The 72,089-nt window shown below is 38.8% G+C and overlaps 1 protein-coding gene across 1 annotated transcript; it reads left to right on the top strand.

Annotated features, from left to right (window-relative positions):
• Positions 1-18,304: 18,304 nt before the first annotated feature.
• Positions 18,305-48,630, top strand: PPP1R3A (protein phosphatase 1 regulatory subunit 3A). The gene is made up of 4 exons (XM_068169903.1): positions 18,305-19,098; positions 42,702-42,760; positions 42,878-43,014; positions 45,276-48,630. The coding sequence occupies exons 1-4, from the start codon at positions 18,305-18,307 to the stop codon at positions 47,787-47,789; spliced, it is 3,504 nt and encodes a 1,167-aa protein (XP_068026004.1). The 3' UTR covers positions 47,790-48,630.
• The last annotated feature ends 23,459 nt before the right edge of the window (positions 48,631-72,089 follow it).

Consider the following 72,089-nt stretch of genomic DNA (forward strand, 5'->3'; position numbering starts at 1 on the left):
AGAGAAATTGCCAGTTCAAAGGACATGGACGAAAGAGGAAGGAGATATGGCTTTCTGTTTTCTCAGAGCCTCTTGTGATCAGGGAAAGGATGAACTGCAACCCAGACTGGAGTCCTGTGATGGCATAGAAAAATTCCACAAATGTCCAGAAAGATGCTGATGCAACTAATGAGATGAAATACAGGGAAACTTTACTGATGAACATGTACCCATGTGCTGCTGTAGTCCTCTTCAGTGCTTCAGGATCCCTGGGAAGTCTCATCAACCTTCACCCTAATTGGCTCTCAATTCTGCAAACTTGTGAACATTTCTATTGTTACCTGCTTTAAGTGTGCTGTTCTGATCTTCCCTCAAGACCTTTTGACTCCAATCAGTGTCATCTGGTGCCACCAAGATTCTGGATGGATCTGAAATATCTCCAAGAGGCTGGGGCAATAAACATCTGTGAGATGATCTACACTGAACCAGGGCTAGAGCTCAAGTCATGTGAGGAGATGCTGTTGAAACTGGGGTTGTTTAGCCTGGAGAAAAGGAGGCTGAGGCGAGACCTTCTCTCTCTCTACAGCTACCTGAAAGGAGGTTGTAGTGGGATAGGGGCTAGTCTGTTCTGGAAAGTAACAAAGCAATTGGACAAGAACAAACAGCCTCAAGTTGTGCCACGGGAAGTTTATATGGAATATTAGGAAACATTTCTTCATGGAAAGGCTTGTCAAGCACTGGAGCAAGCTGTCCAGAGAAGTGGTGGAGTTACCATCCCTGGAGGTATGCCAAAGCCGTGCAGAATTTGGGCTGAGGGATATGGTTTAGTAGTGACCTAGCAGTATTGAGGTAATAGTTGGACTTGATAATATTGTCCTCTCTTCTAAATGAAACCATTCTATGATTCTAAGAATAAAACTTTTGAATCCTTCTTTTATTTATGATGATGCCAAGCATCAGATCATGTATTTGCCACACAGTTAAGAAAGTATATAGCTACACATATCAAACTCTTCAGTCTGTTTCCATAAAAAGCCATAAAATTTGAAAGTAATGTTGTCATTCACATAGCCACAGAGGGCCAGGCTTTGTGTCATCAATGGCATATACCTTTAAGTAAAATCCCAGGCACTGTTATTTTGCAATATATTTCCATACGTACTTTACCTGGAAGAATAAATCTCTAATGCAGATGATTCTTAGGTATTTCGTTAAGATACTTTAGGGAAGTTTACTATTCTGCAGGCACAGGGGTATTTTTTTTTCCAGTGTAGCTGCTATAATAGTTTTCAGGGGGGAAAAAAAAATTACTTTTAAAAAACAAAGATCTGTTTTGCAGTAGAGTTAAAATTTTGTTTCTTCTTTTAGTATTTATGCCCCATAAAGTACTATCAAAGTCACAACATAAATTCACAACACTTGCTGTACACGTTAGGCCACATTTCTTCCTTGGTCTTTCAAATGACAGAATTCTACTGAAGTACAGGTAGAAAAATTAGCCCTTCCAGTTGCTTTTCACATGTATAAATCTAACCGCCATTCTAGAAAACAATTCATTAGTCTGGCATGTTGGATCTTGGAAACTTGTCTTCCCTTTTGTTTGCTAACTGATCACTTTGTTAACTCCAAAGGTTTAGCAAGCACCTTGTTTTTTTTGTTTTTCCAGGAGAGTTTCATTCATCTGTTCTTGTTCTATACAAATTGATGTCTTCTGGTAACTGAGAGATAGGGCTTTGCTTTCACATTCATACATTTTCCCCTGGCTCATTGCTTGAAATGTTTGATAACCTAGAGGTACAAACAGTCATTGTTGTCTGTGGAGTTTGTCAGTCTGTACATTGGCAATGGAGTTAAGAAATGCATTTAGATATATTTTGAATTTGTAAAATCATGTATTCGCTGTAGTACATTGGGCCTGTCCTTCAGTGCTCCTCTCAGTCATTCACATCAGCGACAAAATCTGAGCTGACTTTCGTGACTTAAGGGTTAGGATATTAAGGAAAGAATAAATTGTAATATGTATTTGACAAATGGAATTCTAGTTTCTATTCTCAGACTTATCATGACCAAGATGGGGGGTTGTTTTTGGTTTCTTTGGGTCTGTTTTTGTTTTTTAAATTTTCTGTTACTTTTCTTAACAAACAACAGTGTTACTGAAAAATCTCAAACATTCTCAAGCCAGGTTGCCAGGAGACTGTCTTAAATGTGGACCATTTTGCTTGTAGTCTGAAACAGTCAATGAGGAAACAGAACTGGAACAAGGGCAGGTACAGGTGATAATCTGACTTTGTGAGTATGTGTATGAAACTCCACTGTGAGGCAGAGAAAGCTCTTCTCCAGTTCCTGGCCAGTTGTGTCTTCAGAGTAGATAGTAGATATGGTCTCTGCTGCAAAAGAGACCATATTTCAGAATTCCCTTCTTGCAGAAAGCTGCCCTCTGGCACTGGGTGCTAGGAACACACAATATTTAGTTATGCTTTTACTGACTGTGTATTGTGTAGCTTTGCAATACAGAATGGAATGGCTTCAGCAGGATCAGCGTGCCTTGGAAATGTCACATGGCCTGTTCGGTGGTGCATCTTCCTTTTAAACTAAGGCTCAAATCTTCTGGTGATATTAGGAATTCAGTTATGTGCTTTGAAATTGGTAGAAACTACATTTTAATTTTTAATTTTAATACATGAAAAAAGAAAACTCCTCTGTAAGGTTGAGCAGGTTTACCTACATCTCTGTGCTTGTGATGCACAGTAGTCATCAAGCTGATTGCTGAATTATTTCCTTCCAAGATCATTTAACTTCAAAACTTCATATTATACAAGTCACATGTTCTGGTGATATTCAGAAGGGAATTGTCACTTTCAGACAACTAATATCAGTCATTCTTCTATCTATATTTGGATTGCAGGCTGAGGAAAGTGTGATGGCAGTTATTAACTGCTCTCAAGAAATCCACTTGCAAGATGGATTTATTTCTTGATTAATGATGGAGATTATTCAAGTATTAATTCCAGTTTTTTATATCGCAAACTTGATATCATCCTTGTTCTCTCCACCCTTAAAATTACTATGATTACTCTAATTGTTAGAAAGCTATTATTTGATTCAGCTTTGCAAAGTAATTATCAGCTACTAGCACATCTGCCATTTCTTACTAAATTTTGGTATGTATTGTTGTATCTCAATTAACAAAAGATCTACTAACTGAAGCGTTGCTGTGTGAATTCTAGTAAGGCTTTCAAGCATGACATAAATTTTGTCCTGATTGATTCTGACTCTTACTGTGTGCTGTTTAATTTGTTGGTTTGCATTTCAGAATTGTTCTGTGAACCCAGTGCTGGATATTTTATACAATGATTTCTTCATCTGCAGTGATCAGATGTACATCTAGATGCTTTAACTGATGGAGCATTCTTTATGATATTACTTTAATTTCTGCTTTGCAAGCTGCATTCTCATTCCCGTTTTCCTTTGATTGTGTCACAGGCTACAGGGATTAAACAGAATTACAGGTTTTCATTTCATGTTTGAGATAGTACTACTAACATAATGGGATAATTTTCTTCACATGTAGCTTCTCTGTCATGAATATGAGGAGCAGTGAAGGCAGCAAACATACCAGTTATTAGTACCAGAATATCATTGATTTACTTTGTACACCAGCCATACTTTTTTTTAATTAAGTTGTCCAATTTGCTGCAAGGTTATAAACCATTTAAGGATGAGATTTTGAGCATTCTTATATATGCACAGGTGCTTATGTGCACACCCAGACACACACAAGCATACTGCAAATGTCTGTGAACAGTTCTGTACCAAGTAAACAGTTTCAGCAGCTCACTATTAAGCTGTTTAAAATGTATTTTGTACTGAAAATATACTAATAGTTCATTTCATGTGCAATGTTGCTTTCTGAGCACTGTAAAGTCTTCTGGATTACAAAGATATCTTTATGTATGTTGTTTTTTTTTTTTTTTTTATGCTTTCACAACCATTTTTAGAAATTATTATTGATGAGACAAAAATCCATTTCAAACTGTCTTCAGGGGGTTTTCTAACACCTTCTACAGTCTCTGATTACAATGATATTATTTGACAACTTCTTATTTCAGTAATTTTACTTACTAGATTTACACATAAGGATAGCAATGAAAATATTTTTACAAAGTTGAATGTTAGAAAGAAAATTAACTTCATTTGTGGAATCCATGTCTTTGTTGGGAAGACTGGAACATACACTACTTCAGTTACATTTAATATCTGCTTTTTTGTTTAGTTATTTTATATTAGTTATTTAGTTATTTTATTAGTCTTTACATATGTTACTGTCATATGAGGAGCCTCAGCATGTTGCTCATTTATTAGAATTACTAAATAATGTCATAAGACTTGAACAGACTTCATTGTGATCCACAACATCAGAAACCTGATCTCCTTCTACGAGCAGGTGACCCGCCTGGTGGATGTGGGGAGGCCTGTGGATGTAGTTTACCTGGACTTCAGCAAGGCCTTTGACACCGTCCCCCATAGCAAACTCCTGGCCAAGCTGTCAGCCCATGGCTTGGACAGCAGCACTCTGAGCTGGGTTAGGAACTGACTGGATGGCCGAACCCAGAGAGTGGTGGTGAATGGTGTCACATCCAGCTGGCGGCCAGTCAGTAGTGGAGTCCCCCAGGGATCAGTGCTGGGCCCCATCCTCTTTAACATCTTTATTGATGATCTGGATGAGGGCATTGAGTCTATCATCAGTAAATTTGCTGATGACACCAAGCTGGGGACAGGAGTTGATCTGCTAGAGGGTAGAGAGGCTTTGCAGAGAGACCTCGACAGGCTGGACAGATGGGCAGAGTCCAACAGCATGAGATTTAATGCATCCAAATGCTGGGTTCTGCACATTGGCCACAACAACCCCATGCAGTGCTACAGGCTGGGGTCAGAGTGGCTGGAGAGCTGCCAGGCAGAGAGGGACCTGGGGGTGCTGGTTGATGGTAGGATGAACATGAGCCTGCAGCATGCCCAGGCAGCCAAGAGGGCCAATGGCATCCTGGCCTGCATTAAGAACAGTGTGGCCAGCAGGAGCAGGGAGGTCATTCTGCCCCTGTACACTGCACTGGTTAGGCCACACCTTGAGTACTGTGTCCAGTTCTGGGCCCCTCAGTTTAGGAAGGATGCTGACTTGCTGGAACGAGTCCAGAGAAGGGCAACAAAGTTGGTGAGGGGCTTGGAACACAATCCCTATGAGGAGAGACTGAGGGAGCTGGGGCTGCTTAGCCTGGAGAGGAGGAGACTCAGGGGTGACCTTATTACTCTCTACAACTACCTGAAGGGAGGTTGTAAACAGGCAGAGGTTGGTCTCTTCTCCCAGGCAGCCAGCACCAGAACAAGAGGACACAGTCTCAGGCTGCACCAGGGGAAGTTCAGGCTGGAGGTCAGGAGGAAGTTTTACACAGAGAGACTGATTGCCCATTGGAATGGACTGCCCGGGGAGGTGGCGGAGTCGCCGTCACTGGAGGCGTTCAGGAGGAGACTTGACAGGGTGCTTGGTTACATGGGTTAGTTGATTAGGTGGTGTTGGGTGATAGGTTGGACGTGATGATCTTGAAGGTCTCTTCCAACCTGGTTTATTCTATTCCATTCTATTCTAGTCTATTCTATTCTAAATTTTGGGGAAGAGGAGCAGAGAAAGACAAAATTTTTTCTTCTGTAGAGAAGAGAAGCTGTATAGGTATATACACAGATGTATAGTTATATCTCCCAGGCTATAAGAGACATTGCTTTTTAAAAAGAAAAATTATCTAGACTTTTTATAGTTTCTTAGGTTTTGAAACAGTGCAGTATTCTAATTATACATTTTTATTTTAAAATGCTTACTTTAAAATTTGATTTTCTTATTCTATTAATAAATTTGTTCTGAACACATATGTTTAAGTCTAATCCATTTGCAGCGTGTATGTATATATATATACACACAACATACAGACATATAGGCTAGAAGATTGAAGTATTTGAACTGCTTGAAGCAGAATGCTGGAAAACTAATTATTTCCTTTTAGACTTGCCATGGAATTGGCTTCTATAGTAGCAAACTTCATGAATTACATGTTAAATCCATTTATTTAGTGTGAAATTGCTGTTTTTCATGTCAAAATTCTGCTATTTGGAAGTGAAGCTCTGCTTGCCTGGGCATAGAGGGCTGGGCTTTCCTAGGGAAGGCCAGCACAGGGGAGAGTGCTGAGGGTCAGTAATCTCAGTTCTGTGTGACATTCAAGAGCTGTAGCTTCTGTTACAGGTTAGGTGGCCCTCTATTTCTTTCGCTCTAGTTGTAAAATTAAGTATATACTAGCTGATACATAGCAGTTTCCTTTAAAAAAAAAAAATCATGTCTTTATTGTGTCTTATCTTTACTAAAACTTCCTCTTACATCCTGTGGTGGTTTGGCCCTGGCTATGGGCCAGATGCCTACTAAAGCCTCTCTATCACTCCCCTTCTTAGATGGACAGGGAAGTGGGAAAATATTAAAAAAGGCCTGTGAGTCAAGACAGAAGCAATTTAATAGGATGAAAAGCAAAAGGAAAGGCTGTGCGCAGAAGCAAGAACAAAGAAAGATGTTATTCTCTGCTTTCCATCAGCAGAGAATGTTCAGTTACTCCTGAGAAGTGGGGCAACACATAATGGTTGCTCTGAAGGAACAGACACCATCTATACAAATATCCCCCACCTTCCTTCTTTCACCTAGCTTCTGTACTGGGTGAATGTCATATGGTGTGGAATACCACTTTGGTCACTTTGGGTCAGGTGGTGAAGCTGTGTCCCCAAGGCTTTGCCCACCTCTCAGCCTATTACTGTGTTTGTGTGTGTGTGAATGTTGGAAAAGCACAGCCTTGGTACTGTGGGAACACTGCTCAGCAGTATCCAAAACACTGGTATGTGATCAACAGTTAGTTACAGCACTGCAAAACACAGCACTATGAAACATTCTCTGGAGAGAATTAACTCTATCTCATCCAAATCCAATACACACCCACTTGGACATAATGGAAGCATGAAAACACTTTCCTGGCAGGTAGGTTAATGTCTTCTTTCTTATTAATGAAAGTGGGAAAGATGTCACAACTCACTTCTTAAAAACGGCAAATGTCTCCTTCTCCAAAACAAAACCAATAGTCTCTGAGAGAAGCCTATTCTCAAGCTGTTTTTCATCAGAAGTTCAAATTTATCTGATGTTGTCTTCTGGTGCTGAGGATCCCTGTTATTTTTCTATTCACTTGGAGAGCAGCTGCTATGTAAAAATCCAGCACACTTGGCACCTTGTCTTGTTTCTACCTGATCAGATGTTCACTCTCAGCTCTAGGCATACCAGACCTTAGATGTACTAACACTTTAATGAGTGTAGTGTAAACCACATGCTGTGTTTACTTCAAATGTTGGAAACAGAGTGGTAGAATGAATGTTAAAACAGTTAAATAAAAATATTAAGTGTTGAGACCTCCAAAGGGCTTTTGAATAGCTTACAGCTCTATCTGGAGACAAGACCTCCCCAGGAGCAAATCCTTTAAGTAAGACTTTTCTTGCAGAGCCATCAGGTTGAGTTAAGTCTAGTAGAGATTTTGATGAGAAATCTGTCAAGCACCAGGAAAATTAGTGCAGTCTTATGATAGAAAGAAACTCCTCAAGCCTGAGGTTTACAAACTTTATACTTTATTGCTTCCAATAAAATTAGTTCTTGTTTCAGTGGTTGTTGATAGGATCAAAATCTGGCCCTATATCTTTCCACATTGTTCTTACAATAATTGTTAAAGTCTAATTCCTGTATGTTGACATAAACTTTATTCTAACTTTGATGAACTGGAAATACTGGTATTCAGGGTTGTGCTTTGACAGTGTTGGCTGAGCCATATGTAAGAGTGTGACAGAGTAGGGCCACAGGGAAACCTGTAGTGTGAAATTCAGATTGAACTTGAAAACTGCAGTGTGAATGCAGACACAGTAGAAAGTAACTGCTGGAGGAGAAGGAAGGATGAAATCCCTTGAGAGAGGGTGAAAAAGTTAATGCAGCTTGCTAGGTCCTCAGCTGTACTGGGAAAAGTTAAGGTGCAGAATAACCATTCACAGACTTTCTACCCAACATCCAAACTACACATAGTGTAAGCATAGACTATAACAGCCTTAAAGATCACAGGAGAGTCTGGCCTCCAGTGTTCAGCCATATCTTCTATGACAAAGTACTGGTAAGGCAATGTGATATATGCAGTGCTATGGTGGGTTTCAGCCATTTAAAGTGGACCATCCAAGGCATTTCTCAGGTGCTTAGACACACCTGGTCAGGAGTTTGTGTTAGCTAAAAAGATTCAAAACTTGGTTTATGGTACAAAAATTGTATGTTTTGACTCACGTCTGCATGACTCATTTTGCACAACACTACGCCTTACTAACAGAGATAGAGTTGATTTTTAAAGTAATTATCACTATTTGATTTATCATGCAGATTAAAAATGTTACAATTGTTTCATTGTTTTAACCTACACAGGGAAGGTCCTGGTTAAAATTACACTTCAAAGAAATTCAGAGGTTTATATACAGGAGAGCACATTTGTATGAACTAGCCATAGCTGTGTCCTATACTAATTGCTCCTGTGTGATTGTGGTTGGGACATTTTCATAGTCTTCTTTCTGTTTCTGATTCTCAAAGAGTTTTATCAGTGTTTCCTCTTTTTTTCTGTTTTTTCCCTGCTGGTGTCACCACAGGTCAAACCTGTGCATCCTCATGCATTGGTGTACACAAGCCTCACCACACTGGAAGAAACGTGTGTTCTGCTTCCTCTAATAGGGAGAGTTATTTTCCATGACCTGTTGCAAGGGAGTACAAGAAGTGGATTAACTGTTTGAAGTGCCTAAATTAGTGTGCTTAATTTTGAATGGCTACACAGCTTATTTTTCTGCAAATATGTTGTTCGTGCCTCTGGACAGTGATTAATTTCAATATGAAAGAAGACAAGACTCAGAGCCAACAGTTGAACTGGGCAGAAAATGTATCAGAAATTCATCTGTATACCAACTTGCTGGGGTTTATAGGCTGTGACATTTTACTGAACTTTTAGAATAACTATTTTTATAAATTGGTGAAGGTCAACTCCAAAGGCATTCCTATTATTTGACTTAAAATTATTACCTATAAAGTGTTGTTAATAAAAGGTTCTCATGTTCGGGCTTAGTCCTCTTACTGCTCATTCATAAGATACAGTTTATAGAAAGTACTGGAAATCATATGGTTCAAACAATTTCATTATGTGCAAGTTTTTTTTTTACTGCAAAGAGGAGAGCAGATGATACTATTTATTTATGAAAACATATGTGACCTCTATTCTAGCTATTTATGTCATACACTGGCATTTCATCTGTGTACTCCTAAAGTAGATCTGCTCTAAAAAGATGACCTCTGTCTTATTTATGGTCAGAACAGAGGTGACAATGGTCAAAATGCTGATCTTCTGACTTCCTGACATTTTGTATCAACCCCTGTAATCCATTTCAGCTGGAAAATGTTGAAGGTATCAATATGCATCAGTTTTTGAATATTGTGTTCCTGTCTGATTTTCTATAATTCAGCATTTGTAAATACTGATTTTACTTCTAAGGGAGCTTTACATTATAGATACCTCCTCAGACATTCCTGTATGAACTTGTAATTAATCTGATTACCTTTCAAGAATCTTTCTGTCTTCTCCTTAAATCATAATTTTCTTGTATCAGAAATTTAGTATTTTCTCTAATTGTAGGATGATATTTTAATATCCTAAGTGTATTTTGAGGTTTGGAATTCAGATAAAATACACAACTTGATTTTCTTCTTACTGTTTTTAACTTTCTACTTCAGATTGTTTACAAATAAGCACTCTGATGTTTTCATCACCAAATGACACACTAACCCTGTATCTTCAGATGTAAGATTGCAATGTCAAGCCTTCAGAAGCTGGGGGTGGGGGAAATTGCATATTGCCTAAATTGTGCATTCCTAACTTTGACTCTTACCACAGCTGAAGGCGTTAAAACATTGCCTTTATTTATATGAAAAGTCTTTTTCCCCCCCATTGCCCTATTTAATATCCAAAGTCGACCTGTTTGGCAGATTAGTTAGAATCACATAATGAAGAAATGCTGGGTTTTGTCACAGAACTTGGACACTATTTAACAAACCTAGTTGAGGATACAGGAAAAAAAAATTCTCTATATTACATCAGTCAAGGCTTGCCTTAAGGAGATGGATTCCTCTCTTTCAACTGCTGCAGCATTTCTAGACAAGTTATTGAAATCAAACTTTTCACAGATGGACGCGTTCTCTTGGGATAATTGCAAATGTTCCAAACACTCAGTGCTGAAAGCCAGGGCAATGGGAGTTGGGCTTTAAGAACATAAAATGCTGCACAAGGATTTCATAAATATGATGTCCAACATGAGGGCATACATTTGACCTATGTCTTTTTAGGTCTGTTTCAAGATATTCTGCATATCTTGGGATATTTCAAAAGTAAATCATATTATGCCTTTCAAGGATGATAATAATAAAATAGTGATGGGGTAATTTTGTCTTCAGAGCAGTGTTTGAACTATGCATAGTTAGACAGCTATGGATACACACTAAATGATGAGAGCAAAGTAATCAGTTGCTCATTACATAATAAGAACCCCTCCTCCATTGTGGTATGCAGGACATATACAAAGCAACAAAAAATTGAAAAGCATTAAGAATGGAATGGGCTGCCTGGGGAGGTGGTGGAATTGCCATCACTGGAGGTGTTCAGGAGGAGACTTGACAGGGTGCTTGGTTGCATGGGTTAGTTGATTAGGTGGTGTTAGATGATAGGTTGGACGCGATGATCTTGAAGGTCTCTTCCAACCTGGTTTATTCTATTCTATTCTAAATTAAACCCCAAAACACAATAAAGCATACTGACAACTAAATTATCAAAGTGGAAATATCTAAAATGAGGGTTCTCAGGCTACAGTATGTGTACAACTAGTGGTATGAAAGCTATTCCACAGTGGTCTTCAAATTAAATCTGAGCAGAAGAATGTCTTCCCCTGCATGTGAGTTCTTCTTACCATATTCCCACAGGAAACTGGAACAAAGATCTGGATGCATGCATATTGTTTGGTACACACCACATTTCCACCACCAATCTGGTAAAATTCAATTATTTTTCCAGAACAAGCTAAAATAGTTACTCCAGGCATAAAGGTTATCCTATTAAGCCATAGGTCAAGCCAATTGCCATGCTATGCACTTACTCCCCTCCTCCAATTCTTAGTTAACAGGAAAGATGAAGTCAAATGGCATTGTGTCCTTCTAGGAATATCCTCGAGTGCACTTCACAAGCTTTCGCCAAGTAAGCTAATGGAGCCAGTGGGAACAAACAGGAGTAACTTGTCATCTTGTGTAATTTTAAAGTAATTTGCTGACAGCTAAAGAACTGTATTAAATTCCATCTCAGGCATTTTAGTACATAAACTATAACAGGCAGAAACTTTTCACACCTGCTACTCCTCAAAGCTGCCCTGACTTCTTATCCCTAGTTTTCATTCTAATATGATTGTAATTGACTGGCATTTTCATTCTGGATTCCTCAGGCTTCTCATAGCTCCTTGCTTAGCACTTCTGGCCTCCTTGTCCTAACCCCAGTTATGGCTGTTATATCCTTAGACTGGTATCCCCATCTGGCCAGCCCCTGAACCTCACCCTCCTCCATTTTTGCCCAAGTCTTAAATTTTGTCCACATGCTAGGACTCTTCATGACTAAGGCACAGCAGAATCTTTAAGGCTTTATTATTCAAATCTAATTTTCACTGAGAAAATATTTCAAAGTAAGTTTTTTCTGAAAATTTAGAACTTAGCAAAAGCTGGCTGTTTCCCCCATATTGCTTGCACATTTTTGTGATTAAAAGTTTCTGTTACAGTGAGTTTTCTACATATAGTTAAAAAGTATATTTGAGTACTTAGTAGTAGCACAGACTCTATAGCTATGTAAACAACAGTTTACATACATATGACTGTGTAAAGCAACAGTATCAATAAAAGCTTAAGCAATTCTGCATAAATAACACCTGAAAAGTGAATATTTCTCATAATCAGGTAATGAGAAAACTCATAATTAGTCATGCTGTCAATAAGTAATCATTTATGTAATTTAATTAATATGTAATGATACGTTGAGAATCAGATTTTAATTCAAAAACACTGCAATCCTGTTTCATTTGGAATATTTATTCCCTTGAGCATTTACACAAGCAGAAGCAAGTATCCACTTAACTGCTAAAGATACATAACTGTACAGTCATTTTTGGATCAATACAATACATCAGAATTCATAGTGGCAAGTGATTCTTAACCAATATATAGAATTAAATGAGTAGAAGAATAATTCACATTGTATTTCCAACAGTATGGGAGGTGACAAGTAGCATTTCAAAGACATTCACACCCAGCTAAAAGAATATGCATTCATGCTTCCTATCTAATATAATAGAAAAGTAAACATATGGGTGTATATGTTTGAATATATAGTTATAAATAACCATACACTTGTATTAGTATGAATCTAATGGAGCAATAGTATGTAGTAGAATGATTGATACAGGACAATTTAAAAATAATTTTACTGGGTAGCCAGTGCTAATGGATTTATTCATATGCAATGTAATCTATGCATGGCCAATGACTAATAGAATTGTTACAACCAGTATTCATTGTGACAATTTCAGAGCTAATACACTTGGGCAATAAACAATGTTTATTACAGGCTTACATAAGTAAGTAAGATCTTCTGCTGTCTTTAAACACATACAGATGTTCAAAACTGTGCAATATACATCAGTACATTGTTTCTTGACAGAGTCCCAGGCTGCCTGCAAAGTTAGTGTGCTTCAAATACTTCCTAATACTTACAGATGTGTCTGAATTCTTCACTTTGCTGCTGCTTTTGAAAAGAGAAGAAAAGAGAATTAGGGAGAACCTGTTGAATGTTTAAGAAAATATTCTGCTGCATAACTGAAGTAGCAGGAGATCCATAAAGCCAGTCCCCAGAAATGCTGTGCAGTTTATCAGTCTGTTGTGGAGCTGAAGGCTTCCCCATGATTAAATCACAATTTACATTCCATTTATGGTATTCACTCACAGACTGCAGTTTGTCAGTATACAGCATTTTCCAGAGAGGATCCAGAAAACAATGTGTTTCATAAAGCCAATTCAGTGCTGGATAGGAAGGATATTGTCCCCACGGCATAAAATAATTCAGATCAAAGCAATGATCTAGCTCCTTTTGACGCCCTCGCTTTCGTGACCTTCGATGTTGCCTGAAGTCTCCGTGAACAAAATCATTTAAGTTTGATGGGTGGATACTCCAGTAGTTTCCTTTGCCATCCTCACATCTTCCCACCTTGATGAAACAGTCATTTAGTGAAAGGTTGTGCCTTACACTGTTCCTCCAGCCTCGACCTTTGTTCCTGTAGAAAGGAAAATTTTCTTCAATGTATTTGTAGATAGCAGCTAAATTCAGCTTATTTGTAGGGGAGGAAAGAATTGCCTTTGCAATTAAGGCTATGTAAGATAGGGGTGGTTTTTCCAGAAATCTTTCTTCATCCACAGTCACAGGAAGACCCTTTTTGGTATGTACTGGGGAGCTGAGAATTTGAGGTGGAATCCTGTGAACCAGTTTTCCTTTTTCTTCTCCTCCTACTGTACTGATGTCTAGACTTGCTTCACTGTTTTCAGGAAAGTCTTCACTCATTATAACAGCACAAAGTCTAGGATTTATTTTAAGCATTCTGATACTTTACTGTAAGTGGTCAGTTGAATAATAGGTCCACTGAGTATAACCTGCAGGAGAAAGAACTTTAAATGTGCTGCTCACACCCCCAAATTCCTATTTTAGACTCTGTTAAGTCAACATCCTTAACAACGAAAACTGAACTGCCTATATTTACAAAAGTCAAGGTGCAAGTCCTAGCTGAATGGAAAAAAAAAAAAAGGCAAAAAGCAAACACCAAAAATCCACCAAAATAATTATACTGTGTTAAGTATGAAGATAAACAGACTGTGACGTTAGCCTCTCACTTCATTACAATCTGAGAAAACACCCTTCAGTGTTCCTGACTGAAACATAATTATTAATGAAAAAATGATGGTGGCTAGATAAAGTTGTGAAAGGATTAGATCCTCTAGTGATATGCAGAACAAATTGAAACTAACATGTTGGTTCCTGTGTCCTACACTTAGTCAAACGTTGTATTCAGTACAATAAACATTTGTTTTATGTTCTAAAAGAAGGTACTGTGTGAAATGAAATTTGCTATCAAATTTTGTAGCTGCAGGTTATCTATTACTGGTGAAATTGAGCTAATGCCCAGAAGAATCCACAAATTGTTCACTGTTTTTATTCTTAACTCTCTGATTCCAGTTGTGCAACTAGTTTTCATGCAGAGTATGCATGTGACCAGTCCTGCTGACCCAGCAAACCACTTGAGGCAAACAAGTACTGCTTAGTGCAAGTGAATGATGTGCTCCGGGACTCAAAGCATGAACTGTCATTTGAAATTTGACATTGCCCTCAGCCTCCTGAGATCTGACACTGTTAAGGACAAGACACTCATCTCATGATTAATCATGGAAGGTAGTGAAATGTTTCAATATATTCTGAAGCAAAACAAAACTTAATTGTAAGCTTTGAAAGATTTGGTCACGTTTGATGTTCAAAATGTATTCCCAAATGACATACATATTTCAAGGCATCAACAACAACCTCAAGGATTCACTTTTATGAGGCTGAAGCTCATGTTGTTGTCCAGGCTCTGATGGATTCTGAAAACAACCTTTGGTTGCTTCCTTCAGATGGTAATTCTGACTGAAAGAGCGAGAGAGGGATTAAGGCTCCCTTTGCTTCTGAGCTTGAACTTCACATTCCAGGTGATCCTCTTCAACAGGCACTTGCAAGCCTTTTCCCGGGCTCTCAGATCCACCAAATGTCAAGTCAATTGGTAACTACAAAGGTTTTATATCAAGAAACAACACCCAATGTAATGCTGTAGTTTACATGGGTAGGTTGTTAGTTATCCAGCTTTTCTGTGTCAGAGGTGAATTGCCACCTACTTGTTTGCAAGACCTAACAGAGGACTTTTCTACTAACCATTGTGAATGGGATGTATGGTGTGAGTATGCACTTGATATTGTAACAGCCTTGGCTATTCAAAAACCCTAGTGATAAGCTACTAATTCTTTTGAAGGCATTCATTTGACCTGCTCTATCCCTGCCAGAAATTCTCTGCCTGGCACATCCCAAAGTTGCCATAATCTTTCTTGTAGTGATGGATTTTCATAACCTTCTGATGACTAATTTACCAGGTTTGTTCTCTTACTCTTTTATTTGCAGCTGAAAAGTTGCCAGATCATAACAGAAATTGTTGAGATTAGCTCTGAAGTGTGTGGCCTGGCACTTTAGGCTATTTATTACAAATCATCCTAATTTTGTTGCGGTAACTGTAAGCAGGTCACGCCTAAAGGGGTTCCTACAATAACAACATTAAAAGTTTGATTTAAATTCAAAATGCTGGATGTGTTATAGCTTATTAGGGTATTGCTACTGAGATCTGTGTTTTTATGGAACACTGATGTTGCTGGCTGGAGAACGAATGCTGCTTGCTGTGACACGGGCTATATATTCTGTCCCCCATGCCTCCAAAAAAGAAACACAGAATCAAGCACATGTTCTGCTATTTTAGTACTAACTTTGTAAATTGAGAGCATTTTAAAGAAGGACTGGGCAAGGAGTCTAGACTTTGAGTGCTTACAAATACCCAAGTCAAATCAAGACTAAATGAAACTGTCTTAGTACAGCTTTCAATTTTAAGGGCAGGTTTTCAGAAAGTGAGAAAACTGGGGCTATTAAAAGGAGTGAGTCTGAAATTTAAACAATATCTCAAAGTCAAAAACATGAAGCTTTAATTAAAATCTTAAGCAAGAAGAAAATTGTATGTAGGAAGGGACTCAACACTTGAATAGATGAACAATATTTTCAGTAAGTAAAAGAAGATTCTACAGGAAATAAAAGATAAAAGGGTGAGCAAGAAGCTGCATTTGGAAGGGCTGAAACCCCTCATCTATGAGATAAAGAGATGTTTTTTTCAGATATGCCCTCTAGGAAAATATCCATCACACACTTCTGGGCATATTGTGTGTTTTTCCCTTCTCCACATTATTCCAGGAATTAGCTTTTGTTCTCCTCTGAGTCTTATCTTTAAAGTTGAAAGGGTGAAAGTCTCTCCCTAAATCAAGGTTCCTTCTAAAAACTTGTAAAGCAAATTCCCTTTATTATCCTTATTTTTTGTGGGAATGTTTTTGTTGCTGCCTTCTAAGCTTTCCCGTCAGAGAGAGAACCACCTTTACTTGCTCAATGTCCAGTTTTATCTGAAGAGTCAGAGGCAGGGAAATGATGAATGAGGAAATGAGTATTTGACAATTCTGTTCCAGTGATGGATCTGTTCTGAATTTGCCCTGTACAAAGGTTGTCTTTTCCTCTTTCAATGTTTGTCATCAATTCAGGCTAAAGACAGTTTTGTCAGTGGCTTAGCTGTGATTGTATGATTGTGGGCTATTCTTCATATATATATATATATATATATATATGATATATACATACACAGAGACTGCAACTTTTCTGCATGGTACTATCTGGTTTCAGAGTGACAAAGCAGATGAGTTGCAGTCATTGAACAAAATTTAGTAAAAGACTTCTGACAGTGCATACAATCTGTAAGTGAAAGCAGAAGACAATTGAGGGCAGCTTTGTACTCACCCAGTCATTATTACTGATATTTATCTTCAATCATGTAGAATTTAGAGATAATATCTTCCTTAAGTGAAATGTTGTGCTTTCTTCCTCATCTCTACATACTTTGGGAATGAATTGCTCTTTCAAAATACCTCTTGCAATATACCAGCAATGTTTTTTTCCAAAGGATACAACCTTTAAAGTCTTCCATCTGCCTTTTGTTCAGCACTTTTGGCCATTCAAGAATCAGTAAGAATACTGGTCTCTGAAAGGAGAAAATCTTTTTGTGCTTTATCCCAACAGATTTATTTAAGAGCTTTGAAGTTAGTAATACATCTTGTAGTCTTGGCTGAAGAAATGCAGCTTTCTATGGTACTAGAGAATAAACTGGTAGGAAGCCAGGTGGAACCAGATTAAGACGTAACTGTTTCTCAGTTACCACAGAAAGGTGTCAACTTGTCCAGTCTCTCAGTTAAGGCCAAGAAAGATAATCTGGCCAGTGTTAATAATAGATATGCCAAAACGATAGGCAGGTGCAAGTATTTTTAATTAAAGGTCTGTTTGGCTGCTGCTTTTCTTGCTCTACTCTGTGTTTAATTAAGTTTCAAGCTTGCTAACTCTGTGATGTTCTTCCCTGTAATGTTCACTAGGCTGTTCAACAGAGAAGCTACCCCATATAGAGCTGTCTTATTCTCTTCACATTCTTTTTCAGTTCTACCTGTTGTTACTACTGTTACTTAAATACTGTTTAAGAACACCTGGAAACCATTTGTCTTGATTCAGCATTTGAATTTGATGTGTTCAAAACCAGTAATGAAGATGAGGGTTTAGAAAAGAGGTGGTTAAAGAGGTTATCCCATTAAAATGTCCTAAAATTTTGTGCGCTGTTACAGTCTGAATGGAAATAATTACTCTGTTGTCTCAAGTAGGTATTTTTTGGACACTGTTTCAAAAGATACAGAGAATGAAAGATACTACTTTGCATTAAATTTTTTTCCCCACTGTGTTAAAATGCAATTCTTATCTGTATAACTTTGCTTTCTTTGGTGTAACTCTGTATATACTTGTGGTAAAATATTTGCACTGTCCTAAGATCTGGCCCACTGAGATAGCATGGTATGAAGCAAGGGCAGAATGTGACATTACAGTTTTACATCTGAAGACATTGTGAAAAAAATGGCCTTGAAGATATATGCAACAATAGTTCACAATATATAAACTGTCTACTTGTTGAAGCATGCACTCTAATCAGAGATTAGTAACTCCTCTTCTTAGCATGTAGGGCCACATAAAATGGTGAATGTAATATTTGAAATGTATCTGTGAAATTATAACGCCTAATACTGTCAGATGGAGAACAGGCCAACATAGTTTACACTCCATAGCATCTATTAATAGGCCTGACTCCCTTTTGCAATGTCAACTGTAATATTAGTCCTTGTTTTAAATCAGTGTCTCAAATATCAGCTGCTACTAGTAGAGTTCTCTTTCAGTTTATATCAGAGAGCCCAATGGAGTCTTTTGAAGAACCTAGTCAGGTTAGCAGGGCTAACTTATTAGAAGTCCCCACTGTAAATGATTTCTCTTCAGAGGATGAAGATACTAAAACTGATATTAAACATCGTTTTTCTCCACGCCCCCGAAGGAAGAATTCTGCTTCTTCAGAGGAAGAGGAGGCAGATACCCCCACCACTGTTGCAAGAAAAGTTTCATTTGCTGATGCATTTGGGTTTGATCTTGTGTCTGTCAAAGAGTTTGAAACCTGGGAAATTCCAAATATAGGACAAAACAATTACATAGAAGATGAAGTTTCCCCTCAGGAGGAATATTTTTTCTCTCAATTGTTTACATTACCTGCTTCACAAGAAGAACTTTTGCAAAAAGTGCGAGAGCAGAAAGTGCAATTGGAGTCTGTCATGTTCCTGCCCGGGATTACCTGTATGAATGGTGTCATACGAGTCCTCAATGTATCCTTTGAAAAAGTGGTGTATGTTCGAATGACACTGAATAACTGGCTCAGTTATTATGATATCCTTGCAGAGTTCTTGCCTAATTCTTGTGGTAATGAAACTGATCAGTTCTGCTTTAAGATTTCTTTGGTGCCTCCTTACCAGAAAGACGGAGCTAAGGTGGAGTTCTGTATACGCTATGAGACATCGGTTGGTACCTTCTGGGCAAACAACGACAACAAAAATTACACGCTGATTTGTCACAAGAAAGAAACTGTACCCACGGTGGGTAATAAACCACATACAGAGGTTACTGATAGACAACTTAAAGGATGCTTAAAGCTGACACAAAACAGGTGAGGTTAGACCTTAACTTTTGGTCATTTACAATATAGCTGGCTAATTCCAATTTTCTAAAGTGTGCTTCCTGGAGCTAAGAATTGCCTATGCTGTTTTCTCCTATTGTTTGTTTTTAATGATAAATTGGACAAATGCCTGTTTTGGTTGGTTTGTTTGTTTATTTTAATTAAGCTCTTCTATACATCAGCCAACAGTTTTCTGCAGACAGATTGGATGGGATCATAGTTTTAATATATGGCCTGCATGCCACTCATTTGAAAAGTAGCATGAAGGTCTATAAATTATGGGCTTTCTACTGATTTTGGTTTCCATAAGATGTAATTTAAGGTGACATCAGTGAAAACTTTGCTCCAGACTGTGGTAGTTGTACAGTTGAAACACTTCACATCCGCTTCCTTGGTGAGTCAAACAAAACTTAAATGAAGCAAATCCTGGGTGTTCACATGATTTATTTCTTAGTTCATTCTATAGAGAAATGTCACTGGTGGTTCAAGGAAGCTAATAATTCAGGGATGCATCCTACTACACTTAGAATATCTGGTACAAATTTTTCTACAAGTGTTTGGGCTATTCCGTGAGTTGTATATTAGGGCAATAACTACTGTTTTTTCTGCCAGGTGTTGATGCTTCTCTTTCACAAATGGTGAAATGAATAATAATTTATATGACAGTACTGGCAATATAGTAAAGAAAAAGAGATACAGAATTTCTCTCATATATTCTAATTAAATGTAGGCAAGTACTACATTAATTTTAAATTGGTGGTAGATAACTTACAACTTAACCCCACATAAAAAGAGACACCCAGGAACAGGAACTTTTGGCCTCCTACTCTGTTTTTTACTCTTTCCTGTATAAAAAAAAACAAAATAAAACAACAGCTGCTGGTGTAAATCTAATTCTCAATATTTTGCTCATCCAATTTGATATAAATCAACTGGACTTCTGCAGAACTTAATCTATACTTTACCTGCAGAATCCCTTGCAATATTCAGATCCCAGAAATTAATTGATGTTGAGTTATTTTACTCTTTCCAAAGCCAATGCTGTCTTTATTTTCCACTGGACTGCACTTGTGGGGAAGTGGAAACAAAACCATAGCAGTGGTGGGAGATTAAGGAGAAAGCTAGGACTTCCCTTGTGCAGAATCTCACTTTCCAAAACCCAGACTGTGTGCTGAGAGCCCTCATTGCATGCCAGCTCTGTGAGGAGAAGTGGGCAACATAGCTTAATGCTTGCATCAAGACCATGGTGTAAGAGCAGTCCTGGGGCTAACACAAGGCATGGTTTGTAGGCAGTTCACAAAGCTCTTCTGTTAAATGTCTCTTAGGTCAGCTATGGGGCCACCATGATGGTGCTTCCATGGGGGATCATCCTTGTAACGTCAGAACAGAGCAAACAATGCCTTCACCTACCACGTGGATGCTGACATTTGTTCTAGATTCTGTATGTAGTTTCTGTCCTTCAAGAAATGTCACGTGACCTCTTCTGAGTAAATAAGATAGCCTGAGATCTCCTGCAGAAGGCCATAATATCAAATACCCCAGGCATGTGCAGGCAGTGTAATGTCAGCCTGGGTTCAGGTAGCCCACATAGAGCAGATGAAGAACATAGAGAGCTGAGCCTTAATTTAGTGAATCCTGGTCTTCCAGATGCTGTCAGGTCTGACCTGCAAATTTAGATCCAGTTTGGTATTTAAAGCCAAATGAATCCTAGGAGTTTAATTTCCTGAAGTCTTGTATGACATGGCTAGTGCTAGCATATGCTGTAGGAGCATTACTTCCAGGGGACTCTCTTTTATACCTATATGCTACATGTATAGCATGTCAGTCTGTCAGAGTATTTTTTAAAAATGGGAAAGGAAATAACATGTCTACTCTTTAATATAAAATTACCTGGTCTCTAATTAGAGTGCAAAGTTTTGTCCCTCTGTATCAGGCTGCGGAGGTGTATATAAATATATATGAACACAAACACATGTATGTTTTCAATATTAAAAACAAAGGGGGCAGATTCTTGTTTACATTAAAATGTGCTACGTTTGGCAAACAGTTAGCTATTGTGCACTTTCAAGACCTGCTTCTGTGGAAGTAAAGAGAGCTTACAGTAAATGTAAAAATGAGCTGAAAATATTTTTGGAATATGGTTTCAGTGGTCACCAAGGCTCCTGAAAGACAATTCTGTCAGATTGTAATCCAGGACCAATTTTATGCCACAGGGACTTCATTGACTTCACAGGAGCTACAGCTTTCACCAGTGTAAATGAGGTCAGCATCAGGGCCTTTCGTTTTGAAAGAACTAAGATGCCAACCTCCGTTGCTCACTTGTTTTTCAAAGTGTCTTTGTACATGTTGCCCCTTTGAGTAAGGAGGAACACCCTGCAGACATCTGCAAAAGTACCTCATTATTCTCCTTCAGACCCTCATTAAAACTCCTTTACTTTGATGTCTAGAAAAAAGCACAAGAAAAACAAACCCCTCCAAAATTGGCAAAGTGAGGCTGCTGCTGTGCTATGACTCCTTCACATCATGTTAAACAGTGGTGCCTGTTTTTTTATCTCCTCCACCAGCTTGTCTCTCTCTCACGTCTTGCTTTATGTTCTCTGCAGCACTTATGTATGCTGTGCTGGATATTTATAGACCATTTAGCAAAGCAGGAGTCCTGGACCATAAGTAGCTTGTTTTTGAAATTGCAGCAATGCAAACAGATACATACAGAATTAATGACATTGTACCTATGGTTCACACAATAAATACACAGATAAGGAAAATTGCCATTTCTGCCTACCATACAGACACCAAATTAAAGATTTCCTTATAGCAATCTGAATAGAAGGACACTTTAATGGGACACTTAGTCAAGCCCTCAAATTTAGGAACCTGTTATAACTTACATTTTAAAAGAAAATATTGGCTCTGATGTATTAATATTTTTTTTTCTTAAAATGTTCAATATAACTCTTTAATTGTAAAATAGAGCTGTTAAAGAATTGGGGTTTTTTTGAGCAGTGAGTCTGATCTCACTCTGGGGCATACTTGTGTGGCTCATTAAATATCACTAGTGCGGGCTAGTTGCATTAGTTAAGTGAAAAGAATATCGTGCACTTTTAGATTAAGTTACAGAGGAAATGCAATATAACAGTATCATATTACCCTGAAGAGTATGAATCAGGGCAAAGTTGTGGGAATGAGAGCAGTGGAGTGGCCTCTGACACCTTTTTTAAGAAATAAAGTAAAAATGGACTTCAGTCTCAGAAGTTGCAACTTGGAAAAAGCGGTAGTGAAAAGCAGAACTGCATGGAATAATTAATGCTGAGAGTTGTCCAGATTTGGTGTTCAGAATGGCATGACTTAAAATCCTGCCAATTTATTCCATATTTCACTTGATTTTGCTTCTACATCTAGACATAAACAAATAGTATTCTCTTAAAATTCCCCTGAATGTTTGCTTCTAGCTTCATTTTCACAAGCAAAAATTATTTTCAGCATATACTTCAACAATATTTGTGTTTTGCAGAAATCTTGAAATTATTCATAGGCATGAAATATAGTTTGAAACAACGCTCCCCCCCCATCAATTGGATTAATTGTGTCCAGTTCTGGGCCCTTCAGTTTAAGAAGGACATTGAGACACTTGAACGTGTCCAGAGAAGGGCAACAAGGCTGGGGAGAGGCCTTGAGCACAAGCCCTATGAGGAAAGGCTGAGGGAGCTGGGATTGTTTAGCCTGGAGAAGAGGAGCCTCAGGGGTGACCTCATTGCTCTCTACAACTACCTGAAAGGTGGTTGTAGCCAGGAAGGGGTTGGTCTCTTCTCCCAGGCAACCAGCACCAGAACAAGAGGACACAGTCTCAAGCTGCGCCAGGGAAAGGTTAGATTTGAGGTGAGGAGAAAGTTCTTCACCGAGCGAGTCGTTCATCACTGGAATGGGCTGCCCAGGGAGGTGGTGGAGTCACCATCCCTGGAGGTGTTCAAGAGGGGATTGGACATGGCACTTGGTGCCATGGTCTAGTCATGAGGTCTGTTGTGACAGGTTGGACTCGATGATCCTCGAGGTCTCTTCCAACCTTAGTGATACTGTGATACTGTGTGATACTATAACTAATTTGCTTTGGTTGGAAGACCCCTAAGGTCATTGAGTCCAACCATCAACTTAACAACACCATGGCCATTAAACCATGTCCCACATTCCCATGTCTATATGTATTTTGAACACTTCCAGGAATGGTGACTCCACCACCTCCCTGGGAAGCCTATTTTAATGCCTCGTCATTCTGTAAGTAAATAATTTCCCTCCAATATTCAATCCAAACCTCACCTGGTACAACTTAAGGCCATTTCCTCTTGTTTTAATCTATCTGAAATCTGTGTTTTAATCTCTCTGAAAGTGTGCATTTGATTTATACATACTCATATATGTATTTTGGGGAAAAAGACCCTAAAATTTTAAGGCTGACCCTGCATGAGAGAGGGCTTCTATCAGTAAAGAAGCTTGATTTCTAGCATATATATACACATACATCTAAACATTGGGAAAATGTAAATTACTTGTATCATCTCCACTCTTTTATCTTTTTGTTTGATTCTCGTGCTTTTGGGACATGGATAATGATTCTGAACACAAATTTTCTCCTGGTTCTCAGATGTGGCCCACATGATGTTGTTGTGAACCCCAAACTCATGCATCAGTTAGATCAGACAGGGACCGGTTGTGTGCAGCATCAGACATAGATCATCCTGCATAGCTAGGTGATAAGAACCTGCAAACCAGTTTTGTCATTGTCCCTGTCACTGTTGAGGCCATGCCCCATTTCTGTACTTGGCCCTGGTTTGCCATATGTCAGGAGAGCAGCAGTGGCAGAAACACAAGGAAAATGCTTGAAAAGTATGATTTTTTTTTTACAAAAGGGTAAAATGTTTATTTAATTACTATTTAAAAAAAATGTTATTATTCCTCTGACAAGAAAGGGGAAAGTTAGTATCTTTATTATAATGGTAAGAGTTATCCCCCTCTCATCTCCCTGAGCTCACCAGTATATTGCTCTGAACTAATGTTGGTCCTGTGGGTTTTTTTCATGATTGCCAGACAGTCCCTTTCTTTGTATTGTAGTGCATCAATTCAGTTCCTTCTGTGATGCCACTTTAAAACAGAATACAATATAGGGCAGTGTCTCATACAAGGGCTGCTCTATGCACAATGTGTGAGAGATTAAAGAGATTAAAAATGCTGGGTCTATGGGCTGCCAGTGCCAACTTCGGCAGCATAAATACTGAATGGTCTTAAAGCAATTGCCAATACGAAAATATTTTCTGTGCGTGCCATCTGCATGCACTGTTCAATCCCCTTTCTGGTGGAAGGGAAAAGAAGTAAATTACTGAAGATCCAGACTGGCAGGACTGCACTGTGCTCAGTCAGTCTTCCCCAGGCAGATGGCAGACCACAGTGCCTGGCTGCCCCAAGAAATGCAGTGCTGCATCAGCTCCCCTTGGCATTTCCCACAAATCCATGGCATGATTAAAGAAATCAGACTTTTGAGGAAGATGTTTGGAAATAGCTTTGCTATGAGGAGCAACTGTATTATTCCCAGATGGTCCATTTAAAATATGGCATTTAAATTATGTTCCCTTTTAATCCTTGTTCTTTTGATTATTGCACATCATAAAAGGGAACAGGAGAGCAGAAGAGGTGTTAAAACACACGTCTTCTTTGTGTACTGCTTTTTAATCTCAAGGTTGTTTCTGGCATTGCAAGTCACAAGTTGCACCTTGATCAGCATACAGATATGGGATTTGACTTAAGTTTATTGCTATTATTAGGAAGTGACTGCAGCCACTGTTTTTACCAGGAGACCAGCTGCTAGAAAAGCTATCCATTCACAGGGAACCAGCTAAAAGCAGCACTCCTCTGCTATTCAACCTGACCTAATATTCTTAGTCCTTCTCTTGCTTCCTGGTCACTATCAGTCTTTGACAGTCGTAGAAGTAGGTAGCACTGGCATCAAAATAAGACTTCTCCAAGTACTTGAGGATTCTGATTATCAGGGTCCCAGGATAATTATTCAAGGTGATCTAAAATATATTATTCAGATGAGTGGTGTAAAATCAAACTGTGAAACTGAGGCTGAGTATTAGGAATGCTTTTTAATCACAACTCTACAATTACTCTCCAAAGCAATTTAAAATAAGCTAAGCTAAACCACTTGAAAAATGTTTTACCCAGCCAAATCTTGTTTGCCCAGGAACTACACTCAATGGTCTTTTCTTTGTCTGTCTAATCAAGGTATTGCAAAATCTGAGTATACTTACTATTTGAATAGTGAAATATATTAGAGACCTGAAAGACAGATATCTAAGTTAACAGTATCAGGCTTTGAATGCTGTCACAGACATGCTGATGAAACAGATGGACGTTATGGATAGGAATGACATGCACAGTATAGAAACCTGCTAACCATAATTTGGGTCTCCTAATTGCAGAGTACCTGATGACTAAAATTATATCTCATTCTTGCTTTTGGTGATTGTGATCTCTGCTGCCCATAAGCCATCCATTTATGCAGTGGAAATATTAAAGGAAGTGTCTAAACTTTTAAGTAACAATATATGAAAATAGCACAATTCCTGCTTTATTGGCAATCTTGGCATGGTATTTATTCTGGATTTTATTAGCATCAGTGGTTTCTCAATCATTTCCATAATCTACCTTAGAAATTGCTCTCATCAGTGCTACAGAACAGGACTCTGTGCTCTGATGTATGGAAAATACTGTTTGCTATAAAGCTGTTTTTCCTGTCTGCAAGAAACAATGTAAAAGTGATGCTGGCTATAATTTCTCAATATTATGATAAATAAGCACTAGTAATTTACATGCATTTGGCTTGGCTTTACACCTGCAGGTTTCCCCCTCTCCCCCCCCCCCCCCCCCCAGTTGCTGCCATTTAGTCAGTTTATATGCTAATACTGTTACACTCTTATAACTCCTTAATGCAGCAACTGACTTGAGCCTGAAATAAGTCCAATAAATAATATAATGAACACCAAGAGTTTCACTTAACTTTGCAGAACTCTGTATGTATAAAATTGTCATTGAATGTTAATAATTACAGGACCAGACCTTATTTCTACACTGGTTAAAGACCTTTAGACAAATTAGACTTTAGATTAGACATTAGGAATAAATTTTTTTGTCATGAATTTGGTGAAGCACTGGAGCAGGTTGTCCAGAGAAGCTGTGAAATCTCCAACTCTGAAAGTGTTCAAAGCCAGATTGGATGAGTTCTCAAGCAACATGGTCTAGTAGGAGGCATCCCTGCCCGTGGCATGGGAATCAAAGCTAGGTGGTCTTTAAGGTCTCTTCCAACCCAACCCATTCTATGATTCTACGAAACAGAAAAATATTGCTAAATTAATTCCTCTATTCTGTTGTTCAATGACACTTTTGTTTAGGGAAATATCTCTTTTGCAAACTGAATCATGCTGGTAATCACTATTTCAGTACTCTGTCTCCTGTCCACAGTTCAGGTATTGCAGTACCTAAGTGTTCATTGGAAAAAATAATTATTCCATTACATTCACCTTGACTTAGCTAAGTGTTAGTCTTGAAAAGATATTTGAAGTCAGTGAAACATTAACTCAGAGCAGTGGAGTCATATTTAATAAATGCACTCACTACCAGTGTCATTTGAGCTGTTTATTCTGATTATGAACTTTAAGCCATGGTCCAGACACAGCACTACAGCTCTGAAATTAGAACAATTAATTCAGCTACAGTGTAAGTCCAGAGAACCAACTGCTCATCATATTTTTAAGATAAAATGTGGATTACCTACTCAGTTTATGAAAAGTAGAATAAATGGCCCAAATAAATACTTTACAAGTTAAATGAAGTCTCTTATTTAGGGCAAAGGAAGAGATAAGACCTTTTAAACACTAGGGGAGCATGTTAGAAATGGCTATTTGATCCCTTGGACTTCAGTGACACACAAGAATATATTAATTGATACGCCAAAGCATAATGGGGGATGGTTGATTTCCTTACTGTCTCTCCATTTTCTTGATCTGTGAAACCAGCTGACACTCTGGCAGTAAATCCAAAGATTTATTTCTGCTGGTTACTAATAGCAGTCCTAAAGAGCACTGAAGAGCACTGAGCTACACAAATGAATGTGAATTAAGAAAAGCTGGCAGGTTTTTCTTACCTTGCATTTATGTTTTGCATCGATGCATAATTACTGTTCTTGCAATAATGTTTATGGCTGCTGGATGATAAGCATAAGATGTTCAAACCTGTATCTCTTCATATTCTGGTAGAGGGTTGGGGAGGTTGATAGTTTTTATTTTTCCTTATCTACCTTAGTAGATCTGCACTTGTATCTTCTATGTTATATTCCAGGTCTTACTTGATAGAAGTATTGATACCTTTCACACAGATGAAAGGAAATTTTTTTTCTTCTCATCATAAGAAATTAGGAATTTTATTCTCTTAAGATACTTACTTGCAACTACTTTCCAAGTTTAGTATCACAATCATCTCTCAAGAACAACTGGCTAAGACTTTTTGTGATCACCCTTTCCGTTCTCCTCCCCAGTGGTAGTGTCATTCAACAAGTCCAAGTGCTGGGTCCTGCACTTTAGCCATGGCAACCCCATGCAGAGCTACAGGCTGGAGTCAGAGTGGCTGGAGAGCTGCCAAACAGAGAGGGACCTGGGGGTGCTGATCGACAGCCACCTAAACATGAGCCAGCAGTGTGCCCAGGTGGCCAAGAAGGCCAATAGCATCCTGGCCTGCATTAGGAATAGTGTGGTGAGCAGGAGCAGGGAAGTCATTGTGCCCCTGTACTCTGCATTCATTAGGACGCACCTTGAGTACTGTGTCCAGTTCTGGGCCCCTAAATTTAAGAAGGACATTGAGACACTTGAACACATCCAGAGAAGGGCAACAAGGCTGGGGAGAGGCCTTGAGCACAAGCCCTATGAGGAGAGGCTGAGGGAGCTGGGATTGTTTAGCCTGGAGAAGAGGAGGCTCAGGGGTGACCTCATTGCCCTCTACAACTACCTGAAAGGTGGTTGTAGCCAGGAAGGGGTTGGTCTCTTCTCCCAGGCAACCAGCACCAGAACAAGGGGACACAGTCTCAAGCTGCGCCAGGGGAAGTTTAGGCTCAAGGTGAGAAGAAAGTTCTTCACCAAGAGAGTCATTGGTCATTGGAATGGGCTGCCTAGGGAGGTGGTGGCGTCCCCATCCCTGGAGGTGTTCAAGAGGAGATTGGATGTGGCACTTGGTGCCATGGTCTAATCATGAGGTCTGTGGTGACAGGGACTCAATGATCCTCGAGGTCTCTTCCAACCTTGGCGATACTGTGATACTGTGATATATGTGTCTTAGTCTCACCTGACTGCCATCTATCTGTCTACAGTGTCTCTAAGACACCTGTCACCTTCTTGCATGCATACCTCAGTATACGTGACTTAGGCTAGTCAGGCCCTAGGAAATTACTCTCCTCTGACATGCTAGTACGGGACTGCTTCGTCTCCGTTTTTTCCACGTGAAATCCAGGAAAGGACCTGGAGTCACACAGAGTAAGGGCATTTCCTTTCAAATACCCAAAACAGACACAAATTGAGAGAAGTGCACCACCTCTTGCTGGTATTTACTTTTTTCTCCTCCCGTCCTTTAAAACAGTAGGAGAAAGCAGCAAGAGAACAGAGGAGCTCTATCCCCGACTGCTTTCTGCAAAACCATTTTGATATTTGATCATGCCCCTTTCAGACAGAATAGCAACCTAAGAAGCATATCCTCTGACCTTACGTCAAGCCTAGCTCTCCCGAAACTTGACCCCTGACTCATCTTTTCTTCCTCTTCAGCATCTTGGCCCTGGAGATAGGCATCCCAGTAGTAAGGTCCTGCGTTACTAATTCACAATGGAATTACCAGTAGATCTTCCAAGCCTGTCCAGGGCAATTTATCTTAAATAAATTTTCTAATTTTGAAGGACTTAGGCAACTTTCTGGCCAATTTATGGTGTAGCAAGACTTCTGAACTGGTTTCTTTTCAACATTTTTCTGTGGGTGCCGGAGTAAGCACAATAATCACGACAGAGCTGTAAAAGGATCTGATAAAAGTTGCATGTTCCTGTTCATAATTGCTGTAGCTTAATTTGAAGAGTAATCGGCTTATTATACATGGGGTTTTCTGCAGGCTTCATATCTACAGTTATGAGATTTGAGGATAGACAGAGCTATATTAAAGGTTTGAGCCTGGCAACAAACTGATGTCAGGCTCCTGGTTCAGACTTATGGCACTAAAATATTCAAATGGACTGATATATATCTATATATTAGAAAAAGAAAAAAAAGAAGTACAAATGTTTTGCCATTAAAATCCAAGGTCTTTTTTAATGAGCTAGAAAATAAAGACTAATTTCTTGGGACTCTGTTTGCTTTGAGGCTATGATTATTCTCATCTCAAACCAGGCCAACGCGTTTTCTTCTGTGCCACCTATGTCCCTGCTTCAATCATAAACTAAGACTGAAAAATGAAAATATTAGTAATTGGAAAATAGAATCCCCTGGATAGCACCAATCCAATAATCTTAATAAAAATAGGTTTATTACAAACATTGTCTGAACCCTACTGGGAATTATCTTTTCAGAAAAAACACTCAAATTCCCTGACAGCTTCTCTCTTGATCAATTGTCCCCCTCGATACTATTAAACATAATACTATGTACTGCTTATTCTAAGCATCTTTTTCTGCACTTCACTTTTCCAACTTTCTTTCCAATTTATCCTTGTTTAGCAGCTACTAGCAGTCCTTTATTGTCCTTTTGCAGGACGATCTTTTCTTCTCTTCTCCTGTCAGCTCATTTTCTCAGATGAAATGACCAAAACTAAAGGATAGTTCGTGGGGAAGTACCACAGATTAATATTATTTTCTTTATTTTCAAACATTTAAGTAGATGTTTTTGTGGCTGTGTTTTCATGCAAAATGCTTGTGAAGGTTGCCAGACTGAGTTGCAGTTCTATTCATAGCGTAGTTTCAAAATGTTAGCTGCAGTTCAAGCCTCCATTGCCATTCCAGTATGCAAATATCCTCACCTACCACTTTAATGACGGTCACTCCATCTCCATGTCTCTATTCTCTGTTTCCTGACTATCAACCAAGGAGCTAACTGCTGTCAGTCCTTTGTTTGGTGACACCTATCTGCTAAGAACTAAGCTGAGCTTTCTCTAACACCACTGGTAGTTGAAGGTCATATAAGGAAAACAGTCTTGTCTATATTTGTGATCATGGCTCTGATTTTATGTACAGATTAATTCTAACAGGATTACTTGTAATGCCATTATACTTAAAAATATGATTCAGTGATTTCAACTAAATATTCATACAGCTAATCAATTATGGCTGTTGATTTTCTTTGCAGTTTTTGCTTTAATTTCTGAAACTTTTCCTGTGTGGCCTCAATCAGTTTGGAATAGAACAGTGTAATCTGAACTATTATTTTCTGCATTGTTTAAATTAAATTATTTTTCTGTTATGCCTCTATTTTTTGAAATAGCTCTTGAAAAAAAAAATTATCATATAAAAAGAAGGCTATGATACTGCCACATATAAATGACATGTAATAGCACACATGACATAACATCTCCAAAAGGATGACCTTTGGAGATCCCTTCTAATCCAGACCATTCTATTATTCTATGATCTGAAGCTGAAATGCTGCTAGATAGGAATTGATCATGTTTTCAGGCAGAAATTCAGGTGTGTGAATAGGAAGCCAGAACTGAAGAATGGTTCTCTCTGAGCTTCAGTCACCTCTGCTTCATTGTCAACATGGATAGCAACATTCCATGCTGTGCTCACACAACTCATAGTGGTCTTGTTCAGTCTGTAATTTGTGCAGCTGTTGGTTTCTGTTGTACCAAGGGCCTGGTTCCTAGGTCTCCACCTCGAGGTTTTGTAGGAGGCAGTTATTTATGCCTGAGGCCACAGCTAGCTGCCCAGGCCCACAACCCAGCCGCCTCTTGAGATCTGCTTCCCAGCACCACTGTGATCTTCAGCCTGGCGCCATCAGTTTCCAACACAGCTGTGATGCCCCTACCTAGCATTAAGATCAGCTTCTCTTAACAGTATGTAAAAGCCTGAAAGCAACTTGGAGCATTTCCCTGAAAGGTGGTACAGTTAAGTACTTAGTTTCCTTGCAACTTTTAAAGCCACTTTACTGCTTCCTCACTCCATTAATGGATTTGGTACTTCAGAGCTCATACATGCTGCAGCGTTGACATTGATCGCCTTTTGCTGGTTGCTGTCTTTGCTCTGCTGCTTGCTTTGTTGTTTCCTTGTAATTCCAGTTCCAATTTTATGTACTCAGCACCTGTGCTCTTGGCCAATCACAATTCTCTGCCCAGTTCAGTGCTCTCCCTAGGGTCTAATATTTGAATTTTATTTAATTGGATTTTATCCTCATGTCCTATCTGAAAAGAGTAGAAGATCATTTAATTTTCTCATGCAGTAGCATCACTTTGCTTGTATTTTCCTCATACCTACCATAGTCTATCATTTTTTGTAAGGTACATGCAATTTTTTCATGCATTCTAATCTTTATATACTGGAAATCTGGGTTGAATTATTGACATTCTTGAGTAATCACACAAAACAAAACCCCCAAACCCTTTCTCTCTGTTTGGATGATTTCTAAGGAAAAAAAAATGTATTCCTTTATTTTCTATCAAATACTTATCAATACCTTTATATACAAGTTGTTATAAAGACAAGCTATTCTTCTCTAATGGTTTCTAGGACTTTAAGACTGTCTCAGCAGGAGCTGCTGAGGGATAAAACTTCTAATGATGATTTAAAGCAGTGAAGTGTGTAGGCTGAAACTGAAATAATTATTGCTGTAACCCTCTAAGCACTCTAAGTTCCTCAAGAGAAAATACTTTGTTCAGAACAGACCCTGAACAACAAAAATGCTAAAAAAGTAAAATAATAAAAAAACCCAAGCCCTTGGAGCAGGATGATAATTTAGAACTAGAATCAGTATAATGTGAGGATGTTCTCAACAACTGCTCACAAATGCATCAGACATCACAATTAAAAAGGAATAATAATTATGGTTCCTTTCTAAAGTATGTAATATTCTATTCCATTCAATAAGCCATGAACACTTTAAAACCATCAGTGTAATCCACAAACCTATATTTACAACATTAAACTGGATGTTCTGCCTTTTCAATAACTGTCATCTCATCTCTATTATTTTCACCTCAGACTCTAATTGTTTCTTTTATAGGAGCTAACCTACCAGTGTCCTTGGCAGTACGGTTTATGGCTCATACATTTACAGTAATTGTTTGGGCAATTTGCCACACAGTATAACAATCTTCACATCACAATCAGTTTTTATAATAAACAGCATTAGTTGTGAAAAATACAAGTGATGCATGATTCTTATGGTAGATAAAGGGCACTGAAGATGCCCTTTAGAAAAAGAAAGGAAAATGCTCAAGCCTTGAACTGCTTGAGAAAAATACTGATGTCACAATAGAGCTAATTAATTTGATGGTACAAACAAGAGGGGGAAAGGGCCTTGCATTCATTAGTGTCAATTCCAAATAAGAGCATACTGTTCATAAAAATAATATTCTACCTTCATTTAGACAAAATGTACGGGTAAACAAATCAGAAATAAGCACCAATTCCTACAATAACAATGATTTAATTCCTTAGCTTTATCAAGGCTCTCATCTTTAGCCATGGAGCTCAGCCCTGGGTAGTAGGCACAGCTTGCAGGTAGATCTCTGGAAGAGGCCAGAACCCACTGCATATCAACCTGTCTGTCAGGCACTGCTCAGCACTGGAATTTCTGTGCATGGTATATGACTGCTCCTGGCAAGCTGAACACTTACTTAATGGCTTCTCTCCACAACAGACAGGTGGTTGCCCATAAAGATGTCTCGCTACATGAAGCTGTGCTGCAGGCACTTTGTAGCCTTTCAATTTTCAAGTGTCCAGAAATAAGAGGTCAAGCATTGCTTAGTGAGGAGGCTGTTGGACACTCCTCCAGCAAGCACAGTCTCTCATGTTAGAAATTCTGTAGGTATGTGCTCACTTATAGCAGTGCACACATAGATAATCCTCAACCTCCTTGTCATCTCCATGCCAATTTACAGACCTTGTCTTGTGCAGAGGCACAAGGAGACGAGGCTCCAGAAAGCACAAAGGTTTCAGCCAAGGTTGCACCTCCTGTTCCAGAGCTGGACTATGAATTCTCTGGCAACATTAGGGCTTTAGACTAATATTTACAGGATGCTGGAACCATGTGTGATAAGAAATTGTGGAGTGGTTGTATTAGAAGGCTGTAACTTCAACAGTTGATGACAGAGGCATCATTGTATATCATCAGGACACTTGTGTCTATAATGAGTTTTGGGCTGAGCCTTATGGAGGCAAGGAATGAATTTATCTTTACTTGTTAAATTCTTAGTTCTTATAGTCAGTGAGGGAGATAGGACAGAATTAACTACAGAGACATTGTTGCAACAGAAGCCAAAGTCTGCACTTTGGAGATCCACCTATTTGGATTCTTGGTGGCTCCTGGATGCCCTTTGTGAGTCCACGAGTCACACAGAGACAGAGATCCCAGGATGCAGTTTGAATGTACATCCCAGAGGGTGAGTGGGATTTATCTTCAGTGCTAATCTCATTGTGACAATGAGATCAGAATCAGGCTTATGTTTTTGACTATTTATTAAATTGTTTTCTCCCTGTGCCACTGGTATTTTAAGACCAGTATAAACAAAGCAAGTTAAGGAAGCATTATGTTAGTAAAAAAAGCGCCCAATTCTTACTCTGCTGTGTCTTGCAACTCAATGGTTTTAAAGCTCTGCTTAGAACTTTATACATATACAGTCTTTCCTTTTGCTTTCCAAAATTCCTTCTTCCTAATAAATTAATTTTTATTGTATGGCTATGAGTTTTGAATACCATTTCATATGATACTACTGAGGTTCAGAGTTACTGTGGAAAAAATCCTTTATTTAGTTTCTCATCAAAGTTCTTTGAACGTAACTCTTCCATACATTTGACAGGCTTTCTGCCTCCAATTTGCATGCAGCTTTTTAAAAATAATTCTTATTATTGCTTGGATTTTCTTAAATAAATGGTAACTATTTCCTTCTCCACTTCGTTTTTGACCTGACACCTGCTGCTGGTGGTACAAAAATAACCAAACCAAACTGCCAGCCCTTCCCTCTCTGCATGCCTTTGCTCTTCTCAGGTCTGTGGGGTTACAGTTCGGTTCAGGATTTCTACACGAATCTACTTTTTGCTCCTCTCAATAAAACTGTCATTGCTGACACCTTTAGCTACTTTTCAAGGTTCTCATATGTTGTTTACATCCCACTGGCATCATTCTTCAGCAAAACTGGCTAAATCCAAAAGCACTGATTGTACTGAAGGTTGCTGCTGTATTATCACAGAATCACAGAATTAACCAGGTTGGAAAAGACCTTCAGGATCACCAATCCAACCTATCACCCAACACCATCTAATCAGCTAAACCATGGCACTAAGTGCCTCATCAAATCCTATTTTATGCAGTTTCAGGGGTGGTGACTCTATCACCTCCCTGGGCAGCACATTCCAATGGCCAATCTCTCTGGGAAGAATTTCTTCCTAACATCCAGACTAAACTGCCAAATTGTTTTAGAATCATAGAATCATGGAATTGTTGGGGTTGGAGGGGACCTCAAGGATAATCTAGTTCCAACCCCCCTACCATGGGAAGGGACACCTCACACTACAACAGGTTGCTCACAGCCACATCCAGCCTGGCTGCAGAAACCTCCAGGGATGAGGCTTCCACCACCTCCCTGGGCAACCTGTGCCAGTGTCTCACCACCCTCATAGGGAAGAACTTCTTCCCAACATCCAATCTCAATCCACCCATTTCTAGTTTTGTTCCATTCCCTCCAGTCCTATCATTACCTGACACCTTAGAAGTCCCTTGCCCATCCCATTTCCCCTCCCCTTTTCCCCTCACATCCCAGAGCACCTGTGCTCTGTTGGAGTCCTCCTCCCACCCCAGGTGTGGCCACTTTGCCCTCCCCACCCACTCCCCTTTTGAATCCCCACCAGGAAAGGCAACAGCCCTAAGCTGAGCCCATCTGGGCTGAGGATCCTCCTCTCATCGCTGGTGAGTGCCCATGGTGCACACTGGGTGATGGTGGTGGTGACAACAAAGGCCGGGGGGCCTGGTGGCCCCCCGGTTGTTAGGAACATGATTGATGACTGCTCCAATATCATCCACGGGTGTTGGCTGGGGCTGAGTTCTTCCGTGTGGTCTCTTGGCAGGAGCTGCTTTGGGAAGATGAAGTATGGGGAAGAAGGTGGGTGAAGCAGGAGCTGCTTGGGGAAGTTGGGGAGAGTTGGGGGGAGGGGAGGAAGGAGCAGGAGCTTCCTTGGGAAAATGAAAGGGGGCATAGGGGGATGGGGAGGCATAGAAGGTTTCAGCTCAACATGAGGAGAAACTTCTTTACAGTGAGGGTGGCAGAGACCTGGAGCAGGCTGCCCAGAGAGGTTGTGGAGTCTCTTTCTCTGGAGCCTTTCCAAACCCAACTGGATGCATTCCTATACAGACTGGACCAGATGATCTCTGGAGGTTGCTTCCAACCTCTAATGTTCTGTGGTTCTGTGATACTGTAAAGCTGGCATTAGCAAACAGAGCAGCTGAATACCCACGCATCCACAAAATCCCAAATATTTATCTTGACCTCTTGGTTTCTTCTCATTTAATACATGGCAAGGTGTTCTGAGGAAGTACCTGAAGTGGCTGATGAAAGGAAAGCCATAAAATGTAGTGTCCATAATGTCCAAATTCAGTCTTTCTACAGAACACTGGGAGAGCTAAAGCATGGCTTAATACCAGCTGGGTCTGAAAAAGTCTCTTTATACATTATCTGTTCCATGCACTTCAGCAGAGTGTGCATGCAATAGTAAAGGAAAGAAAATGGTGAAATGGCATTTTTAAAGAGTAGAAGGAGTATTAGGCTCCCCTTAGATTCAGAAGTCTCAGGTGAAATTAAGACAGAAATACCGGTTGGTTATCAACTTTAACCTTGCCAGCCGTTTTCATTAGGGCATTTGAGCTTCACCTCGACTTCAGGATAGAATAAGATTGTTTTGACTTTGAACCCACCACAAAGTAAAAATCAGAAACATGAAAGATTCTGTGAGAGCCTAAGCTTATTTGGGTTTTTAAATAACATTGTATTGAAAACTTTTTTTCTTCCTTACAAAATTTGAATAAATATTTGAGAAATACATGTTTAAAATACTTCAACGTTCCCATAGCTCTTTTAATTTCAGACTAAATAATATATTATCTTGTTTGGTTGGTTGGTTTTGGTTTTGTTTTTTAATTTGAGACAGTATAAAATTCTTCAAATTACATTAATTTGAAGAGTGTTAAAGGTATGCTTTCATCGTTCTATACTCCATTCTCTAAAAAATTCAGGCTTTAACCGCAATCTGTAAAATCTTGTGATTTAGACATTAAGATCTATTATAAGTGGATATAATACACAAAAGATTGAAAGCGCTGAGGGTTATACATATGTACAGACAGGACTTCTGTGAAATATTGGTGTGGAAATTAAAACCACAACGAGCTGTAAAAATCTTACCGGTTGTGAAGAGGTTAGTAGCTCCTGGTTATAGTTCCAACCCTACTTCAGACCAGACTAAAGTACCTCCTCTTCCATAGTGAAGTGTGTGCTTCCAAAAGCATAACTCTCATGGCATAGAGCTGTGTGGGAGCATTTGAAATAGGAGCTGCATAGGAGCACTTGGAGTAGGGCTGGACTGGCACTATGAGACCGTGGAGTCTTATACCTTGGGAAATGTGTTGCATAATCCTGTTCACAAAAACATATCTGTGTTTTCATGTTGAGACCTTCTCAGTTTCATGTGCCTGGTGCTGAAAAATTATGGGATATACTTTTCTAATGTTTAAGAATGTTCTTTTAAGTTTCCACTGCAAATGTTTTCATGAACTCTTTCTATTAACACATTAAGTCTTGTTGCTTAATATAATTTGTCTTCTCCATATTTACCCTTTTACTATATTAATAGCTAGCATTCATTTCTCCTCCAAGATTTAATTTGCTAGGCTGAAAATAGAAATACTCAGTTTGTCTGCTTAGTTAACAAGGACTTTTGATGCTGTAGTCCTCTTGTGCTCCTGTTCCAATTTGAATTGATCTTCCTTAAACATCATATACAAATGTTCTTATTAATGCCTTATTCCATGCCATTAGTATTTCTTGGAAATCTTGCATTACTGTGAATACTTTCTCCAACACATTTTTGTGGGAATCTATTTTCCTTGTCATGACCTGCTCCCACTGGTGGCTTGGAAATGTTTTCTATCAAAAACAAATTCAGATTCTTCTTGTTCACTTGTTTCTTTCAATTTTCAAGCCCCCATTTTGTGGTAGAAACTCTTTTTAGTCCCTAAATGTATATCCTGGCACTTCACAATTTAGAATTTCATCCCTTATCTATTATTCTTATCCTTCAGGCCACCCATTTCTTTCAATCCTCCTCTGTGTTGACAATGTCTCCCAACTTCCTATCTGCAATGGATTTAATTTAACTTTGACTTTTTGTGCCTTGGTCTGTAATAACACGACTGAGTAAGTCAGATTACACAACAGGTCCTCTTCAATTCCCCAGTGATGTCTACCAGCTCCATGCAGCCCAGCTTGTGGGGCCCCACTTGGCACTGAGCCCCTCTCCCATAGCCCAGTGCTTGTATGCATCTCCCTCTTCTCCAATTTAATTAATAAATTTCCCATGTGGCTGCACAACAAATGCGTTAATGAAGTCCAGATAACTGAGTTTTAGACAAGGGAAATACAGTGATCTTATCAAAGACAGATATTATCAGGTGAGTCTGGCATTTTGTCATTTTCCATTTATCTATATTTATTCTCTCATTAAAGTTTTGTTCTAAATCTGTTGTGAAAACTTTTGGAAGATACCTTATGCTGTAGTTGCCCTGACACTAATTATCTCATTTTTCCTAGAGATAGGTATTATTTTCTTACTCTTCTGATACAGTTACAGTAATATCAGGACCAACTTGATAGATTTGAATAGCAAAGATTTTAAACCAATGTGTGACTTCCCTGTTTGGCCTCTCAGCATTTTGGACTGGAGATTAGCTTCTCCTGTTAATTGGAGCATATTTAAATACCAAGTTCTGCCCACAGACTAGATGGAATAATATAAGATTCTACCCCTCTAACAATCTAGCAGAAAAGTTTAGATCACTTTTGACTGTGAATTTATCCATAGATTATCTGAGCTCTTAATCAAACCACACTTTTAAAAAGTCCCTGTTTAACTTAAAAAGACTATTTCCAAAGCCTTGATACATCTTACTTTATCCCTACTCTTTCTGATGTCAAAGAAATATTTTTGTTGTGGGTTTTTTTTTCCTCATCCTTTACACTTTGTCTGTTTACTTCTCAGATCTTTGGGGTTCAAGTGTATTTTTTTCTCTGGGATGAAGATTCCACATAACTTTGGAACTTCTGAACTACTTCAAATAACGTTCATCAATTTTTCAGTCCTCTCAGTCCTACTAACTAGACTCTGAACTTCCCTTTTGTTCTTTCTAAATACAAAATTATAACAATAATCTCTTCATTCCTTCTTTCTTTTTATCACTCATACCAAGTGAATGATAATTTCATCAAAAATGAATCATATGAATGTAAGCATTATTGTGGGAGCTGGTAGATATTAAGTTCCTGATGTACTTTATGAAGATGTGTCCCATTCAGCTGGAGGAGCAAAAGCAATTGAGCTTCTGCAGGTATATAGGTGCTTATGCTGGAGGAGAACTGCATCAGGTGGTATTATGGATTTCTTTTTATCTTGCATTGTTGTCAGAATGTGTGGAACACAAAAATAAATGTTTTTAAACAGAACACACAATATTTGTGTCTTTCACTACACAATGTGGGCACATCTGGATCACCTCCCAAAAGCTTAATTAGTGTTAAGTGATTTTTAAATTTTACTCATGAAATTCTTACAGTAAGAAGAATATTTCTCTTTTCAGATAAATACAGATTAAAAAAGTTAGTAAAAAAAAAAAATGCTAACTAGACAAACACCTTCTAGTTGATATAGTTTGGTGAAGGGTCTAATTTTTATTGGCTGTTGAGCACTTTAGTCTTTACATATATGTTTGAGATGATAATGGAGCTGTATGCACCTGTAGTCTCAGCATCTTCATAATACTTTTTAGAATGAAGTAGTTCTGTTAAATGACTATTGGTTTATGCTCCTTGTGATTCTCAAAGATGGCAAGATCTTTATCTTCATTTTAGGATGATTATAGATTTCCCACTAAATACTTATATAAGGACAGATATTTCTGATCTAGAAGTAAGGCTGGAGGTCAGGAGGAAGTTTTACACAGAGAGAGTGATTGCCCATTGGAATGGGCTGCCTGGGGAGGTGGTGGAATCACCATCACTGGAGGTGTTCAGGAGGAGACTTGACAGGGTGCTTGGTTGCATGGGTTAGTTGATTAGGTGGTGTTGGATAATAGGTTGAATGCGATGATCTTGAAGGTCTCTTCCAACCTGGTTTATTCTATTCTAATATCAATAAAATAGCTGTTGCACTGACTTTCCCTGTACTTCGGTGTCTGCAGAACAAGCGTGTAAGAATAATAGTGTAATAAGTCATCAATCTCTATGACATTCAATGCAACACGCAAGAAGTTACATTGCAAGCCTTACAGTGTGGATTCAGGTTGTGGGGTTGCTATTTATCACCTATGTTGCAGTTGAAAAGAAATTTGTGGACCAGGGCTCCAGATGCTACTAGAACAAGAGCTAAGGACCTGTTCAACTCAATCACAAAAGCAAAACTGAGGGCCTCAGATCACACAATTCTTGTTTCAGCCCCAGTCACTAAAATTCAACAGCTACATTTCAGTTTGATTTTAGAGTTACAAGGTGAGATTCACTTATATAATTTCAGTTATCTAAAACTTGGCTCCAGCCTAAGGCAGTTACTGTAAGGTCAGTCTATTCCAGAGGCAAACTCCTCTGAAGGATATGTTGCTCTGCGTCACCCATGATGCCCATGGCAGAAGGAACAAATCTCCCTTCCAAAGTGTTAATCTCTCACTGCTGACCATAAGGGTGATGAACGTGAGTTCCTGAGCACAGGTGCTTAGAAAACTAAGGTTAGATAAGGTAAGCCCTATACTGGCATGTGCCCACAAGCATACAGCTTGATTCATTCATGATTTAAAGGTTCATAAATTAGGCACTACTCTTGTAGAGACTCCAGTTTCCGTTGTCTCCAAATATTGAAGAGTAAGCTAAAGAGTATAGGTCTCTTTGTACATCCACCTTCAAGAGCAGCAGGCAGATTTGTCCTCCAGTTTCTCTTAAAAATGTCTAAGCCCTGGCATGTTGAATACTTTTTGGATGTGTGTGCAGTGTGGTTTCTGATCTTGTCTAGGCTGTAATAGAAGCTGAAAATGGCACTGCATTTTGGATGTGAGCTCTAGCTGCCTGTTACATTAGATATGAGCTTGTAGCTCCATGAACTCCTTTCTTTTAAGAGTTAGATGAGGGTTTCTTCTAGCAGCAAAGTCGTTATTCCTTGAGAGTTGCATCCACATGACTGAATGCTGCAGGTAGCCAACTGCATTCAAAGAAAAGCTTTGAGACTATTTTTGTTGTTTTTTTAAAAATCCTTTTTTTTCCCCACTGGCTGAAGGTTCCCTGATGTGTCTGTGTGGTTTGGGGATCATTATTTTATGGTGACTGGCTCAGCTCATGTGTTATACGTGTCTTGGCTCTTTATTTGTGGCTTTTGCAGATACCCTACCATCTAAATGATTTAATGCATTTGTGTCATGGTTAAGCCCCAACATACACAGCATCTAGGCTTATGGAAGCAGGCAGGAGAGAAAGATGCAAAAGGGTAAAATAACATTGGATACAAGAGGTAACACTAAGACAAGCAGTTGAACAGACTATAAAAAAAAATAGGAGAATAATGATGTATAAATAATAAGCAGTAATGATTTACCTTAAAAAAACCCCACGTCTACTGAAATTAAGGGCCTGCCTCTGCCAGCCTTTTCAGGATGAAATGCAGATTATATTAACTACTAGCAGAGGAAAGCATGAGCTGGTGTGAGTAGGAGAACAAGAAATGTGTGGAGGCTATGCATGTACCAGAATTCAAGAATGACATGACATTCAAATGGGTAGTAAGAATATTCAGCATTATTGCAATTAATGGTGAAAAGGAACTGCTGAGAGTGTTAAATTTTGTGCTTCAAGGAGAGCTCCTAACTGCAAAAGGCCAAGAGGAAATCTAATAGGGCAGTGTAAATTTCTCCAAGTATTTTCCTACAAGAAGTTCACATTTTGCCCTGAAGTATCTAATGGTGGCCAGTGCTAGAGATCAAATGCAAGACTGGCAAGGTCTTCTACTTTAGCCTGACAAGCCTTGTAAAGGCTGGCTTAAAAAAATATTAGTGACAGTCGATATCTAAATTCTTTTAACAGAGTATAAATTTAGCATCCTCCTTCTGAATTAAGAATTTAGGTGGCAGAATTAATGTTATATCAATTCTGATGAAAGACACTAGGAGAAAATAGAAGAGGAAAAGATTAAGATTTGAAAATTAGAAGGTAATTTTCTGTAACAGAGGTGGATGACTGGTTGAAAAATACATAAATTTAAACATGCTGCAAAAAAACCTTGCTTCTCATAGAGAATTCATTAGGAGTGATATAATAACTTACATTTTACATGTGACATTCTTTTTGCCTGTCCCCCCCTGCTACTCTTCCACTAAAGGTTGCATCCTTATAAGCATGTAATTCGAACTGCTATCACTGTGCATTGATATTGATGAGGACTGCAGGTACTGTACATCTCTTTGTAGGTGTTTGTCATGTTGTACCTGACCTTTGTTTTCACAGCCAGCAAAGCAACAGCAAAAGCTGCACTGGCTGAAGTGAAGCAGAATTCGGTTCTGCTGGCCAGGCATAGCTCAGCCACAGGATTTATACTGTATACATACAGGGAGAATATTTTGATTTATTTTAGGTAGCAAAGATGTCTTTTTTCCAGCAATCTTTGTATACATACATATTTGGGAAATATAAACAAGAGGGAAGCTGGTCTCCTGAAGACACATGTCCTTCTAGACCCTTGTCTGACCCTGAAGTTACACTCTCCTATCACTGACCCATCTAATCATCTTTGCACTGCTTTCTCAGAAAAGGCTTGGGAAAACCCATCGGATTTGCAATGTAACACGTAGGTCAAGACATTTTAATTTGCTTAGCCGATTCTTTCTTTGACCAAGACTTAACATTAGGTCACTCGAAAAACCTACAGTTTATAAAGCTGTAGTTTTTTTCAGAATTTCATGCAGCATTTGAAATTCTGTGTAATTAGCTGACAGTCTTCATAGCTGAGTCTGAAAGGAATTGGAGCTGTAATTATTTTTTCAGACTAACACAGAAAGTTTATTTTTGTTTAACAGCAAAGAAGAAACGTTGGCAACATCTGTTGAAGACATGTGGAATAATTCAAGGACTTCAGGTACAACCTTTGGTTTAATTAGTTCTTTCTCCCTGCACATATTAAATAAAAACCAGCACAATAAACAACCTCATGGAAAATTTTCTGATTTTTTTTTTTTTTTTGTTAACTCTTCAGGCACAAATATCCCAAAGATTGTTTATTCAGAAGCAGAAGACAAAGACACCAAACCAGCTAATGAAAACATAAAAGATAAAAATGTAGAATACAACCAGGGTGATCAGGAAGATGATGAAAAAGAATTAGAGTTGCTGGTAAGTGTTATACAATTATATCTACAGTATTAAATGATTTGAATCCATTTACGCTTCAAAGCTGTTGAAATGCCCCCTTTTAACAGAGCTGACTGATGTACTAATTTACAAATGTAAAGCCTTGGTCTGTACTTTCATTGAATCTCTAACTGATTCAACAATAGAAGGTGCTTTGATTTCAGCACAGTGCATCAACTTTTTCTGATCTTAAATTAATGACTTCTCCCATTTGCTTCTTTACCAGAGGCTTTAAATGACAGTTTGAAGGAATTAGAAGAGTGGCATTTAAAAAATCTCCCCTCCTAGTCTCTAGGATGGGAATGTTCTTAAATAACTGCTTTATATTTGGTAAAATTCTTACATTTGTGATACTGTTTGCTTTTGGGGGTTTTCGAAGGATAACTGTGTGAAATGCTATATGAGCAAAATAAATACATATATTTATATTAGCAGGTTTTTTTTTTTCTATATCAGTATTTGACATTAAATTTTCTATAATAAATTTCACACTTGGTGAGCATTCAATCTATTTGGATTTGTGTGTGTGTGCACGTGTGTGTGGTTTGGCTTGCATTTTTCAGTATGAAAGAAAAAATGGCAATAAATGAGACACGCACAGCAATCTATTATTCTCAGTGTCTGTTCTCAGCTCATATCATTTGGGTGCATAGATTCATAATCATAGATTATAATAGCTATCACCTGTGAAAATGTGAATGCTGAATCAGACAGGAGAGCAAGATGAGAATCATTCTTTTTTTTTTTCTTTATTGGCAGAGGGAGAATAAATTCCTCTTATTTGAATATATTTTTTTTTTCTTACCTTTTACTTAAAGTTTAAAATTGTTGCCTATTTTGGGACCTTTCACTACCTGGGAGTTGCCTTCTCTGTCTTTTTTCTTTCTTTCTTTTTTATTTTTTGCCTCTGTATGGTGAAACATTAAAAGGAAGACCTTTAAAATCCCTTGTTGTTTTCAGCCCACCCTGTTATAAAAAGCAGGATCAAACATAACCGTTTGTTTACCAATTGCCAGGATTGTCCATACAATAAATGAAGGGGGAGCTATAATTTAGATGTTAATTTGCACCCTGCGCTCTTTAATGAATTAAACAATGAAGGCATATAATAGATGGAAATACAACCAAATCTTTGCAACGCATAGGCATTGGCTCACAAGACAGCTGTGCAGTTGACAAGTAACATGAGCCTTATGTGAGAAGAAGGGAAAATCGTAAGATTTGCATATAATTATTGAGATCATGCAAATGTCAGTTATGAGGAGGGGAAAAAAACACAGGCATCTCACTGTTAAATCCTGACAGTTGGCATCACCGAAGAACTCAAATACACTTGAGCACTGGTTGGCAGAGGGTCATTAAAACCGAATTTGCAGAGACATTAGCTCCCTCACTTTTCTTTGAGTGACGTTTTACTATTAATAGTTTGCAGAGGCTTTGCAGAAAACATATTAATAAGAGAAACTGTAATGGGGGTATCTACAGCAAGTGCAAATGCATAAAGGGGTGCCCAAGAAGCTAGCCTCTAATTGATCAGCTAGTGCTACCGGTGTGACTATGCTAAAGTGAGAAGAGAGTGCAATGACAAGTAGGCACAGCTGAATAATACAATATGATATTTGGGAGGTAGGAGGGAGAGTGATTAGTTTCTGGCCTTTTACTTCACTAATCTCATTTCCAACTCATGTCTTACCAGATTGTCTAAAAACAGTCTGGTTTGAAGCCTGTAAAATGGTCCCTGAGAGAAATGAAGCACAGATAATCCTTACAGTATTTGTCAGTGTGAAAAGTGTCTTTGTTTTACTGGGCAATACTGTACATTACCAGGCTTTGATGTACTGTATCAATGCCCTCATTTAAGCACCAATACTCTCCCCTCACCCCATGCCTCGCTCTCTCCAAACCTAGAATCTAATGTATAGAGAATGAATTAGCCTCCCTTTAAGGGAATATTCTCTTCAGATTTAATTTGTATAAAATGCACTAGCAGCTTACTGAATTCATGAATAAAGAGGGAGGCTTCTGAATGCTATTTTATTTCCTGCTCCTTTCAGCACCACCATAAAGCTCATTACCTATGTTAAAAAATACATACAATGCAAATTTTGCAAATGGTTTGGAACATGTTTTCATAAAAGCTTTGTTACTGAAACAAAACTTTCCACAATGAAATCCTGCCTCCTTCATTTGGCATATTTTTGCAAAGTGCTTTTTGATCATTCTTTTCTATTCTATTGTTTCAGCTAAATCAGCACTTCACAGGAGCTAGAGGTACCTCTTCCAGAGATGAAAGGAATTTATACACAGCAGAACCAGTTAATTTTCCAAGTGAAAATGAAGGATTGGAGAAAAAGCTAACCTGTATAGAAAGAAGCAGCAGTCACTTCCATCCTGTGCATGTCAGTTCCTCATCTGAAAACACTTCACAAGAGATAGGAGGAGAATTAAAAGATAAAGTTAAGTATTCCCCAAGTGATTACAATAGTCAGCCATTGGGGAAGGAAGTCAATACTGCCTCAATAAACAGCAAGGAGTGGTCTTTGGAACGTACTGGTACCAGTGCAAGCCCTTTTCCGGCAAAGTATGTTCCTGGGAAAAAGCAGAGTGAGGCGATCGATATTATGGCTACTGTCTCAAGCCGACAAGGAGAGAGCCACTCAGATATTTCAAAAGGTGAAACAGACAGTGCCTCAGGAAGCAAGAGGATGGAGAGGCTATTCATCAGTGAGGATACCTTGGATGGGGCCTGTGGAATCAGACCGGAAACCATGTCTCCAGCACACGATGAATCCATGCAACTAAATGCAGGCATAGCAGGGACGCTGGATGGCAATGCTAATCCAGCTCCAGAGCGCCAGGCACTGCAAATGTCTCACCAAACACTGGATTCATTGTTATCAGATGCTGACAAAAGTGAAGGAAAAATCAAGATGATTGAAAGCAAAGTTCAGGTACATTCGAAGGGAGATTTATATGCCGACACTTTTGCACATGCTGATATCTCAACAGATTCCACAAAAAGCCAATATACTAAAACGACCCAAGTTGGTGAAATGTCAGGAAAGAACTCTAGCACTGATGCAGGAAAGGAAAAGAAAGTAATTGAAATAGCAGACTTAGCACTAATTGGAGAGGAGGAAGCACCCAGGCCTTTCAAGTCACATAGAAAACACTCAGCCAAAGCACTGAACACAATGCCTCTGTCAGCTGAAGACAACAAGCAGACGCCCAAACTTGTATGGGCATCCTCTCCAGGAGATGAATGGAGATCTAGAGACACTGGAGAACACGGAGAATTCACGAAGTTAAGAGACATAGGGAACTCAGGCAACACAAGTAAAGTAAGATTGATAGGAAAGGAAAGAGAAGCAAACCCCACGGAGCAGAGGTGGCAAGAAACAGGTAGAGAGGTTCAGTGGGGAGCAAGAGGGAACACAGGGCCTCAGAGCACAGCTTCCACAAAGGAGCTGTTTGTCTGCCAGGAGGCAGAGAGTTGTAAAAAGTCTTCTGTCTCCAAGCACAGTATTACAGATGAAGCAGAGGCAGGTACAGCTTATATAATTAAAACAACATCAGAAAGTGCTCCAGAAAAAATGTCTGCCAGTGAAAAAACAGTAATTGTTAAGCTACCTCAAGAGACTGTGCTAAGTGACAGGTCCACAGAGGAAAAGGAAACAGCGTTTGATACACATGAAGGGAGAAATGATGGTTCACATTATGCTCTTTGTCAACTCAACACAGTGGGTGTATTACACGACACGGAATTTGAAAAGGAATCAGTTTTAGATATTTATAATGCACGTATACCTGAAACACTGCAAGGAGAAACAATGTCTATATGCAATAGCAGGGAAAAACGTGCCAAAGCACAACCAGACATTGGCAATACTTCTGCAGGAGAAGTAAGGGCTTTTGCCACAGGAAAGAAAGAAGGTTCGGAACAGAGTTTATATTCAGAAGTATCTAAATCTTCCCTGAGTACCCAGAAAGATCTCTACAGTGAGGCAGGAGAAGAGCTCTGTAGGGAAAAAAGTCATGCTGGCACACTTTCCTATTCTCATACTGAAGCTGAAACAAAAATACCACCTTCTGGTACAAATGCAGTGCCCAGTTACCATTACAAAAGCTCTTTGGTGGTATCGTCTGAAGGGTCCACTGTGGTGGGAAATACGGATCATCTGTATAGACACTATGAATTCAAAGTCATTGACAAGGTTGCTGCTGACTCAGGGTACAATTTAAGTCTAACAAATGAAATCACACGTACTAATAAAAACCTCTCTCCTGATAAAAATGAAGTACCTTCCACTTCAGACATAGCAATTTCTGGAGAAGGAAGAGGAAGGAATACAGGTCAATGTTTCCATCAAACAGAGTTCAAACAAGAGAAACCATTGAGGCCAGAGGTATTAATTAGTAAGCCTACTGAAGAAGTTGGAGGGACAGACTCTCAATCTCACTGTTTAATAGCTGAGGGGAAAACATTAAACTGGCTTGATGACTCACAGAAGGAAAGCCAGCACATTTCCGACTCTGCAGATATTTCTAACATGAAGAGTGAAGCAATGAAGTTACCAAGCGAGTCTTCAAGCTTGAAACATATTGCTTGCAAAATAGTTTATTTCTTGCTCTTTCTTTTATTTGCTGCAACACTCTACCACTATGATTTCATGATTTGTCTTGCACTCTACCTGTTCTCCTTGTATTGGCTGTACTGCAAAGGAGGAAGAAACAATGAGTCTGTCAAGAAGGAATAACATTTGTCAGCTGTGCTCAAGATCAACGGTCAATAGTCTCCAAGCATTTTCACTGTTAGAACCAAAGCAAATCTTCCACTGAAGCATCTTTTAATTTTTTTTTAAGATTACATATGAAGTTGAACCTTCATATAAGTAATTATACTATATAGGACCATTATATTTGGATCATTAAATACCTATATGAATATGAGTTCTCAAGCACGTCCAGTCATAATGAAGTACAGCTGTTTCTCCTTAGCAGATTGTGGAGGAGGGATACTTCATATCTCTTAGGTACCTAAACCCACCATTTTCTTGCATTAATTTCTTCTGCAGTAAAGCTTTGTATTTTTTCTCTGACACCCCCCCCCCCCCCCCCCCAAGATTTTGTGTAGTACATAACAACACAAGGAACGATGTACAATAACTAACTCAGTATTTTTGTTCAGACATTGGAGCTGATAATCTGGTGTAATTAGCCAGTGCTCTAAGAAATACAACATTCACTAATATTTTTGCCAAATTTTCATTTGATTGTTTTTACTTACAGCTCCAGTGGTACCCTTGTTTTAAGTATGTAAGGCTTTGCCTTCAATAACATCATACAGCTTTCAGGACGTAACTTCACAGCAGAAAAGGTGTGCTGTTTCCACCCTGAAGAGGTTGAAGGCCACAGCCACAGGCCTCTTACTATTCACTCACATGCACAAATGCTTTTGAGTTTTGTAAATGAGAACTGTGTAACATGACAGAATTTCACTGAATGAAATGTTCTTCCAGACAAAGCACTGAATGACATTTTTTCCCTCACTGTTGGTAAGCATATCTACAAAGCGTTAAATAAATCTTACAAAGGCGTGCTATGATTGTGTTAAGCATGTATGAATTATGTTTACTACATTTTTTCTATGCCTTGCTACCTAGACCTAATCAAACATAGCCCTGGTGTTCAGTGAGGCTGCCTTATGTGATCTGAGTGAGGCAGAAAAGCCTACTGTCTAAAAAGAGCCCAGATTGATCCTGTGCAGCAGGAGTCCCACAGGGAAGGCACGCTGGTGACTCCAACACCGCTCCAACACCATGGGTTTCCCATGTAGGGTCACACTTGTGTTTTGTCCAAAAATTAAAGAATGGATAAATTGTGATGCATTTCAGCCATTTTTTGGATGGTGATCACAAATGCCATCACAGGTAGTACATTAAAAGATGCACCAGGGCTGCATAATGCTGCCGAAGCCCTAGAATTTAAGATGGAAAAAAATAGCTGGTTTTACTCTGTATTTGTTTTTTATTTTCCCCACACTGCTACTGTGAAATGCCACATTAACTTAAAGGCTTGGTTGCCATATATAGCTGAAGCTACGTAATTGTGAAGTTATTTCATTGTTAGTTTAGCCCTGAAATAATTATTTTAATGTCTCTTTAAAATTTATTCACATTTCTGGATATTAGCAGACTTTTCTACAGGAAGTGCCTTGGCATTCCTGGGGACAAAAATTTGGAGCGCTGTGAGAGCGGAGAATCAGTGGAGTGAGCAAGTGTGTGGGTGACCTATTGCTGTTGAGAGTGCTGATGGCTGGATATCTTGACAAATTTTGATATCAGCCCATGAACAAATCATAGTGATAGGATAGAGACATTAAGGAGTGACACGGAAGGCTGTGCCCACATGTTCAAAGGTATACAGGAGCAAAATGTTCATTGAGATAAAGAAATTAATTCAATAGGCATTAGGAGCTAGGTCCAATAGAAAAGCTTAAGCTTAGAATTAAAGCAGAATTGAACCTGTGTGAGTCCAAAATAATGATCACAAACCCTTCTTTACCTTGAGACCACAAATGGTGAAGGTAGCTAGATGTTTCATGATGCTTATAGGCACCTTTTAAAAAAACATGACATTCCTTTCTGTTTGGTGGTTTGTGCTTTGCAGCTTGACAAGTCCCTGGTCTAGGTAGTTTGGAATTTCAGCATCGCAGGGATAAAAAGGTCAGGTATTGCTTTGTTTCCCACTATGCTGGGAGCTCTCAGGTAGTGTCTAATATATTCTGGCAAGATCAAGGTCCTCAGTTAGAGGGCTAAAAAGGTGAAGAAAGCACCCTGTATCTGTCCTTCTAAAACTCTTATCATGCAGTCAAGTAACATACTCCTGCGTGGGAGAGAGCAAGCACATAAGACACAGTTTTGTCTAATATGTTAAATCCACCATGCCAGAAAGAAGAATCTCTAGATTCAATTCCCATCTCAAAGTCATCTTCAATCTAATTGACCTTATGAGTACTTAGTGCAAAATTCATAAAATTCAGAGCAAGAGCTGCACCTTGAGTACTGTGTTCAGTTTTGGGCCCCTCACTACATGAAGGACATTGAGTGCTGGAGTGTGTCCAGAAAAGGGCAAGGCTGGTGAAGGGTCTTCAAAACAAGTTCTATGACAAGTGACTGAGGGAGCTTGGGTTGTTCAGCCTGGAGAAGAGAAGGCTGAGTGTATACCTCATTTCTCTCTACAGTTAGCTGAAAGGAGGTTGTGGTGAGGAGAGGGCTAGCCTCTTCTCTCAGGTAACAAGAGATAGGGTGAGAGGAAATGGTCTTAAGTTGCACCAAGTGAGGTTTAAATTAGATATTAGGAAAAAATTCTTCACCAAAAGGGTCACTGAGCACTAGAACAGACTGCCCAGGGAAGTGGTGGAGTCACATTCCTGGAGGGGATCCAGATGTCAGGATGACATGCTTAGGGACATGGTCTAACAGTTGTGTGCAGGGAGATGTTAGGTTATGGTTGGACTCAATGATCTTAAGGTCTTTCCTAGCTATTCTATGATTCTATGACTAAAACCCCAAGTTATGTTATGTCAATGTGTTATTCACTAAACCACAGGATTCAAACTCACATTTGAGTATCTTCAGCTTTACCAAACCTGGGCCTTCTATTCAGCAGAATGTGCTTTACATTCTGTACTGCTATTGTTGTCAGGAGGATTTTGATCTCAATGGTTTGGAATTACCTCTGTGCATAGGTGGGTTCCTACTTTGTCAACTGAGTTAAGCTGAAAGTGGTTCTCTGCTCAAAAAAACAGCTACTTTGCTTTCCATCTGCATTCTCTAGTGACTCATTTACAACTCATCCCAGGAGAACTTTCTTCTCCTGGGCCTTTGGTTCTAAAAGATATGTAATGTCTATTCCTTAATGAAATCTAAATCAGACACAGTCCAAATACTTAAGCCTCTGAGATAGCTAGATAACTTTAAATATCTTGGACGCAGGCTTTATGAGAAGCAGACATGAGCAGTTCATCCACCATGTAAATGGGAAAGTCTGTTTGTGTTTTTTATTGAATCTTGGTGCCTCCAAAAAGCATGCACTTTAAGGAATATTTTACTCTTTTATCCAGAAGCCATGACAATTGGAACTTTTGTGTGGTGGTGCAAACTGAATGTGTTTTTTTCTCATTTATTTCAATCCCAAATACTGGATTGGACAGCAAGAAAAGGGGACAGGGATAACTGCTGAGGCAAGGAGTATGGATGGAAGAATGTCTTTGGAATCAATCATTCTCTGAATGGCAGAAAAATGTTAAGGAGAGGCCAGGAGAGTCAATAGGACCTGTAAAAATAATGCAGGAGATAACTAGAGAGGTTCTATTAATACAGATATTCTTTAAAAAATAGTGGGCATTTAGCCTGTGTTATAAAATATTTAAACTAGTTTTTAAATATCAGCTAAAATTTAACTAAATTACTTCAGTCTCTGCAGCAAGCTATCTTAAAAAAATCTGTATTCCTATGTCTGACAGGTTAAACATCTGTGTCTGTCATTTTAACACTTATGGTCATTCAGAGCTGGAATTTAGGGTAAATATTTGAATGTCAGAATAAGCATATTTCATCTACATATAAGTGCAATACTGTTAGCGTTTCTCAGGTTTGGAATGGGATTTTATATTCTATGTTTAAGGTATTTAGTCAGCATATTGTACCATATGATTGCAAAACAATACTCTGGACTGATCTGTGAGCACAGGTGCCTGAACTTTTAAGTACTTATGTACTTGAAACAGCAAAGCAAGTAATTTTATCATTTTTTAAAAAAATATTATTTATTATTTGATAATTGAAAAAATCCAACAAACTCTTACTTTTGTTTGTAGTACAGAAGTGATAACCTCATGAGATTGGCAAAATATTTAGCTTTTACTTATTTCAGGATATAAATTGTGTCGCATTTTTGCAGTGATTTGTGTTTACAAGTTGCTTGCTAGGCATCAAGCAACATACTTCTAGTTAATACTTTCATTTCTAGTAGTTTCTAGCTAGTCCTTCAGGCTACACAAGAGAAAGAAGGTATGATCCTATGTAGCAGGCCTGTGGTCAAGAAAGGTTTAATTCTGTTATAATATGGAGGTTAAAACCAGCATAATAGAAGAAGGCTTGCTTGCATTATTACAGGTCTACAAGGTATATATACCCCATACCATGGGAGGTATGTCCTATGGCTATTATCTAACTGTAGATGGAACAAATAAATTAATTTTCCTTAAGTGGAGGAGGAGTAGGAAGACGTTCTGTATCCAAATACCTTGCTAGGAGTATGTGAGAACAAGCTACATTATTAATGCCCCAAATATTTTCTGTTGCTAATTACTTGCTGTCTATTATCCATCAATGACTTTTGGCTCAACTATACAGAAACACACCACAGCCCTTAAAGGCCTATTCAATATCAGAAATGAAAAATAAGGAGGACAAAATATGAGCTAGATCCCTAAAGAAAAAGTAACATGGTAATTTTCAGAGTTGCTCTACTAAATTTAGGAGCCTAATGGTGTCTACATCCCTGAACAAAACATCTAAGACGTCTACTCATTAAATATATGAATGAGAACTAAAATAGACAATGTGTCAAATAGGGAGCTGCCAAAGTTATCAATTAGAAACCCTGATGGCAGAGTATAAACCCTTGCCCTGTCAGAGGGATTAGATACTTAATGCTGGGTCATAGTGGTGCATTTTTATCAGATCAGGTTTCATACCCTACAGCCATCTTGTGCACTGAGGTACATAACCTGCTGCTTTCAGAAACAGAACAATTTGCAAAAAACAATCCTAGAGTTTTGGGACTGGAGAAAGGAAAAGTTTAACCCCTCAAAAGATAGATTGGGACATTCAATTAGGAGAGGATATTTGGATATAAACCTTGTTCAAAGAACAATATGTGCATTTTACATTAAATTACAGTTAGATAAAATACAAAATGAATGCCAAGACGATCATGTCTCCTCAGTGAAGGTCAATTTCTTCCATAATTCATGAAGTCAATTTTCCAGACCTACAGCAGTGGCTTATAAACCATGACTGGAAAATAGTTTTAGCCATGAAGGTATCATAGGGAGGAAGGTAACATCTCCAATGGCTGAAACCATGGTGCTTTTTCACAGTATCACAGTATAACTTAGGTTGGAAAGGACCTCGAGGATCATCGAGTCCAACCTATCAACACAGACCCCATGACTAGACCATGGCACCAAGTGCCACACCCAATCCCCTCTTGAATGCCTCCAGAGACGATGACTCAACCACCTCCCTGGGCAACCCGTTCCAATGACGAATGACTCACTCGGTGAAGAACTTCCTCCTCACCTCGAGTCTAAAAGAACTTGATCTTGTAACTGTGCTTGATCAGAAGAGGCCTGACCTTGAGGCACAGCTACAAGATCAAGCTCTTCAAAAAGCACTGTGGGCTCAACCATTGGAAATGATACCTTCTTCCCTGTGATACTTTCATGATATCTTCAAGTCAGGATTGCTCTGCTCATTTACATACACTTGACCAAAGACCGGGACTGGTAAAATACATGTGCCTAAAGATAGGTGGAATTTGTGGATTTCTCTCAGACCTAAAAAGGTGCTTAAATCTCATCACAGTTCCACTTCACGAAGCCAGCTGAACTTTCTAAGACTTGAAGGTCTTCTGAGAGCACTCTCTGTAAAAGACACCATAGAGGTACAGAGAAAATGACAGAATTCAAGGTGCTCTGCTGCTCTAGGAGATCCTGATGCTGCTGAGGATTCAGACTTGAGGTGTTAATCCAGAGCTCTAGTCGTCTATGGGTATCGGGAGATGTTTCTGACTAAAACTGCATATGGGTGAGTGAGGACAATATTTGTGAAACAAGTTAGGTAGGTTGATAGGAACTGGTAATTTCTGCATTCTGAGCAGTCATGAACTAGGTGAGCTGAGTCATTTAGCGAGCAAAGTCTGTATGACTTGGTGGTAGATATGAGATGTGTGTGCACATGTGTGTGGGTGGCACTAGGACAAATGGGTGGAAAGGTGAGAACTAGATTTCATGGATGGAGAGGAAATAACCAACAGAATGGCTAATTGAAAAGTTTCTGAACTGCCTTATCTAGAGGCATGAAATTTTAACAAGTTCTGAGTAGGTTGGACAAATAACACAAATACAGTATAAGGAAGCAGGGTGGCTCAGCCATGTGGTCTGCGGTGACAGGTTGGACTCGATGATCTTTGAGGTCTCTTCCAACCTTAGGAATACTGAATATAAAGTAGTAAAAATTAAAGTATGTGCTAACAACTTTTTGTAACATATCCATTACCACATAATGGAATTATAGTGGGGAATATTTTGCCCTTGACCTTAATATTCAGTGATTAAAGATTAGAGCATAGCTCTGACAACCAGGAATACAATCTCTCCAGATGCTATAGTCCTCCAGGGAAGGACAGCCTCCAGCTGGATTCATGAACCTGCTTTGTGGTTATCTATGCAGGTCAATCCCCAATTACATGAAGCATCAAGAGAAAATAGGAGTACACGTCAGCCTGTGGTTGTAGGTGTAGAAATATAAACCTGTCTGTAAATAGTTGAGTTCCCTCAATTCCTGTGTTGTCCAGTATAGTTCAGAGCCACCTGGGAGCTTCTTTAATTTCTTTTTAGCATACATGTCTGCAGCAGGACATTCAGATTCCTGGTGACCACAAGGGTATGAGCACATGAGCATGCCTTGTGTGCATGTGACAGCAAGGAGATCATAGGACATATAGACTCATATGAGTCACTATATTGCTCACTTTTTTGTGGAAATTTCTTCTCCTCTCCACCAGGCCTTGTTGCTGGGGCTGAGAATGCCAGCTCATCATGCTCCTTGCACTGCATTCATCAGGAGAAGACAAAAGACAGCTGCCATACTTCCCTGGAGTTTCCGAAAGGAGAGTGAGAGCTGCCAAGGGACAGAAAGTGAAAGAACCAGCTTACTAATTAAAGCCCCCTTATTAGGGAGGAATACTTTCTACCCCCAGGGCAAACAGCAACAATTAGGAAGAGCCTGAACTCTTTAGATACAGTAAGAGTGACCTGTTTGGGGGAAAGTCCTCATTAAGCTTTACAGAAACTCCTTATTTCTTCATACAAGCTTGCCTGTTCCTCTGTGTAACGGATGAGCCAAAATCCACTACCATTAGATGACAAAGGTAGGAGGCCTCTTGTGTAGGTTTCTTACTTCCTTGAATGATCTAGGCTATTGAATAGCTTAGGGTAGTGAGATGCACTGAACAGCACCTTGACTACCCATTGCCACTAGAGGACACAGTCTCAGGCTGCGCCAGGGGAGGTTTAGGCTGGAGGTTAGGAGGAAGTTTTACACAGAGAGAGTGATTGCCCATGGGAATGGGCTGCCTGAGGAGGTGGTGGAGTCACCATCACTGGAGGTGTTCAGGAGGAGACTTGATAGGTGCTTGGTTGCATGGTTTAGTTGATTAGGTGGCGTTGGATGATAGTCTGGACACGATGCTCTTGAAGGTCTCTTTCAACCTGGATTATTCTATTCTATTCTATTCTATTCTATTCTATTCTATTCTATTCTATTCTATTCTATTCTATTCTATTCTATTCTATTCTATTCTATTCTATTCTATTCTATTCTATTCTATTCTATTCTATTCTGCAATCCCATAGAGAGTGACTCAGTAGTCACAGGACCACTTGGCTTGTAGTCGTCATAATTTCATGTTATAAGAAACAGAAGTCAGGCTTTTATAAGAGAAATACTGCTTGATAAAATACCAATTTATCCATAGCAAAACATTTGCCTAAGAAGAGACCCTTCCAAATACTACCTAGAACTTTTTACACAATTTTGTGATGCAATTTTAGTGTCTAACCTTTTATATTATACAGTATTTTTGTAGAGTTATGGCAGAATTATTAATGAACAAAATAGAGGGAAGAAGAGAAGAGAGAGGAAAAAAAAACCAACAAAAATACAAGCAAGCAAGCAAGCAAGCATGTGTCTACATTGTTCCATAGTAAGCAAGAGTTTCATAAATAGGAGAATTATCTTCTTCTAAGTTCAGGTTGAGCTTGTGATCAAGTGTTCTCTGAGACATTCTGCACTCTGGGAAAGGGCACAAACTCAGAAAAGACTTTAAGTAGATCAGGTTGCTTGTGAAGAGATATCCCTGCTCACTGCAAGGGGGTTGGACTTGATGACCTTTAAAGGTCTCTTCCAACCCAAAGCATTCCCTGATTGTATAATTTCCCTGCCTTGTGTATAGAAGGAATTAGTAAGAGAAAGCCAATTAATATCTTTATCAGTGACCTGCATGATGGGATTGAGTGTACCCTCAGCAAGTTCTCTGATGACACAAAATGGGGGTGGGGAGGGTGGCTGACACCCCATCAGGCTGTGCAGCCATCCAATGAGATCTGGACAGACTGAAGAGCTGGGTGCAAGCAACCCTCATGAAGTTCAGTAAGGACAAGTGCAGGGTCCTGCGTCTGGGGAGGAATAACAATAGGCACCAGTACAGATTAGGGGCTGCCCTGCTCAAAAGCAGCTCCATAGAGAAAGACCCTGGAGTCCTAGTGGATAGCAATGTGCCCTTGTGGCCAAAAGAGCTAATGGTATCCTGGGCGAATCAAGAAAAATGTGTCCAGCAGGTCTAGGGAGGTTCTTCTCCCCCTCTACTCTGCCCTGGTGAGACAACACCTGGAATACTGTGTCCAGTTTTGGGCTCCCCAATTCAAGACAGACAGGGCTCTGCTGGAGAGTCCAATGGAGAGCCATGAGGGACCTGAGCATCTCCCCTGTGAAGACTGACTGAGAGACCTGGGGCTGTTTAGCCTTGAGAAGACTGAGGTGGGATCTGATCTGTATTTAAGTCTAAGAAGAAACAACTGCATTTTTAAAGGCATTAGGATAGTGAAATCAGTGAAAGAGGGCTAAAACACCTCTTAGTTGGGCTCATAATATAATCTTAATAAAAGATGCAGAATAAATTTTTTTATTTTGTGAAACATTTTAAGAGAAATTACTATATTATTTTTATGCTAGCAAGTAATGAGATTTCAAGGCCAGATGGAGAGACATAATAAGGGCAATGTGAGAGGTGCAGACCAAGTAGAGACTCTAAAAACTTGCTGGCTGTTTCATCTACAGGAAAGAGAGATTGCAGGCTGATGGGAGCTGACTGGGGCCGGAGCTCAGGGATGTGGTATGTGAGTGTCCCAGAAGCCAAAATGTTCTTTGACTTCTGTGACAAAAAAATGATCCTGCACAGCACAGATCATAGAACTTCAAATAATGATCCCAGGATAAGACCTAGTGTCTGTCAAAACAGGCCTGCTCTTGATTTAAAGTTTGCAAATGAGAATATATTGTATCTTTTGGAACTAGATGATCCTTGTGGTCCCTTCCGACCCTGACTGATACTATGATACTATGATACTTTTGAAAGTCTGTTCCAGCAGTTAACTTTTCTCACTGTCAAAAATGCATGTCTTCTTTTCTTGTTTGGATGTATGCTAATTTCAAACAGTTGTTTAGTTTTGACTGCAGCATTAAAAAACTGTGGAGAAGTCTACAAGGCACTAAGACAAATGGAAATTCTAAAATACTTCTTCATTATCAAACTTTGCAATTGTATAATTCTGATAAAACTGCTTTTCACCTCTCCCTTTGGCTGGCTTGCAATGATTTTTGAAATAATTTTAGCTTTAAAGCTATAATTAGGAAGTAAAATTGTAGCTCATTTTTGTTTCTGTAAAACAAATGTTGGTTTTGGTTTTTTTTTATGCCAGGAAAGAGACAGATTTGTGAAAGTGTCTTGTGATTTTGGGTGCTTGGCTGAAACAGAATATGGGCCAGGCATCTTTGACAGGCACAGATGCTGACTTTGGAAATACTAACTGTGATATCCCATGCATGACGTAGTTACATCACAGTCAACAGGACACCGTGGATCATGACATAGCACAGAATTTGCACCTGCAGTGTTTGCATAGAAGGATCCCCTGCTGCTCACACACCTGTGTAAATCAAGATCCTTCCCAAGATGTTGAATTGTATGAAATTAGAATAAGCATCATGTAGTAAATAGTGATTCTGGAATTATTACAGTTTACACTAAGACACCATACACATCATAACAGAACAAATTGAAGTTTGCATCACTGTTACCAGAGCAGTTTGACCTTCGATATTATAATTGCTGCTAATTCTCAGTAAGCCAAGCAAAATGGGAATGAGATTTTTATAGATGGTTTGTTTAATTAGTTTTTAAATTTTATTTTTTTTTTCTTCACAAATTATTATTAGGTTCTGCAGTGCTCAGAAACTTATTTTATAAAAGTACTGCCTTGTTGCTGTGAGCTCTGCTTGTGAGTCACACTGCAGTGCGAAAAACAATGCTATATTTGTCAGTCTGGCAGCCCTGATGTAGCTATAGAGCACAGCTATGTCCCGGGCACTGCATGAATCATTAACAAGTACTACACCTAGATGCTACAGTTATGGTCACATTAGGAATAACAACTAAAACTGTAGAGCTAAGTGGCTTCCAAATCATTATTGCTGATGCTTATTTACTAGATTTGGCAGAAAGAATACAAATTGAATTTTAAATGTCCGACACAGTCAAGCTGAATTGTCAGTGGAAAAACAAAATTGCTTTTGGCCTTTTAAAGTGATCACATATTTCTCTTGCATGAATTTATTCAGATTCTACGTTTTAAAATAGCATATGTGCACCTGAAGTTGCAAACTGCAAAAATAAGAATGTAAGAAGAATGCCTGGTATGTTAAATTACATAAGCTTCTTAGGGCTCATGTATTACTACCATGGTCTCACTAAAATGAACCTCAATTCTTTTTAGTTCACTACACCAAAGAAGTTAACTAGACAAAGTGAGTAAGTGAATTCTCCATCATTCACTTCTTTATGTTATTGTGGGGATCAATAAACGCCCATTCAAAGAAACCGAGGTTAAACTACTCATTAATCCTGCCTCCAGGGGATTCTAAAATATTATTTTGTTTTTGTCATCATCACCTTTAAAGCATACAAAATGAAGTTTTTGGGAAGTGGGAGTAATACTGAAAAGAACTTGATGGAAAATTAAACAGATATTTGTGTAGGAAAACCAGCATTCATTGAACAAGTCCTCTTATAATCTGTGGTTGGTCCAATTGTAGCACTTTTTTCCATAGCAATGTTTTTGCTCAAGGATTAGATTTCTCTCCGTGCTCAGTTGTTTTCTTTATCCCAGAGATCTGTGTTGCTCCGCAGACAAAAGATTGTGTCCTTGAACATAAATGGCATTTGACAATGTTTTTAAAATAATACACTTGAAATATAGTCAAAGGAATGTTCAATACATCAGACCAAATTCAATAAAGCTGCTCAGAACCATTCAGGATGGCTTTGTTTATTCATCCTGGTATTTTTTCACTCTATAGTTTTTTGTCTTTTAGCTGTCTTTTCAGTAAAGAGGGAATTACACTCTAAGGTCTTGGAAACACTGAGGCATACAGCAAGTGTCGCAACTCTTTTATCACCTGTAACTGCAATCCTGTACCTTGTGATGTGCATCGCAATCCATTTATTTTTTCTCATATGGACTTTCAGTGCTGGGACTTGCAGCAGCAGGTACTCCAGCTGTTTGAACAGTACTGTGTAGATCAGCTATCAAGAAGGTCTGCTTCTGTTTGATTTTGTGTTTATTTTGGCAAACCCCTTAGAGTTAATGCTTGTTACTCTGAAACAACTTCAGAACTTGCTTGGGAGTGAACTGGTGAAGGTATGTACAAATACACATCTGCGCTAGAATACAGCTCTGACTTGGAAACAGGGTAACTACATATGCCTGAGCTAATAACCTAGTTTGGAGTATGAATAAAGGAAACTTGATTTGGTTTGCACCCATCTATTCAGATATGATATAAACTGTCACTCAGGCCAGGGTCTACCTGGAATGCCAGAAAATAAATCAGTGGCTAACTGAACCCAGCTAACTGCACAAAAAGGTGTTCCAGGATGAAGAGGGGAAGAAGCATGCAGCTGCGCCTGTGAGGAGAAAGTAGCTTGCCTTTCCATCAGCAATTTGCTCTAAAATCAGCTGTCAGGATGCATCCCAACAATCTAATGTAAAGTGAGGGATTTATTGCAATATAATGTAAACTAAGCATTTCAAAATAAATACATAAAAAGGGCTTAATGAAAAACTACTTTCCTCAAAATGAGTATTTTTAAAACCTCCAGGATTTCTAGGAAAAGAATTTGCAGGAGAAATCATATTTTAGATTGCATTTCTGTGGAAAGTCAGTGAATTTGTACAGAAGTCTAGTCACATACCCTGCATGAGTGAGAGAGAAGTATGTATAGAGCTTCTTGTCTAGGTAATTCATTGCAGTACAGATCCTATTCTGTAATGTTAATGGGATACTGTACAAGTATCCCATTGTATGGGAAACTATGCTTAAATCCATCCATCTCCTTTCCATCAGAACCACTGGAAGACAAAGACAATGGCAGGATGGATTTTATGTCTATACAGTCACATTTTGTACACAAAGAGAATATAAATATACTGTTAGCCTTGCTCTTTATTAATTACCTCACTGCCTATCGACTCAAGCTCAGGTATTTTTCAAAAGCATTAATAATGCTTTGTGTTCTAGGCCAGTCTTCTTCAGTCTTTTCAGAATCATGATTCCTTGCTTCAAGTCAATATTACCACCAGGCTACCAACATTTATCATAGAATAAGGCTAAAAAATGTTTACAAATGGTAGTAGCAATGAGCCAATTTAGTCCAGTGTTTTTTGAAATTATAACTCTATTCAAGTCTAAAATCAACCATAAATGACAAGCTTGGGGCCTCCACACCCTGACTGCCTCCGTCTGGCATGTGGCCCACCTATGTCCCAGGAGATGCCCAGATTCCCTACCCACGCAGGAGACAAGGACAGATGCCATGCACCCAGCTCTTGTTCCAGCTGAGACCAAAAATAAAGACAAACAGGAGAGCTAGGGAGTCCTACACATTCCAGTGGTCCAGTGTGGTTTTTTGATGTTAGCCAGAAAGCTGAAGTTCTATGAGGACTGAAAGAGCAAAGAAGGGTCACTTGTGGTGGTTAAGAAGAGTAAATGTCAAGTATCCTGATGGCTTTGATGTGCTGAGAGTTGTTCTGGGACATCTTTTCTTTGACATGGATTCTACTCATACTTGCAGCTATTTGCAAACCCACTGATTTTGTAATCACAAACTATTACAGGGTAATAATGGCAGGTGGTGGCTGCTGATTGAAGAGATATCTGATGACCCATTCTGCAGTTCTCTCCCTATTCACAGAGCCTAACATTTTGCTTGGAAACCACACATCCATAAAGGTTCAGTCACAGCTGCAAAGCCTCATTTCTTTATACCTCAGGCTTCAACTGGCCTTAGGATTTTGTGGAACCTCATAAATTCTCTTCCTCCAGGCCAATACTTCTGGCACCAACTCACTGCAGTCCCTTGGCAAGCCAGAATCTATTTCTGCACTTGAATCCTTCTTTTGAATCCATTACAGGGCAGCACAGTCACCTGCCAGCCTTTTAAAAGCACAGTACCATTAATTCAACACAAAAACTTATCAGAGAAGTAATATCTTTCTGTATCTGAAATAATAGGCAACCAGTGCTTGAGGATGTATTAAAACTACAGGCATTCTGATGCGTCTTCAAGAAGGAAGTTGGGTCCAGCTGGTCTTACTGGTTTTGTCCATATTTCTGGACATTTTCTGGTTCCCACAGAGCTAGGAGGGAGCATTTTGCTGTCATTGTTCATTCAAGAAAACTCAATAGATGGGGCAGGCTGCTGATCCTGAGGTAATTCCTATATCCTAATAGTACTGGGCCCAAATTAAAAGTGTCATTGCAGAGTAAGTAGAAAGCACTGTGAAGCATGAGAAAAGTTAATGAGACAATATGGAATCAATTCAGGTCCTACGCATCCAGAGCAAACAAATGCACCAGGGGCAGCTTGATTCCAGGGGAATCAGCTGGGTGTTGCTGTGACATTTCTAAATGCCTTCAGCTCTGAAAGAGCCTTTCAGGATTGCATGAGCTCATTCTCCATGGAGACAGCTGCATTTGTTCAGTCTGTCTCCAAGGTATATGGACACTGGTCAAAACATGCAAGCCAGTGATGGGCAGGGATCCTCTCCAACACCTGTTGAATCTAAACTGTTGCCTGCATCTGGGCACGGTCCCACAGCCACAATCGTACCATCATGGATACAGATATCTCAAAACAATTTATAAAAATCATAATTTATTAAATAGTTGTTTATCTTTCATGTCCCAGTATGAATGCATGGCCTGTTTGTCACAGTTTCATGGTTGCTAGTTTCAGGTGACATATCTGTGGGGCAGTACACAATTTAATGTCTCTTTAGGCCTTCACTTTTGTAGATGTAGGTGCTTCCTCTTCAGGAAGGTGAGTTTCTGTGACCTTTCAAAAGGGTCACTATCATCCATCTTTAGCTGCTGGGGATTTGCCTTTTTTTTACATTCTACTGCCTTTAGAAACTCCAGCAAATGCTCCTTGTTGTGGCCACTCACAGTGATGTTAGAATTTGCAAGCCTCTCAAGGCACGTTTGTAATGCTGTGCTTGTGGTGTGTTTAAGTAGTCTCAGATTCTGTAAACACAGGTTTCATGTGTATTCAGGAACATTTTACCCAGGCATCCATGTACTTCAAATGTCTACTTTAAACTGGAAATGCAACTCATGGTGTGTGTCTTTGAAGGTAATTCCAGTTTTTATCAAGTTAGATGTTTGGTTTAGCTCTATATTGCTCTCTGCAATGGAAACTTATTATGTTTCCATGCAAAACAAATTCAGATATAGAGGGAAAGTATATCAGTGTTCCCAAGATAAGGAGAGTACAGTTTCATGCACAGTGTTTGTATTCAGATTTATTTTCTGCCTGTGAAATAGTAGTGGGTCAAAAGATAGATAAAATCACTTGAGGTGCATAAGTCTCAGTTCCTTTATGATTGTTACCTTCTGTGTGGAAACACCATCTAAAGTTCATAGTATAATGTTACACTATTATAGTGGTTTTGCATGAAAATTGTGCTGCATTAGACTGAATATCAATACTGAAAACTTCTCTTATTGAATTTCTCGCTCACTGTAACTAGTATCTGCTGAAGAGTGAAGTACCAAAAAATAAAACAGAGAAAACTGCTCCTCTGAAACCAGAAGTTTCTGTAGCAGACATGTCACAGACTAACACACTTCAGAAAACATCGACCAAGTTGGAGCTTTAATGATGTTTCTAGATGGTTTTAGAAAAGGAAAATAAAAGTAGATGTAAATTTTTTGTTGTTTTGTCTATTTGATAAGCTTCTTCATATTAGGTGATCAAAGCACTTGGAAGTAAAGGTAAAAAAAAACCCAAGCATCTATTTATTTTATTTTGATTTTAGGGATCTTTGCGTTAATCAGTCTAGTAGAAGATTCATGATGACGTATTTTCTGTATCCACTGCTGATGTTCCATGTTTTACTGTTTTAACAATTTCTAAAAAATATCAGAGTATGTTTGTAATATGTATGCTGGGGTAAATTTTCTCTGAATGCACTTTTGCAAATAAGATCAGCAAAATTAGTATTTCCAAACAATTTTGACTGCATTAATATTTTGTTTTCACTCAGTGCACGTTCTAACAAGATCTACAATGCTTTGGCAATGTTGTTTAAACTTGAAATGCAGAGAAGCCTTTCATAATAAATCTCACATTATACCCTGAGCAGACAGGATGCAGTTTGGGTTAGCCTGCTCTGTTTCTAATGGAGGGAAATGGTTTCTCTGTGTAGCCCCTCTTCTCACATATCTGTCTTGAAATTAACAGCAAAAAAGATGTGATATGACAGTCATACTCATTAGGCCAGATCTATAGCAATTCAATTTTAGATATTGAAAATTAATCTAAAATTGTGACACTAAGTAACACTCACAATAGCATCATAATATTTGTGTCTGAAATGTCCCAACTAGAAGAATCAATATGACTCACCAGCGGATTGTCATCTGAATGGATAGCATGCAAGCCTTTCTGGTCAATGAAACAGGTAAATCAGCTACCTGCTTCAAGAAGTGTGGCTGGCTGCTTACATTTCACATTTCCCAAGCATGGAAAGCAGAAAACTTGATGAATTGAATTCCTGGGTGAAAAAAACAGAACATGCCTGCTTTCTATGTATAGTCTGGCATATTTTTTATATTCTAGTGACATTTTCTGCAATACAGCATGTACTACAAGGAAGGTAACAGCCTTTTCATATATAATCGATACTATACCCACTCGGTTCAAAGACAAGCCAGACTAACAATACTTTCAGATGGCTGGCACATTATGCATTCTGGAAATTCTAATTTTATGTAAATTTGGGAAATATATGCATGTGCCAGAGTTGCTCTTTGTTCATGCACTGTTTTAGCATGTCTGAGTAGGAGAGGCTGCCATGGAACATGGGTTGCAAACAGCACATGGGGGTGATTTAGTCTCTGAGGAACCCTAATTTCCTCTGAAAATGTGCTCAAGTTTGTTATTTTATTACTATGGGAAAATATCTATTTTAAAATATATTAACATTAGTGCTTTTCTAGTTGGAAAATATCTCAGAGTACCTTTCAGAAATAGTTCTGTGTGGACACTAATTCCTCTGTAGGAGTCCAGTGTGAAAATGGATTAAGTGAAACTGGAGTCTTAGTGTTGAAGAGCATCTATGTAGAGATTTAGAGCACAGCAGTTATTGTGCTTGAAATTCATGCCCTGACATATTTTGTTGTAACTTCCCCATACAGACAGACCCACACTTTATTACCTCCGGATGGCGTTATGAAATGCTACTATTTCTTTCTGCATTTACTGATAAAATTCTACACTGAAGACTTATTAGGGGTGACAAAACTTTGCAGTCAGAGGTTGAATGGTGCATCCCTGAAATACTCATTTTCTGCAGATTTAGAAAATAAATACATTTACAATGGTTTTCCTCTTTGTTCTGCCACTATTCTGGCATGTCAGATTAGTGGCGGATGCCACGCAGCAGGAGCTAGGAAATTCTGTCTGGAAAAGAGATGGGGTTTAGAGTCATTTTAGTCCCTGACAAGACCAGAGTTCCCAAGTAAAGGGACAGAGATTTAATACTATTGTAATCAGGATATTTCAAACATTTAAAGGGTTTGTGTTTGTGTTGTCAGATTATGTGCTGGAGTTTCATACTCAAGCAACTGTGTGCTTGTGTCACAGGCATAGGAATAAAGGAAGCTTCTGTTTACTGTGACTGTTTACATCATTTCAGCCTAAAAAAAAACCCAAACTGCCTAAAAAAAAACCCAACCCACCAAAAAAAAAACAACCCAAAAACCAAAAAACCAACCAAACCCAAACAAATAAAAATAAAACCCAAAACCACACCAACCCAAAACTAACACAAGTTTGATGTAGAATGTCAAAAAGACATTCCTGAAATCCTTATTTTGGTTATCACCTCTTAGGTATAAGATGCAAAGATGGCTTTCAAGTCTTGTTGGTAGGAAGATGAGGTCAGTGTATAACAGGGCTTGATCCACCACTTTTCTGAATTTGTGCAAAAGTTCCCACTGATTTTAACTCTACTGATTCTCAGGATGCTTGTGACAAATTCCTGGTGTTTGGGAGAAGAGTGGTTAGATATTCGTGCCTGCAACCTAAAACTTTTCTAGAATGCCAAGGTATATTTGCCTGTAGGAATACTATGTTCTACTGAAAATCCATCATTTACCTGTATTCATACAATGAGGTAGCAATAATCTGTTGCATGTCTGTGAAATATAAACGGTTGCAGTGAAAAAAAGTTTCAGAAATACTGTCCATGGAGCAACCATAATATTCTCCCTGCTGATGAACCTTTAGTGATTAACAAGATGGCATAGGTTTGCAAGGATCCCATACTAAGCGTTTATCAGACTTCTCAGTTTGAATTCACATATTCATTTGAATGCTTTTTGGCTCCATGTGCTCAGGACAGCCATACAGGATTGTCATTTCCCTTGACCCCTCTGCCTAGGCCTGGAGTGATACATCATCTTGAAAATAAAACCCAAATGGACAACTGGCTGAGGCCCCAGGAACAAGCTTGGTAAGTTTTCTGTGTAGCAAAAGAATTTCTTCCTCAGAGTAACCCTCTCAGGGAGGTATAAGTAAATATGTTTTAAGGAAACTAATTGTACTTGACAGACTTCTAGGAACATACATATTGGATCAGCTACTACCTTTCAAACAATCCACTGTATTTCACTGTTTAGGAACTCCAGAAGTATACAGGACTGTGGGAATAGGTTGTATATCTTTTACTAAGAATACGTGTATTAGCAGAATCCTGATACTGGGTTTTACATTCTGGTGCATGCAAGGATCTACCTACCCTTATTCTGTTCAACTGCAAAGAAATATATGAACATTTTGGATCAGAGAGAGAGAGAAAGAGAGATTCAACTTGCAGGCTGGGATATAGAAGTCTCTTAATTTTTAATTTCTATTGGAGAGGATTCTGTTTCATCCTGTCTGTTGCTACTTATAAATCATATTACAAATTTGAAATCTGAAGCTTGCTGTTGTTGGCATTTGAGCCTAATGTCAAAATGCTTTTGCTGCTTTTCCTGTGAAGCAGACAACCTATATTGAATGTTCTTGAAATAATCATTTTGGTAGACTCTGACCTTTTTCATGCAGAGCAATCTCAGTTTAGAAGCAAAGATAAACCAAATATTTTTACCCTTCTCCAGCCCATTTTTTTCACTCATGAAGAGAAAGTTACGAGTATTAGCTGTTAAATTACTAACGAGAGAAAAATGGAGTATCCTGGCTCTGCTTTAACAATCTGGCAAAGAATTTGGGCCTGCAAAGAAAGAGATGCAGCAGCTTTACTTGCCCAGGGGCAGCATCAAAAACTCCTACATCTGGCTCTAAGGAAAAGCACCATCTATCCCTAACTGCATCTTCCATGACACTTATAATGCTAGTTTTATGCAGTCAAATTGTATCTTCATATTTTTACTGCTGAGATGGTCTTGGATACAGTCTTGAGTCAAAATCTGATAAGTTTACTACCATGTGACTTCATTGCCTAGCTTTGCATAACTGAGTATTTTCAACAAGTTCAGTGAGGCTGAGCTTCACATTAATTCAGGAACACGCATGATCCAGAAAGGGCCCTGGAGAGCATGACATCTGACTTTCCAGAATAAGCAAATTATGCAAAAATCCAAAGTATATCTTAGAGCATAGATGCAAGCTATGAAGCTTGCATATTGGTATGCCTGAACTTCTATAAATATACATAATCTCCCCATAATAAAATATTTAGTTTGGGTCAAATAAATAATAGTATTTCCCTTGTAGAACAGTGAATATAAAATAACTCAAATTTTATCTCACCGCTTACACTGACATACATTTTGCATTAATCATATATTCTTTTTTTCCCCTTTGCATTTCCTTTTCCTGATGCATTACAGTTGCATTCTATCACTCACTTCTTTCATGCTACTTCTACAGATCACTTTTTTTCTTGGATCCACTTATGGAGGGTATACCCTCCACTTTTTGTCTGCGATATTCCATCTCTCGTAGTTGCATGCAGCCTCAAAGACTGACAGAATCGCTGCCTGTCAAATTAATGCAGTCAAAGGTACACTTTAAAAAAAATGTTTGCATTTATAATTGCAATGTGTTATTAGGGGTCAGCTGAGGGTTTAAGCTGTGTTTGTACACATAAAAATTCAGATTTCAAGGAGATGGACTGTGCAAGAGTTTTCGTACCCAGCACCAAAACACGCTGTTTTCAAGCTCTGCTTGTCTCCTCAGATGAAAATTACAAAGAAGGGGTGACGCAAATGAGTGGGTGTCATTGTATAATTAGGCACATACTGTTGTATTTTAGCACATACTGTCCCCTGCTGGGAATAATCATATTCCTGGTGAAACTAATCTTTAAGTGCGGGTATGTGTTCATCCTTTCACCTACCATTCAAAAAGGTAGGCTGGGAAGGCCATCTTTGTCCTTCCCTATCAGAGAAAGGTATGGCTTCCCTGATGCATCCCTGGATCACCACCATGCCAGAAATGTAAGCATTTCCATTTCCTGAGGATTTCACCTTATCAGATGGGATTGCCACACATGGGATGCAGCTGAAGGCAATGCAGAGTACCCCGCAGAAGAGGAATGTCATAATTTGGCCTTCCCAAGGGATGGGCTGCCATGTGCCCGTCAGCATGTCTGACATCCAGTTTAGTTACCCTAGGGAAAAATCTTTTCATGGTGTCAGTGATTGCTTGCTAGCTGCTCTAGACAATCCTCACTGAGCTTCAGAAGCAGATGATGTCAAATGGAAGGGAATATTCTCTGCAACAATTCCCTGTTTTATTGTGGAAATGAGACATGAACATTTACATTCCTCTCCTTTTTTTTCACAGAGGATAAAATCTACTCCCCCTACTACAATGCAGAGTATCAGGTAATCAGTTGAAAGCAAAAGTCTGGGACATGAGGACAGCCTGGCTGCCACAGCCTGGGGTCTGAAAAACATAAGGAGGCTTCTGGTCTGGTTATGACTCCATGACCATCTCTGCTCTTGCCCACATTCAGGTCCCTGGAACTTCCTGGCTGATGGTTCCCAAGGTTACCTCTGTGCTCACTCTGTCAACAATAGCACACCAATGCAGTCCTTTGGGAAATAACAGGATGGTGTCATCAATACAAAGCTGACAGTGGTGACAGTCAGAGGTTTTTTTTTTGCTAGGAAGATAGAGTGCGTTTTGGGGTTGTGTCTGGCTATTCATTTTAAAATCATTTTTTTGGTGCAGCTTTGCTAGGCTTCATTAATTTGTTTATACTTTTTTCTCTTTAAAATTTAACTCCTTATCGCTATGCACATGAGGTTAATTCTTGCCATTTATTTCTGTCAGCAATGAGATAAGGATTTTCAACGTCTGAAGCTCCATACATCCTTCATCAACAAATTTGCTATGCTGAAGACTGAATTTATAACATTTGTGTGCTATTTTCTATAGAACTTATCGATGCATCAAATATGATGACTCTGTGGTGAATGTCTTAAAATTATGCACATCTTGACAATTACAGCCTGTGTGTGACTTTCTGAAACCAAGAACAGTTTTTGTTAGCAGCATTTTATGTTGATGTCCCTCTGTTTGCTAATTACCATTTTGTTTTATCTTTCTCAGCAGCTGTTTGTCTTCTCTTTTAGATGGTAGACTGTATCACAGACTCATTGTGTAACCAAATATTTATTTTTCTTGGAACCTCAGAACTGAGTGTTTTGGATAAGAAAATGTTTCACTGTGAACCACTGTTCAGATACTTTCTAAACACAGTATGTAGCTATTATTAATAAAGCTATAAAATAATGTGTGAGTAGGAATCACCGGTATAATTTGTTCCCTTGTTTAAAAATATAGCAGTAAACAAGAAATCCAAATTATCTATTGGACCAGAGAGATGGATTTACAGTGACAGCCATTTACACATCACTTTACATGAGCCCTTTATTACAAGATACACTTTTTGGTTTTGTCTATTACTAACTTTAATAGTATGGTCTGTAATGAAATGGGAATTGCAGGAAAGAAAACAGCAAACATAACTTCTGGGACTTTTTGGTTTTAATGTGTTTTCCTTTGTTCTTAGTTTCCTGTTCAAACAGAAACAGGAGAACAACAACAAAAAAAAGGTAAAGTAAATTAAAACAGAGGAAAAATTCATATTAAGTGCTACACAAATGCATGTGGAAACTGAGTTCTTTGTAAGATTTGCCATATGGAAAATCAATGTATTAGACAAAATCTCCATTAAAAACCCACTGATGTTCTCTAACTAAAACTCCTTTAACAATTCTTTTATTTCTCTAAAATATTAAGCACTTATATGAACGATTTCATAGCAGGATCTTGACCCATAGATAACTGCTTAGAAGGACTGGCAGCTTCATTACTGTGTCCTTTCTTGGCTTAATAGTTCTTGCCTACCATGACTTCAGCTCTCATTGTAAAAAGGTATGAGGTAGAAGTGTTATTTTTCAAACTAAAAATCGAAGAGTTATAGTCACAAAAAAGTTGTCTTTGTGCAACACTGGACACATCCATGTGAAAGGTGAGACTGGACTGAGGTCCTGTTCCTGCTCCCAGTGGCTGGACTGAGGCTGGATTCAGGGTGGAACCTGTGTAGCCACACAGAGATGACACTGTCTCCATACTAATGTTCTGAAAGACAGGTTATGGTGATGTGCACACTATTTTCATTGTTTTGTGCTCTCCTGGACTTGGATCATTCTGGGACAAAAGGTGAAGTTTCACTGTAAAATACCCCAGGCCCTAATGCTTAGGCTGTCTCTCCTAGAAAGTAGATTATATGAGTTCAAGTTTATTCATTGATTGGAAAAGCTCTGCGTGTTTATTTCCTGATGAACCTCACTGGTGAAAGAACAACCATGATACCTCTTGAGCATAAACCCAAGCTCCAGCATACCCACCATCTGTGGTTTTAGAGTACACGTGTTTGGGTTTTTTTTTTAACAGAAATCTGTAGCCTAAATCTTGCAATGACTTTTCTACACAACTATGCTATATTCCTGCAGTCTGAAGACATGGTACCTTATCTATGACTTTCATCCTCTCTGAACTGATCCTTAATGTACAATGCAGATCTCTTGCAGAGTTCTTACTCACCTATAAAATGAAATGTTAATGGAGTTGGAGTTTTGAGGATATAATATTGAATTTAAGGTATAGCATTTGAATTTACCACAACACATACATTTTTTTTCTGTTAATAAGCGGAAATAACTCTAATTTATTGCACTCAGGCATAAGAGTTCTAGGGAAATTTAGCTGAAGATTTGTCAATAGAAATTATATTATTTCTTTCATAAACAGAACATATCTCCAATTCATTAATTTTAAAATACATTGGGCAAAAGTAACATACTTCACAGGGCTTGAAAGTCATTGTGGAAAAAACAACAACTGTGTGTAGAAAACCAGAAACCATTTTCTGAAATAAAAATGTTCACAGGATGTTCACAGGTACAGTCAGAAGCTCGATATTTAGCTGTCACTTGTGACTTTGCAGTCCTTCCCTCATGACGAGCGGTTGCCAGCAGGAGAGCCAAAGGACCGAGTTTCTCTCCACTCTAATGAGCGTGGTGTGAGCACGTGTCTGGAGTTTGGTCAGAGAACAGGAGAGACAACCTGAGATGAGTTACTTCTCATCTCAGCTACCTAACCTCTTTATTTTTATTACAGCCATTTTGAGAGTGAAAAGGTCTGCATAAGAAAGCCATCACAAGCAGTGGCCGGGCTTTGGCCAGTCACTAACAACAGAAATGTTGATCCTCATCTGTCCTGCCCAGCTTCCCCTCTTTCAGTCAAAGCTTAAAGAATGTACATTTTTTTTCCTACATCTGTTCTGAACCTACACCTGTTTGAAGAAAAATTGCCAACACAAAATAGTAGAAAAAAAATGTTACTTTTGGAATACTTTCCTTTTGGTTTAAACTATACCAGAGAGCACAAAAAATGAGCAGTTATTTGTAGGAGAGAGGTCATGCCAGCATCACTTTCTTGTTGCTCTTACTGAAGAAAAGATTTGAATTAAGAAATGCAAGTGATATTGAGACTTCTGCTGCAACACCGCTCAAATATTACGTTACCCAAGTAATAAAATTGATTACTGTTTTCCCCTGTTGTTCTCTTGTTGAAATGGTACATGACATGTATTTTTCTCTAATTTAACAACATGCCAGAGTAGCAACACTAGGGCATGGCATGTTATGTATATTGCAGAGGCTATCTGGTAACTGTTGAAGTTGTTGGAAAATACTCTTTATTCTTGAGATCATGATGATTTTTGCCATAAGTAATAGAAACAAATCTTGCTGTTTGAATCAACTTATTATACAATAAACCAGGTT

Source organism: Melanerpes formicivorus, unplaced genomic scaffold (assembly GCF_026170545.1).
Source record: "Melanerpes formicivorus ecotype bairdi unplaced genomic scaffold, bMelFor1.0.p_v2 SCAF_3, whole genome shotgun sequence".
NCBI classification, from domain to species: Eukaryota; Metazoa; Chordata; class Aves; order Piciformes; family Picidae; genus Melanerpes; species Melanerpes formicivorus.

Excerpts from the sequence above, each read along its gene's own strand:
- PPP1R3A (XM_068169903.1), top strand. The coding sequence starts at position 18,305 with ATGGAGTCTTTTGAAGAACCTAGTCAGGTTAGCAGGGCTAACTTATTA. Across the intron at positions 19,099-42,701 it reads TTAAAGCTGACACAAAACAG|CAAAGAAGAAACGTTGGCAA; the intron begins GTGAGGTTAGAC and ends TTTGTTTAACAG. Across the intron at positions 42,761-42,877 it reads GAATAATTCAAGGACTTCAG|GCACAAATATCCCAAAGATT; the intron begins GTACAACCTTTG and ends TTAACTCTTCAG.